Source organism: Cetorhinus maximus, chromosome 19 (assembly GCF_964194155.1).
Source record: "Cetorhinus maximus chromosome 19, sCetMax3.hap1.1, whole genome shotgun sequence".
In the NCBI taxonomy this organism is placed as follows: Eukaryota; Metazoa; Chordata; class Chondrichthyes; order Lamniformes; family Cetorhinidae; genus Cetorhinus; species Cetorhinus maximus.
This window is the reverse complement of record NC_135897.1, coordinates 88,625,062-88,686,009: the sequence shown is the minus strand read 5'-3', so window position 1 is coordinate 88,686,009 and position 60,948 is coordinate 88,625,062. Positions and strand designations below refer to the sequence as shown.

General features: G+C 43.2%; 2 protein-coding genes across 2 annotated transcripts; both read right to left on the bottom strand.

The window, feature by feature from the left end:
* Positions 1-15,716: 15,716 nt before the first annotated feature.
* LOC144694239 (extracellular calcium-sensing receptor-like) lies at positions 15,717-27,015 on the bottom strand. The gene is given in 6 exon segments (XM_078564584.1): positions 15,717-15,814; positions 15,817-16,626; positions 16,923-17,046; positions 23,586-23,813; positions 23,970-24,803; positions 26,737-27,015. Coding segments are annotated over 6 exon segments (2,352 nt in total). The 5' UTR covers positions 26,995-27,015.
* Positions 27,016-53,019: 26,004 nt separating this feature from the next.
* Positions 53,020-59,387, bottom strand: LOC144694102 (vomeronasal type-2 receptor 26-like). The gene is made up of 4 exons (XM_078564460.1): positions 59,173-59,387; positions 57,599-57,929; positions 55,243-55,366; positions 53,020-54,113 (listed from the first exon to the last, which is right to left on the bottom strand). Exons 1-4 carry the CDS (start codon positions 59,385-59,387, stop codon positions 53,200-53,202), a joined length of 1,584 nt encoding a protein of 527 aa, XP_078420586.1. The 3' UTR covers positions 53,020-53,199.
* Positions 59,388-60,948: the final 1,561 nt, after the last annotated feature.

Sequence of the window (60,948 nt, the reverse complement as noted above, 5' to 3'; positions counted from 1 at the left end):
GAATCCCTCCCTATCAGGAACACACACTGTCCTTGATTGCTGAGTTTGTCTTAATGAATGGAACTCCTCTAAAGACATCAAGATAAGAGACATAGCTTAAAGGAAGGCATTGGCTTAAGTTTAAAACAATGCGTGTAATTAGCTAGAACCAATGGAGTTAACTCCTATCACCTTACTGACAAATTATAGACTAATTAGCCATTTCCAACAGTTTGGCTAAAGTGGGCTTACAACATCTTTTCAGTATAAAGAAAGGGGCTGCGGGAACCACCTTTGTGTACATCAAGTGGTTTTTTTAAAATTCATTCATGGGATGTGGGCGTCACTGGCTTGGGCCGCATTTATTGCCCATCCCTAATTGTCCTTGTTCGGAGGGCATTTAAGAGTCAACCACATTGCTGTGGACCTGGAGTCATGATAAGGCCGGACCAGGTAAGGATGGCAGATTTTCTTCCCTAATGGACATTAGTGAACGAGATGAGTTTTTATGGCAATCGGCAATGGTTTCATGGTTGTCATTAGGCTTTTAATTCCAGATTTTTATTGGATTACAAATTCCACCATCTTCCATGGCGGGATTGGAACCCGGTTCCCCAGAGTATTAACCCTGGGTTTCCAGGTTACCGGTCTATTCCACCAGTTTAGATTTGGGGACAGTTGCGTATCCTATCAGCATGAAGGTCATTTCTAATAAACTTCAGGGCAGATGAGTAGTTAGTACTGGGACTGGTTCAGTGATTCCCTGCCAGTAGAAATCCCAGGAAGGTGTACTGCTTTTCGGAAGCAGTGACTTTCTCTATCGGCATGAGGAGTTCAAGTTTGTTGTACACTTCTCTTGGATTGATCACCCACTTGAAAGCGTGGAATTGGTAGAGTTTGATTGATAGGTATACGTTAGCTATATTTTGCCTCTGTTCGTTAGTTGATAAGTATCTAAAACTTGCTTATAATTGATAAGCTTCAATACTATTTACTGATGTAGAGTCTTTGCCTGATGGTTATATCTCTGTCGAATTCAAACAGTTTAAAAGGGCAATTTGGGTTCCAGTATTAGGCAGTGCACAGCTAAATTGGAACAGTCTAAAATAACAAACACCGCATTTTTAAAACTTCCAATATATTGGAGGTGCCATGTTTTGAATGCGACATTAAACCAAGATTCTTTCTGCCCCCTCAGTTACACTTAGAATATGCCACGGTAGTATTTCAAATATAAGCAATGGAGTTCTCCCGGTGTCCCGAGCAAGATAAGATCCTTGATCAATGTCGCTAAATGTCTGTCCATTATCACATTTTGGTTTCTAAAACTTGTTCTGCAATTTGCCTGCCAGGTATCCTAGATTAGAACATGAGCTGCACTTCATTGGTTGTAAAATCTGCAGGACATCCTGAGATAGTGAAAGGTGCAGCATAAGTGCAAAATCTATATATTTTCGGTGCATTATTGGATTTACCATTTACCAGAGTGACACACTTAGATAGATCATGTGGCATTTGAGGGACTGGCATTGTATATTTTGCATGTCACTGCTTGTTGGAGGATCTTTCCTTGAATATCTGGTAAATTTTAACTTATCCTTGCTACTTATTGGTTGTTAGTTTCTTCCAAATCTTGGGCTGCAATTTCCTTGTGTTACAAGAATTAGATATTTCTGAAAATCAGGTATACGTATTATATAAACCCCTAGGGAAACAGTGATCATAATATCAGGAGCTTTAAAATAGCTCTGAGGTGGACAAGGACAGTAAACCATAAACATATTGGGGGAGGGTTAACCTTAATAAATTGAAAATTGCTTGGCCCCCGATGGATCGGAATCAAACATGGATCATCAATGTAGGAATGGAGCAACTGACGGTCTGCAGGATGAATTTGACTGGGTATCGAACATATACATTCCATAAGTGTGTGTGCGTATGGGACGGGGGTAGGGGCGATGGAGAAGAAGGAGGACGTCGACATTTCGAACTCACTGGCTGGCAAAAGACAGAGAGATTCAACAAGAGGCAGAAAAATGAGATATAATAACATGTAAGTTTCATAACACAACCGAGAGTTAAGTACAGAGGATTCTAAAATGGAATGAGGGCAAAGGGAGAGAGTATGAGAATAAACGAGTGGCTAACACAGAAGAGAACAGAAGCGTCCTTTCAAAATATATAAATAGCAAAAGGCTAGTCAAAGGAAGAGTGCAATAGGCACAAAGAATGAGATCTTCTTGTGGAAGTAGAAGGCATGGCTGACGTACAAATGAATACTTTGCATCTGTCTTCAATGGAGAAGGCGATTGTGCCAATTTGGTTTAAAAGGAGGTTTGTTATGATGCTGGAAAAAAATAGATAAAGAGGAGGTTCTTAAATGTGTGGCATTGTGATAAATCCGAGGCTCCTGAAGGAAGTAAGGGTTGAAATAGTGAAGGTTGTGAATACAATTTTCCAATTGTATCTGGCAGTGCTAGATATCTGAAGATTGTTAATGTTACATCCTTGGTTAAAGCAGGGATGGGGTTAAACCCGAAAACCACAGGCAAAGCAATGTGACATTGTTGGTGCAGACACTTTGAGGGAAAAGAATCGACAACAAAATTAATTGCGATTTGGAGAATTATAAGATGGACAACGAAGATCAGCACTGGTTTGATAATATCAAATCGTGTTTGAGTTATTGGGTTGATTTCTCTGATGAGGTAACGTAGGATAATTTTAAAGGTCGTGTAGCTGAAGTTGTTAAAATGGACATTGAAAATGCGTTCGACAAAGTACCACAAATTAGCAATATTAAATCTCAAGCGATTATACAGACAGTGGCACCGTGGATACGAATTTGAGTGAGAGACAGGCAGCAGAGAGTAGTGGTGAATGTTTTTTTTCGGATTGATGAACAGATTTCTAAAAGCTTCAAGCCGCAGTGCAAAGACCCAGAAAAGGTCTTAGCAAATGTCGCTGACTGCAATAACCAGGCCAACTTGCAAAGAAGGGTGCAGTAACCTGGAAGCTGCAGTGTTGTGGTGAGGACTGAACTACTTGAAAACAAATTATTGGATGTGACCGAAAACAATCAGTTGTTAATGACATCAACGGCAATTGACTTTAACGGGAAACTCTTTCGAGTTATCAACAGTCACAGATTGCAACTCTTTTGAGTACAACCACAAGTTCTTGGTTTCCGGGAGTGGGACATGAACCCACAACCCTCTGATTCAAAGGCGAGGGTGCTATGAACTGAGCCACAGCTGACACCTCACCTCACAAAAATTAACACGCAGGGCACTCACAGAGCTAAACACGTGTATGGCCTGGCGCAAGTGTTCAGCAAAATAATGACTTCCTCCCTGCGAAAATACACCCAAGTCAGATTCCCCTTTGTAACATAGAAACATTGCAGATCTTGTGGGCCAATAGGTAACACGCCTGCCTCTGAGCCGGAAGTTACGAGTTTAAGTCCCACTCAGGGCTTGTTGGCCACGTTCATGGCGCGGTTCACAGGTTGATAATCTGCCTATTCATCCTTCCAACATTTCTCCATTATTCCCCAAAGGGGAATTGGGCTGTCTGGAAAAAAAAAATCATCACTATGGTACGACAATCCACAACTGCCTGCTTGCTCATTTCGTGGATGGTAGAGATTCTTGCCAGTCACAAACGGGAGGGTTTATGTTGGCTCCTATCCTGCTCAGAATGATATTCTCTGTCACATTTTCTGAAGTATTCTGCCTCAGCAAATTTGCCATTTACATTAGGTATTGTACTGAAGACAAAGGCTTCAATTTAAGGAGACTACAACCTAAAAACAACGTGCATGAAGCAGTGGATCCTGATGTTCTTTTTACTGATGACTGTGCCCTAAATGCCTATTCAGAACAAGGAATATTAATTGGCATGGATTACTTCACGTGCATGTGATAACTTCAGTTTCACCATCAGTCCCCAAAAGATTCAAGTCATGTACCAACCTGACTCTCGAAAGCATTATGTGAAGCTAACTATTACAGTCAATATTCAAAGGTTTAAAATAGACGACAAATTTGAGTTCTGTTGAAGGGTCATGTTGGACTCGAAACGTCAACTCTTTTCTTCTCCACCGATGCTGCCAGACCTGCTGAGTTTTTCCAGGTAATTCTGTTTTTGTTTTACAAATTTACCTTCCTTGACATCACCCTCTCCAGAGTCATTCACATTGACAATGATGTTAAGCCAGGACAGTTAAGATCAGTGTAGCTTTTGACAAGCTACAAAATACTGTCTGGGAGTGAAGAGGAATTAGCCTCTCAACAAAAGTGGAGGGAGATAGAGCGATTATCATTCCCAATCCCTTGTATGCTTCTGAGTTTAGACAGTTTACTTCAGACACACGCACATGCTACACCACTTTCACGTGACCTGTTTGCAGAGATATCTTGAGATCATTTGGCAAGACAAGATTCTTAGTACTGAGGTTCTCTCCCTTATCAACATTCCCAGCACCCACAATCTGTCAAAGAGAACACAGATAAGGTGGGCAGGGCATATTGTCAGAAAGCCTGCTGAGCGCTTGCCAAAAAAAAAATCTCTTCTTCATAGAGTTAATTGAAGGGAAGCAAACACATGGAGGCCAGAAAAGGCCTTTTAATGTGTGGGATTAAAGATTAGAAAGAAGAACAGTAGTTTATGATTGAGACTTGCATAGGCTATCCATCCATGATGGTACAAACAGATACATATAGAAAATGCTTAAGCTCGAAGCAAAGAAATAGTCTAGCATGCTTTGCTACATTGGAAGCAAAGCTGGTGGCAAGCAATTTGCTTTGTTCAGTCATGTTTGACTGTGAGCTGTTTTTGTGAAGCAATTTTTCCTCATAACAAAACAAGACAGTCTAATTAAGAAGTGACAACGAAGAGGTTTAAAAGGCTTAAAACAGACCTAGAAGGCCTGGAAAACCAGGTGTGTATCAGTCAGTGTCCCTAAGACTTTATGAGCACAACAAATTACTAGTAGGTCAATGAAGTACTCAGGCTTCATATCTGAAAAATTGTCAACTTAGCCGACCTGAATCCAGGTCAGAGGGAGAACATGGAAAGATGAGATTCTCCCCCATGGCTTGAGCATCCCACCTGCTGTTCAGTCAATACCAGTAGAGATGGGATGATTAATTTTGCATTAATTTCCCATTTAAGGGCCTCAGTTGGCAGCATGGCAGGAATGTTCAATCAAAACATCGGTCAGGACACAGGTTTCACCAGGTCCCTCTCCCATTGTTCTTGGAATGGCTGCAGACACAACATTAGGTTGAAGTTACAGATCCCTACTGCATTCAGCAAGTTATTGGCTTCTTACTACCATATGCCAGTGGCCAACTTAGCTTTAATGTTAGTATATAATGCACAGAAGAGGACTTACCTTATGTACTCTGCTTCTAATTGATAAGGGGTCCGCTTAAAATTACGCCACCATCAAGTAACCATGATCAGGGTCATTCCCTTTTTGATGGAATTTAGCTCCTGAATACAGCCTCCATCTTACTTTTTGTGAGTGACTGCGAGTGACTGGTCCTTTCCGCGAGACGATCTTGGTGATTGTACATTGACTGGGTGGTGAAGACACCAATTTGCAGGGCGCCTGGATGACCATGCTTGGGGTAATTATAGAACAAAGCCTCTCAGTCTAGTTGGGCCAGTTAGAGGCTTACAGCTACCTTATGATCTTACATTGCCTCTGCCTGCACACCTGAAAACGACTGAGGTTCTACCTACCACCACTGATTGAATTCAAATTCTCATTGTCTCACCAGCCTCTTTGAACTTCACCTTTTAACAATGAAACCCCTTTCATAGTACCAATTTTATTAGTTATATAAACATATGGCTTGGTATGTGCTAGAAAGGCATCAAGTTTTCACCCCATTTCTTGAATGCTCTATTCAAAAAATGCAAATGCACTCTACCTCTCTGTTTAGATCTCAAACTAGTTCATCAAAGCAGCTAGACTAACTGGCTTCAATCCAATTAAGACATACCCGCAGACCAAACCTCTATTTTAAAAGGAAAATATTTTCCAAAATATTATATACATTGATAGCTTCATGACATCCCCCTCCTTATCAAAAAAATAACTGTCATAACTCTAAAAGATGGCTTCATTTTTAATAACCCATCTCCTATACTTATTACCCTATTACATTACCAGGTGCAAGCATTACCATAACTATACACAAGTCCTTCAACAGAAATCACTCCAGTTCAGTGTCCAGGTTTTTTTTCAAAATGCCCCATTTTCCTTTAAGCTTCAAACTCTTGATAATGCATCAGCGAACAGACTTTCTCTTTCAGCAATATGCATAATACACAGTTTAAATGGTTGTAACAATAGACTCCATCTGAAAAGCCTTGCACTTTTGTCACGAAATTTGTCCCAAAACTTCAAAGAATTATGTTCTGTATAAACGATTGTTTCTGATGAATTGTTTGCACAATGTAAATTTCAAAATGCTGCAATGCTATTGTGTGGACCCATTACATTCAACAAAATATGGGACCAGAAGACCGCCTGTCTGCCCAGCTTGGACTTCTAACAAAGAGAGCGTGATCAAAGCTTGTTAAAGCTGGAGAGGCACTAAGAACCACCATCTATCTCCTAATGTGAACAGACACAGAGAAACTGATTGTTACCCTGAAACTGACTCATCAATTGGGCAACCCCACATAACCTAAGTCCCTTTGGCTTTTGGAAAGTTTTAATGGTACATTCCTGGACTCCCATGTCAGTCTGCTGTTTAACATCCAGCCTGTCAACACCAAAGTAGGACTCCAGGCTGACAACAAAGCCTGCCTCAAGTCTAAACCTCATTGAAGGCTGATTTTTTGGAAGATTCATACCATCACCTGTATGGCATCCCCAACTTTAAAGGAATTATGTAACCCCTGCTTTTCGCTAGCTGAACCCACCTGAACCTTAACTCCTCCGTGAAGGAGCTCTCACTGGACTCTGACATTCACGTGAAAGAATATCCATATCTTTGGTTCTTTTTAAAAATATTATTCCTATTTGTAAAACTTTTCTTTTTTATTTCCTTCTTGTGTGCCTGTGTGTGTGTGCATGTAGTTCTCACACCCATCCCCTGCATTTGAATGCAAGAATAAACAATACTGGATTTAACCTTAAAGAGAGTTTGCTACAAGTCACTTTAAAATTAACTTTACAAACAGAGGTAAAAACAAAAAACTGCGGATGCTGGAAATCCAAAAGAAAAACAGAAACAGAAATACCTGGAAAAACTCAGCAGGTCTGGCAGCATCGGCGGAGAAGAGCACAGTTGACGTTTCAAGTCCTCATGACTCTTCAACAGAACTAAGTAAAAGTAGGAAAGGGGTGAATTATAAGGTGGTTTAAGTCGGTGGGGGTGGGGGGGGTGGGGTGGAGAGAGAAGGGGGAGGGGGGTTGTTGGGACAAGCAGCCAGTGATAGGAGGAGATAACCAAAAGATGTCACAGACAAAAGAACAAAGAGGTGTTGAAGGTGGTGATATTATCTAAAGGAGGAATGTGCTAATTAAGAGTGGAGAGCAGAACAAGCAAGGTACAGACAGCTGTAGTGAGGGTGGGGTGAAATAAGACTAAAAGGGCATAAAAGGTATAGATAAACAATGGATGGAAATACATTTAAGAATAATGGAAATAGGTGGGAAAAGAAAAATCTATATAAATTATTGGAAAAAACAAAAAGGAGGGGAAAGAAACAGAAAGGGGGTGGGGATGGAGGAGGGAGCTCAAGATCTAAAATTGTTGAACTCAATATTCAGTCCGGAAGGCTGTAAAGTGCCTAGTCGGAAGATGAGGTGCTGTTCCTCCAGTTTGCGTTGAGCTTCACTGGAACAATGCAGCAAGCCAAGGTCAGACATGTGGACAAGAGAGCAGGGTGCAGTGTTAAAATGGCAAGCGACAGGGAAGTCTGGGTAATGTTTGCGGACAGACCGAAGGTGTTCTGCAAAGCGGTCACCCAGTCTGCGTTTGGTCTCTCCAATGTAGAGAATTTTAATGACTTGACAGAGTCTGGCAAGGTGAGTAGCACTGATAGCAACAAGCTCATATCCTTGGAGGTTATAAGTGACACCCAGAAGATGGGAGCCCATGTGGCAAACTCATGGATCAGATATGACCAAGTGCCAGCATCCACAGTGAGATGCAAAGTAGCCCGACCCAGGAGATGCATCATTAGTCAGAGTTGCTTATTGCATTGCCAAGACCGGATGGCCCCTTGCAGTAGTCCTCCCCATTGTGCAGTGTTGGTCATGGAGGCTGGCATAGACTGATGACCATGGCGGGCATATGAAAGACTAGTGTCACTGTGCATGCCTGTGGTTCTAGGCAGTGGAGAAGAAATGGAGTTGGTGTGTCGCTCATAGGTGTAGTGATCCTGATGGAGGAGGAGGCGAGATTGAGGGCGAGATAGGTGTTAATACCTATGTCAGGTCAGTGATTAAAGCGATGGTGGGGCATCAATCCTCCTCACAAATACTTACTGCTGCACTCCTGTGGGCACTGATGAACACATGGAACATCAGATTAAGGACAGGCAGCAGTAGCTGAAAGAAAGCGCAATGCATTAATATCACTCTTGTCTCTCCCACAGTTTGAGAAGCGGATGAGGGACCAACAATGACCCCAGAACGAAATGAGACCTCAGAGGAGGACAAAGGCTCACACAAGTCCATGCAATCTCTAGCAAAAGAGACATTCTCATGTCAGTGGGCTTGTAAGTGCAGTTAGAAAGGGTGGCACCAGCTAGTCAGCATGGCACAGAGACATGTGAGCAGGTAATGGAGGCAATGACAGTTGCAGCCACCCCCGATTTGAGAACTAAGGAGAGGGCCAATGATGCACATGCAGATTTCAAGACTCAGGAATCATCAACAAAGTGATAGTTGCTGGAGCAGCAGTGTGCAATATCTGGATACCTTGGAACTTCTAGGGACTATTTGCACCCATGCACATATGATGGTGGAATCCATCCATGCAATGAGTGGCACCATGCCCCTGGAGGCTGACAGCAGGGAATCGTCTGCTGAGAGAGTGGTGACCCTCATGGAGAACCACATGCAGCATAGAACTGAGTAGGTGCAGGAGATGCATGCTGATCTCCGCAGCATTGCATCATCCATTAGCTGTGTTGAGTGATGAATGAGCAAGATGTTCCCATGACACCTGGACCAGTTACCGGGTGTTAAATCGTTCAGGCAAGAAGGGAATGGCAGATGGGCCTTGAAAGTGTGGAGATGTGATTGCTTAAATTTATGGGGTCTCTTGTCAATACACTTTTAAAAAATTTCTTGCATTGATTGAAGATTCTTGGCCCCCTGATGGTGGCACAAATGTTTAATGAAACTCTGATTAGAGCCTTAGCCCCTGCATAGGCGCAGATGCCTCCCCGCCCTTTCCACCCCGACCACCATGTGCCGTGTCCCTCTAAAACTCAGGCATCCATAGCCCATCTGCCAAGGCCATCTTGTATACAGTAGCAGGGCAGGTGCAATCCTTCCTCTGCTTCAACTGCAGGCACCAGGAGAGGATAGCCGATGCAGTCAGCTAAGTCCGCCTGGATTGTCCTTAGGCTCTCACTGGATGATAGCTTTAAGATGAATGTCAAAGTTTTAGATGTATGTACCACTTTAAAAGTCGTCCAGTGCATTATAGAATGAATTGCCTTTTCATTTCTGGGGCCATCATCAGATGGGCACTTGAAATGGGAACATGAAAAGGTATACACAGCACTAGGGCAATGGTGAATGTTTCCTTTTTATTCATATAATGTCGGAACCAGTAAGATGGTAAGAGTATTTAATGAAAGGTTACAAAGGCTACATCAGGGAGAACACTATCATTTCCAGGGGTGTGTAGCAGGAGAAATGCGTGCTCATGACTGAGTTGTGTATCTCCCTGACACACATGTCAATGCCTATTGTGGGAGCATTGTCCACTTGATCTCGACCTCCCTCCAATTCTTTCTCCTCAGAGGAGGAACCAGCATGCTTGATGCGTTCAACGTTCTCTAACTCTACTCCCTTCCCGAGAGCCAGGTTGTGCAGAGCACAGCTTGCTACCATGATACATGTACCTCTATATGGGTGTATTGCAGAGCTACCCCAGATCCATCCAGGCATCTGAAAGTCATTTTCAGATGGCCTATGGCCTGTTTAATCATTGCCCTCCCAGTCCCGTAGCAACAGTTGTATATGTACTCTGCCTTGGGTTCCCACACAGGTGTAAGCAACAATGTCTTTGGTGCATACCCCATACCCATCTATGAAAGCACTTGGGTGGTGTGGAGACACCTGGGACATCTCAGGCTTTAAGAGGCATGACAACTTTCCCAGAATCTGCAGAATCCTTTTGTGTGGGTGGAAGACTGAACATTCAGTGAGTGGAAACCCTCCTTGCTCACAAAGGCTCCTACCTGCTTTGCAGGAGACTTGATAGCGGCATGCGATTGCCTTCCGCACCTGAGGAAATCCAGCGATAGCCCCTGATCCGAAAGCCCTCTCAACCTAACTGGCTTGATTGCTGTGATACCCCGTGTATTTCCCTGTTCTCTGGTACATGGCATCCATCATCCGCTTAATACTGCAACAGGAATGGGCCGCTGACTTCAATATCATGCAGATGTCCCCAGACGGTTGTTGGAATGACCCTGAAGTGTAAAAGTTGAGCGCCGCAGTCACATTCACCATCTCACGTCACGAGTGACTGCCACATCCCATTAGCCTCAGCACCTCCTCCAGCATTCCATACACCTCCGCTAACATCTACCGGGACATTTACAGTCTTTGGAGACACTGGTGTGCGATCACCTTTCATTCGTGTAGACTCAAGATAGCATAGACTACTGAATCTCACCTCACTGAACAATTCTCTCAACTCGGTCACTACTGCAGTGATACTTCATTGCACTCCCTCTGAGGTAAATTATCCTTACTTAGCTAAGGAGACCAAAATTAAACACAGTACTCCAGGTGTGGCCTCATCAAGGCCATATACAACCACAATAACAAGTTTCTTTACACTTCCAGGCCATTCCCGTTGAAATAAAGGCTAACATACGATTTGCGTTCCTAATTGCTTTCTGCATGTTAACTTCCCGTGATTTGCGGATAAGGAAATGCAAGTTCCTTTGATTACCAATATTTCCTAGCCCTGGGTCATTTAAAAAAATATTCTGCTTTTCTCTTTCCCAACCAAAGTAGATAACGTCATATTTCTCCACATTATATTTCATCCGTCACATTCTTGCCCACCTACTTAAGGTTAGATCCTTGCAGCCTCTTTGTATCTTCCTCACAGCTTACTTTTCCAGATAACTTGGATCCATCAGCAAGCTTGGAAACATTACACTCAGATCCCCCATCTAAGCCATTGATATGGGTGTTAAATAGCTGAGGCCCTAGTCACAGCCTGCCAATACGAAAATGTCATGTTTATTCATTCTCTGCTTTCTACCTGCTAACCAACACCCAATTCCCTCTGAATCATTAGCCTAAATACCATGAACGCTTTTCTTGTGACAATCCAAATATGCCACGTCGACTGGTTTACCTTATCCAAGCTATTAATTACATCCTCAAAACATTCTAAGCAATTAGTAAAACATTAGTCTCCTTTCATAAATCCACATTGTGAGAAAATGTGGGTCCTTTAGAGACAGAGAGAGAAGTAATTATCATGAGAAATAAGGGAATAGCAGAGACATTGAGCAAATGCATTCCAAATATCTTCATGTCAGATGATACAAAAACATCCGAAAAGTGATGGAAAAGGCTGCAGTGACGATGAGGAAACTGAGGAAATTAGTATTGAAGCATCACTGAAGACATTACTAGGACTAAAAGCTGACAAGTCCCTGGGACCTGATGACTTACATGCTAAGGCTTGTCACAAAACTATCATACTTTTCATAATCTTATTGCATGCTTATGGGTGTGAGTGTGGAATGGCTCTTTCTGTGTGACTGATTTAATTGAATTAGAGTCAGATAGACTGCAAGGGTGAACTTATCAAAGTGGATAGATGTACAAGAGGCACTTGAAATTATAATGTGTGAGATAGGGTGTGAATGAAATTTGCATTTTAAGGTAAGTGGAGAGGTGTTTGGTTTTCAAAGGGATGGTAGAATGTGTACAACTAACAAGATAAATAGGGCAAGATTATTACGTTTATTTTTCCCAAAAGGTAAAAGGCTACATTGACAACAGGAAAGAATTTTATTTTATGGGAACAGATAAATTTTCAAAGACGTGTAGAACAAGGGGATTTTACATATTAAAGAGAGAGAAACATATATAAAGAAGGATGGAAGGTGATGTGGGGGGTGTGGTGGTGTAATAACTTGAAAGATCAAGCAGCCTTGTGGAAAAGTCTGCAGCCACTTTTGCAGAAGTCTGCTGTGTCCAGTAAGTAAAGTTGTGTTAGAAGCCTTTGGAATTCCACTGTCAAGTGGGTTCTGTGGTAACCTTGCTGGATTGCTTATTTACATTTGGAAGTTATTTTGGACTGCTGCCTTAAAGAGGGTGTATAGTTGGGAGTCAGGTTAATTAGGAATTTTGAGATTTGTTGTAATATCAAGTAAATGTAACCTTATGTATGTGTTTGAATTATTTTCTTTTGTTAAGAAATGTTTTAATTTAATTTTTAAAATCACTAAAGTTGTTAGTGGACTCACTACTTCTGAGTTCAGTGCACAAATCTTCTCATAATAAATACAAATTGCAAAACCATTGTGATAGTGTGGCCAAGTTTCCCTTGTGGATTTGGTCCATCTGGCATATATCACCTGCTACATCATAATAGGCTTAAAAAGAGCGGGCTACAGATATGATATTTTTATTCATTCATGGTATTTGCGCATCACTGGCTAGGCCTACATTTATTGCCAGTCCCTAATTGCCCTTGAGAAGGTGGCGCTGGACTGCCTACTTGAACTGCTGCACCCCATGTGGTGAACGTACATCCACAGTGCTGTTAGGGGGTTGGTTCCAGGATTTTGACCCAGCGACAGTGGAGAAACAGTGATATATTTCCAAGTCAGTATGGTGAGTGGCTTGGAGGGGAACTTCCAGGTGGTGATGTTCCTATCTGTCTGCTGCCCTTGTCCTTCTAGATGGTAGTGGTTGTGGGTTTGGAAGATGCTGTCTAAGGAGGCTTGGTGAGCTCTTGCAGTGCATCTTGTAGATGGTACACACTGCTGCCACTGTTCATTGGTGGTGGAGGGAGTGAAAGTTTGTGGATGCCAAGGACCAATGGTTAGATTCTCTCTTGTTGGAGATGGTCATTGCCTGGCACTTGTGTGGTGTGAATATTATTTGCCACTTGTCAGCCAAAGTCTGGATATTGTCCAGGTCTTGCTGCATTTGACCATGGACTGCTTCAGTATCTGAGGAGTTGATAATGGTGCTGAAGATTGTGCAATCATCTGACCTTATGGTGGAATGAATGTCATTGATGAAGCAGCTGAAGATAGTTGGGCCTAGGACACTACCCTGAGCAACTCCTGCAGTGATATCCTGGAACTAAATGATTGACCACCAACAATTGTAATCATCTTCCTTTGAAGCATTAATTTTGTTCTTTCAGTATTTCTTAGGTGCTAGAACAGTCCTGTGGATCAAAAGGCAGCAAGACAGGAAGGAGAAGGATAACAAAGAACTACAGGGCAGTTATTCTAACATCATGGATAGACAAATTGCTATTATTAGTGACGTGATACAGGGCACTTAGAATATCATAATCTGATTTGAATGAGTCAATGAGTCAAATCAGTGCTGATCTTGGATGCCTAGCTTATACTTTTCGAAATCGCAATTAATCTTTTTGCAAAAATTATTTTCCCTCAAAGTGTCTGCCCCAACGATGTTACCTTGATTGGCCTGTGTTTATCCCTATCCCTGTTTTAATCAAGGACAATCTTCAGATATCTGGCACTGCACCCATATTGGAGGATTGGAAAACTGTGTTCACAGCCTCCATTATTTCAGTCCTTACTCCCACAGTGACCTTGGATGTATCATAACCCAACCGAGTGTTTTTTCTTCTTTGAGCATGACCATGCATTTAAGAATGTCCTCTTTATTTATTTTATCCAGCATCATAACGTAATTCTTCTTGAAGCTAAATTGGCACAACCATCTTTTCCATTGAAGACAGATGCAAAGTGTTCATTTATACATCAGCCATGCCTTCTACTTCCACAAGAAAATCTCATTCTTGGTCCCGACTTGACTGCACTCTTCCTTTGACCAGCCTTTTGCCATTTATATGTTTTCAAAAGACGCTTTATGTTAGCCACTAATTTATTTTCATATTCTCTCCCTTTACCCTCTTATTCCATTTTAGGTTCCTCTGTACTTTAATATTCAGCTTGACCCTCAATTGTATTATGAAATTTACATGTGTCATTAGTCTCATTTTTCTCTCTCATTTTGATCTCTCTCTATCTTTTGGTATCCAGTGAGCTGGAAATGTCGACATCCTTCCTCCTCCCCACCAACTCCCCACCTCCCCACCAACACACACAAACTTTGGGAATATATCTGTTCTGCACCAAACCAATTTCATTCTGCAGACCTTCAGTTGCTTCATTACTACATTGCTCTGATTCTAATCCATCTGGGACCCGAGCAATTTTCAACTTACTAAAGTTAACCTTCCTCCAATATGTTTATGGTTTATTGTCCTTGTCTGCATTCAGATCTATTTTAAAGTTGATGATGTTATGATCACTGTTCCCCTAGAGGGATGCATAATACATACCCCTGATTCTCAAAAGTATTGAATTCACGTAGCACAAGCAAATTGCAGCGCAAGACATGAAGAAACTGACAACCAATAAGTGACAAGCATAAATTAAAATTTACCAACATTCGAGGAGAGATCCTCCAACAAGCAATGACACTCAAAATGTAAAATGCAAGTCCATCGAATGTCACGTGTAAGTATGTAAGTCTCTGGTAAATGGCAAATCCAAAAATGCACGTCAGGAAGAAAGAGTCTGCAATTATGTTGGACCTTTCATTATCTCAGGACATCGCAACTATTTTCAACCAATGATGCACCTATGAAGTGCAGCCAATATTATAATCTAGGAAACGTGGCAGCCAACCTGCAGAACAAGGTTTCAGAAACCAATATGTGATAAGCTCCGAGAATAAAAAAAACTTATCTACCAAAAAAAAACTTATCTACCAAAAATGTTTTAAAGACATGTCCTGATTTTCAATTAAGTGCAAACCAATGTTTCGCGGCACAGAGACCTAACTGGATAGAAACGAAATGGAAACGAAACAAAATTCTTAAAAGAGGCAGGATTATTTTTTCAGCACATTACATTCATTTCTAAAAGTTAAGTTAAAGCCAGACGAGTTTAACATAGAAGAAGCAATGCTTTGTTCTATTCTGCCTCCTTCTGTGATTGTCACCCATCCCTCCTCTATCCAGGTTCCACTTCCTCCACTGATGCTATCTCAAGCCATTCCGACTGTGAAAGAACAAGCGACGTATATTTAAAAGTGATAACTGAGTTTAATACATGCAGCCACAACGTTACATTTGTTCAGAGCAAAATTTCCACATTTTATAAGCACTGTGTAGTTTATTCTAATGTTGAGATTCGTAGCAGTAAAATGACGATAACAGCAGTTACTTCAAGTGAAGAGATTCGCTTCCCCGCGTTTATATTACAAAACTCTGGGGGAATAATTAAAGATCATTGGAAGCCATTTTATCCATCATATGTTTCTTTGTATTCCTTTCTTTTCTCAGCAGGATAATATGACATTTGGGGGTAAAAATACAGAAAGGAGTCCAAAACTGGATGCCAAAATCGCAAACACTTCCACAGCCACGGTGTATTTACCAGGGGAGCTGATGTACGCTGGAATGAAAGTTATCCATACAGCACAGAAGATAATCATGCTAAAGGTGATGTGTTTAGCTTCATTGAAATTGTTTGGAAGTTGTCGAGCTAGAAAAGCAACCACAAAACACACACAAGACAGGAATCCTATATAACCGAGGACACAGTAAAAGGCTATTGACGAGCCTACATCACATTCAAAAACAATTATTTCCTTAAAATATTCGCCGTTCTTTAGAGGATAAGGAGGTGATAATCTTAGCCAAAGCGTGCATATTAAACATTGCACCAATGTAAGTACACAAACAGATAGACGCTGTTGAACAGGTCCAAACCACCTCATCGTGTTATTCTTCGGAAGGAGTGCATTAAATGCCATCACCACAACAACTGTCTTACTTAAAACGCAAGAAATGCAAAGAACAAAAATGATACCAAAGGTTGTGTGACGCAATATACAAGACCAGATGGAAGGTTCTCCAATGAATGTAATTGAGCACAGAAAACACAGAATTAATGCAAAAAGCAGAAAACTTAACTCCGAGTTGTTGGCTTTAACAATAGGAGTGTCTCTGTGAACATAAAACAAAGCAAATACACCGATCGTTAGGGAAGCTCCGAGCAATGCCAGTGTCAACAAAATAATCCCCATCAGATGGCCAAAAGAAAGAAACTCAATTTCCTTCAATATGCATTCGTCTCGTTGCCAGTTAGACCGGTATTCCCATGGGCATTTGATGCAATCTGGAGAATCTAAAAGAAAGGATACAAAATACACAGGAAAGAGAAAGTGGTAAAAACCCACAGTGCTGTGTTTATACTAAATAATGCAGTGATTAAAAAGTTCAGCAGTAATTATCCCTGCTCCTACTTTATTAGTAACACAACAAATTGAGCAAGAATTTGTGTAATGTTTGCTTTTCAATGAAAACTTCGAAGCTTTCTTTAAAATGCTCCTTCACGCGTTTTCTTTCTTTTCGAAATCAGAGGAAATCAGTTCTCACCAAGCACAAAGCAAGCACATCCGACTCGCCCTTGTTGGTTCGTACCTGTGATGTTGCTAACTTCACCATCGGCGCATTTTATGCAGTCAAAGCAGCAAAGGGGTTGTCCTTTCCTTGTTGCTTTCCTGGTCCCATGGGGGCAGCTTTGGGAGCAAACCGCTCTTGGAACCTTATGATAAAGCAGAGGAAGTCCTTCTTTATTCATTCTGTGATGTTTCAAAGTTCACCCCATTATTTAAGAAAGGTGAAAAGGAGAATTCAAGAAATTATAAACCTGTTAGTTTAACATGTGTTGCGGAGAAGTCATTGGAATCTAAAATTAATAACAGGGAGACCGGATACTTAGAGAAATTTGAGCTGATTAGAGACCACCATTGTGCAGTTTTAGAAGGTAGGTCATCTGTAACAAACCCAATACCCATCTGGTTCATTAATGCACTTTGGGGAAGGAGATCTGCCGCCCTTACCTGGTCTGGCCCACATGTGACTCCAGACCCACAGCAATGTGGTTGACTTTTAAGCGCATTCTGAACAAGGGCAATTTGGGATGGGCAATAAATACTTACCTGGCCAGGGGCGCCCACATTCCATGAATGAATTTTTAAAAATGATACTTTTGAGGAATTAAATTCGAGCTCAGGAAAATGAAATAATCAAAATAACTGGTGAATTTTGAACTTTATAACTAGAGAACTGGAATAGAAAGGGGCGGACGGTCTTCAACAAGTATAAAAGCCATTGTTAGACCACATCTGGAATGCTGTGTTCAGTCCTGACACTGCACTTTACAAAGGGGATATTGGACTTAGAAAGGGTGCAGCCCAGACCCAACAGAAGGTTACCTAAACTGCGTGATTAGATTATGAGGAGATATTACATGGACTAAGATTGTATTTCCTGAAACATAGAAGGTTAATGCGAATTTGATTAGTTTTGGGGAGTTTCAAAGACGTTGTTAGGATTGATGGCGGGAAACTTTTCTGCTCGTAAACTAATGTAAGACATTAATTCAAATCCCAACACCTGCAGCTGATGACTTTAATTCTAATTAATAAATAAACCTACAATAAAAATCCAGTATCAGAATAATGATCATGTAATGACTGGATTTGAATGGTTCACTTATGTCCTCCAGGGACGGAACACTGCCATCCTCGCCCGGTTTGGCCGCTATGTGCCTCCAGACCCACATCAATGTGGTTGACTCTGAACTGCCCTCTAAAATTGCTAGCAAGCCCCTAACTAAGGGCAATTAGAGTTGGACCATAAATGCCGCCTGTTCCAGCGACGCCCGCATCCCGAGAGTGAGGGAAATAAATGAGAGGCATAAATGTAAAATCATAGCCAGACCATTCAGGGGAGAAGGTAGGAAATACTTACTCACAGAAAGGGTTGTAGCAGTTTTAGTGAAACTCTGTCCCACAGTATGAAGTAGATGCTAGCTGAGCTAATGCTTTTAAATCTGAGATCGATAAGATTTTGCTATCCAAAACGGATGTGGATCATTCATGACCCCACTGAATGGCACAGCAGGCAAGATGGGCCGAATGGCCTACTCTTGCATCGACGTTCTGCAATTAAAACTGTGCTGGCGAATACAAATTATATCGGCTGCTGCGACTATATTGTTCCTCTTACCTGGATTTTCAACAGTAAATATCACCTGTGTCTCTAGGAATAAGGTTGCCCATTCGTGAAGCAATCACAGTGAAAATGTGAATCTATGCCTGAAAGATCTTTACTTTTCCATGATAGAAATGGAATTGTCAATTTGATTTTCTTGATTTTAGAACTTTGCCTTACCTGGAGGATACATGACTGGGGATGTAGAATGTCAGTTGACAGCCACTGGAGAAACTACCTGTCTGTGGGGATTTTGGAACCAGATAGCAGCTGGTTCAGTTGCGTCAGTACGCAAGGGGTAAGTCCCACAACACTCGCTGACAAGCCTGGCACACATCTACTACCACTTGCTATCATCTCGGTCTTAGCGATGTTATGGCACAGCGGATGGTAAATGCTGAGATGTTCAAATCCCTGAGGGAAACTTGAAATAACTGCCACAACCATTTTGCAATTTGTATATTTATCTCGAGATGCGTGCCTTGAATTCAGTATTCATAAGTCCACCGAGTATTAGAGGGTTTTTACAAAGCTAAATTAAATATTTATTAATAAAAGAAATAATTTTAAGCACATACATAAGCCTACAAATAACTACTATGACAACTCCTCGCTCCCCTGATTAACCCAACTCCCAGTTACACCTCCTTTACGGCAACAGTAAAACACAGATTTAAACAGTCTCAGGCAAAGCACACACACCGGACAGTTGAATTCAAAATGAGTTTTTCTCAGCTCCATTCCTTATAGACAGCAGATTGAGTCTTATATGCTCAGGCTTTTTACACTTGTGTTAGACCTTAAAATGTCTTCCCTTACACACAGACTTCTCTCCTTTATACATATTTTCCCTATTGAATGCAAATTTCCATTGTTTCACTTTGTATTTGGACTTTACCTCTCTAATAATAAAAGTCTAACATAGTACTAAGTTAATCTTTGGGAAAAATAAACACACTGGCCAGAATCTTCTGCTTGGTTTTCAGGGGTGGGCCCCCACGCCAACGTGTAAAATGATGTGTGATGATGTCGGGCGTGCATCCTGATGTCATTGCGCATCATTCCAATCTTCAGTTCGGTGGGGGTGCACCGGAGTCGGCTGAGTGCCTGCTGAACTATCAAAGGCTTGTTAAGGCCATTAATTAATTAATTAATTAATTAATTAAAGTACATGTCAAGGCTGCCCATCCAACCTTAAAGTTGACAGGCAGGCGAAGAGCCCAGGCGGCCTTTGTATTTTTCATGGAACCTCATCCACAGGCGAGATCTTCTTATCGTGTCCACGGACAGTCTATACATGGCCCAGCCAGAACTGGACAGATTTTTGCGCCTTGTTGTTGAATTCAGCAAGATCTGCAACAGTGCAGGGTTCCTCTAGTGATAGACATTGCAGGAGATGTTGCATAGTCTGTAGCTCAGTTCCACATTCACAAGTTGTCAGGCAGGTTGTATATCCCCATTTGCTTAGTTTGAACGACCTACACCAGTCCTAAGTCTGTTAAGGCACTTCCAGGTTGTCCAGTTGCAATTAGCTCCTGGGGGAAGGCTTTCATCTGGTAGAATTTCCATCACTGGGGGTTGTTCGAGACTGGCGAGCCGGTCTTTCCACAAGGCGATGCGGGCTTCAGATGGGGTTGATTGTAATGGAACAACACTGTTCATGAAGCTCTTCCTTGACTTTAGGCGGCTGGGTGTAGGTGTATGACCATGGAGAGGGTGCCTCTCATCTGATGTTTGATGGAGTCGCTCTTTCTTGCTTGCTACCATTCTTCTTATATCCGGGGGAGCGATACCCGCCAGGATATATCGGCTGTTGGTGTTTGTTGGTTTTAAACAACTTGTCGGCAGCTTGCATTCAGAACGGCATCCATCTTCTTAGCATGAGTAGATCTTTCCTATGCAGGGCAGGCGTATTCAGCAATGGAATAGCAAAGAGCAAATGCACTGGTTCGCAATGTTTTCAAGCTTGCTCCCCATTTTGTGTTAGTGAGCTTATTCAGGATGTTGTTTTGTGCGCTCAGGTGAGATGAAATTTCATGAAGGGTTTCTTAAACAAATAAAATTTTATCAAAATTCATAAACATGTCCCAGCTCATGTGACAATGTCACATGAGGGGACATGTCTGAGTAATTTTCTTTTTTCTTTTTTCCAATGTTTTCTTATTAAATTAATCTCCTTGAGGCAGCTCCATGCCTCAGGGAGATTTTTGCACGCATAAGCCCCGACTCTCCCTTCTCCCCCCCGCCCGCACAGGTAGCGTAAAGCACTTCCAGGTGTGCGTCACGCTGGGCAGGCCTTAACTGGCCCACCCACATAAAATGGCAGCCCGCAGCCCATCACGGGCTCCGCTCCTGCCCGCGCCCATTCACGACTGGCCTGCCTGACGGGGAGAAAATTCTCCCTGCAGTTTCTTAACTTCTTCTGGCTCAGTGTAACATTTCACCCCTTCTTTTGAATTCAAGCTACTCGGGTTTATTTAAAAATGCAAATGTTCCCTTTACACCTCGCATACTAAAACTTCAGCCATGTTTAGCTACTTAACAGTTCAAACCTAGTTTCCCATCCCATACATCAAAGCACCCGGACCAGCTGTCCTGTAATTCAATTAAAACCCCCCGCACTCACAATAACAGACCCAGAGACACAGACCCCACTATTACCCTACTTTACAATAAATTCCAATAACATTATGGAAATTATTATATCTTCCTGACAGCAAAAACTGACTGAAAGTTTTCAATATCATTCGAGAAGATTGTAAGGAAGTAAATAAAGCGAATGCTATGCCATAACACTCCCTGAGGGCTTGTGACATTTGTGGCTTATTTATAGGTTAAAGAATATTTTAAAATATAATATTCTAAATCGATGGTGATATGATTGCCAAGCATTGCAATGAATTCAAAAAAGAAAAATAGAAGAAGAAAACTTTTGCGGTTGAGATTTTTTTCACAAGGCGTCACATCGATATTTTCACTGCCAGCATCTTTATATGTTGCTCAATTTGGTAATCACAATTTAAAAAAAAATTCATTCATGGGATGTGGGCATTGCTGGCTCAGCCAGCATTTATTGCCCATCCCAAAATGTCCTTATGAAAGAGATGGTGAGCTACCTTCATGAACTGCTGCTGTCCATGCGCTGTAGGTGCACTTACACTGATGTTAGGGTGGGAGTTCCAGGATTTTGACCCAGTGACAGAGAAGGAATGATGATATATTTACAAGTAAGGGTGGTGACTGGCTTGGAGGGGAACTTCCAGGTAGTGGTCCTCCTATGTGTCTGCTGCCCTTGTCGTTCTAGATGGTAGCAGTTGTGGGTTTGGAAGGTGCTGTCTAAGGAGCCTTGGTGAGTTCATGCAGTGCATCTTGTAGATGGTACACACTGCTGCCACAGTTCATTGGTGGTGGACGGAGTGAATGTTTGTGGATGGGATGCCAATTAAGTGGGCTGCTTTGTCCTAAATGGTGTCAAGCTTCTTGAGTGTTGTTGGAGCTGCACTCATCCAGTCAAGTGACTTGTGCCTCATGGATGGTGGGCAGGCTTTGTGAAGTCAGGAGGTGGGTTACTCATTGTATGATTCCTTGCCTCTGACCTGCTCTTATAGTCACAGTATTTATATGGCTCACCCAGTTCAGTTTCTGGTCAATGGTAACCCCAAAAATGGTGATAGTGGGGGATTCAGCGAGGGTAATGCCATTGAATGTCAAGGGGCAATGGTTAGATTCTCTCTTGTTGGAGATGGTAACTGCCTGGCACTTGATGGTGCAAATGTTACTTGCCACTTGTCAGCCCAAGCCTGGATATTGTCCAGGTCTTGTTGCATTTGGACTGCTTCAGTATCTGAGGAGTTGTGAGTGATGCTGAAAATTGTGCAGTCATCAGCAAACATCCTCACTTCTGACCTTATGATGGAAATAGATGGTTGGGCCTAGGACACTATCCTGAGCAACTCTGGCAGTGATGTGCTGGAATTGAGATGATTGACCTCCAACAACCACAACCATCTTCCTTTACGCTAGATATGACTCCAACCAGCGGAGAGTTTCCCCCTGATTTCCATTGACTCCAGTTTTGCTCGGGCTCCTTGATGCCACACTCGGTCAAATGCTGCCCTGAAATCAAGGGCAGCCACTCTTACCTCACCTCGAGAGTTCAGCTCTTTTGTCCATGTTTGAACCAAGGCTGTAATGAGGACAGAACCTGAGTGACCCTGGCGGAGCCCAAACTGGGCGTCAGTGAGCGGGTTATTGCTAAGCAAGTGCTGCTTGATAGCACTGTTGATGATCCCTTCCATCACTTTACTGATGACCAAGAGTAGACTGATGGAGCGGTAATTGGCCGGGTTGGATTTATCCTGCTTTTTGTGTACAGGGACATACCTGGGCAATTTCCCACATAGCCGGGTAGATGCCAGTGTTGTAGGTGTACTGGAACAGCTTGGCTAGGGTCGTGGCAAGTTATGGAGCACAAGACTTCAGTATTATTGCCGGAATATTGTCAAGGCCCATAGTATTCACAACGTCTGACCACGATTGTCGATCTGCAGTTACAATTATTCATGGCTTTGCATCTATTTTCCATTGTGTTTTGTCAGCTGAATCATTACAATTACGGTGCACATTCTGACCAATGTTGGCTCTGCTGATCGAGTTTTGAGTTTCCCTTCGAATTCTATCAACATCTCGTGTACACAAAATTATATTTATTAACTGATCACTTAACTGAACAATATAAGTCACAAAACTTAAATTTATAAACACAGGTCGACAATAACCTGGACATCTGAACCCAAGATTTAACTCGACTAAAGTAATAAAGTTATTGATGAGAAAATTTAACAATATGACTGACAGCCCCGCCTTCATGCATTCCCCGAAACATTATACTCTTCCTGCTTCCTTCATATTTGATGCAAGTTTCACTCTCTAAACAACAATAATCTGCTAAAACAGCCTAAGCGAACATGCATATTCAAGCATGCGCAGAATTTCAAGACTATTAAATTCAGAAAGGTGACGCGGTTACTATCTTCGATCTTATCTACGCCACTAGGAGCACTGGTGTGTCTTTAGTGTCCCTACCATAATTTGACCTCCACTCTATACAATTGCTTCGTCCTTTATCACAAATTCTTGGCCTAGAGGAGCTGATCCGTCATAGACCCCGACACCGACAATATCCACGCCGCCAGCCGCAGTCGGCTGCCAGTTTACGATATCATATGTGGCCACTGGATCTCCATTTTCATCAAAGTGGATATTTTCACCGATCTTGGTAGTGAAATTGACCGTTTTCATGTAATGTAGAAGCTTTAAAATGGAATCGAGAATGGAGAAGTTAACAACACTTTGTTTAAAAGAAATTTGAAACATTTCATATCGCCTTTAATTCCGATAAGAATAGAAACCAGTTTATAAATATTCCTATTTTAAATTACCCAACTGTTTAAAATATTGACCGCTTACCTGCCACGGTTGAAAACTTGAGATATTTGCACAACCTTCTTGGGGAAATGGTCCTTTGCCATTTTGACACGACAGCATGTTATGAAGAGCGTGGGCTATTGCGTATGTAGCTTTATATACATTGTAAGTAACCCTGTACTGCGAAACATCAGTAAATTCATTGTGCGCTGTCTGCAAAATCTCTCTTCCGGTGCATTCTCTCAACAGAGGAGATGGCTTTTTATCTGTTGTGTTCTCTGTGCTCATCAGTGTACAGCTGAAGGTTGATTCCCAGAACTCCCTCACTAAAGGATTGCCTGGATACAGAGAAGGATTGACGCCCATGAGAAATTCTCTCAGTCCTGGTATATCTACCTGGCGAATTGCAACGCCGATTGTGCCAGAGGCAAAACGCCTGCTTTCTGCCTGAGGTAGGAACTGCGTGGATACCCAAGCCTCGCTTCCTATCCATTGTACACCCGTCACGTTCTGTCGTATAATCTCACTGAATAAAATCTTCATTTCCTCAGGCGCGACGAAGGCCACGACGACTTTGGTGGAAGATTTCTTAACAGCGTCTACAATTCTAAGTAACTTGTCCCTGTGGTATGTTCTGTGAATAGACTCGGAGAAAGCAATGCAAACACCTAATTGTTGGACAGCTTCGGTGAAAGCTTGCATCCCAAAGTTACCATAATCGTCACTGTTTTTAATCGTCCCGATCCATGTCCAGCCAAAGCGCTTTACGAGATGAGCTAACGCTCTTGCCTGGAAATAGTCGCTCGGTATCGTTCTGAAAAATGATGGATATTTCCTCCTGTTACTCAGACAAGCACAGGTGGAAAAGTAGCTGACCTGTGGAGGATTAAAATGGAAGCATGTGAAATGTTCCTATATCGACTCTGATAATTCTTCATTGACTTCCAGAAAATGATGGAAATACCCAGCTGAGGCTGCAGCTGTGAAAAAAAATGTTATTCTTACAGGAAACCCTAACGAGGGGGTGAAAGCTGTAACTAACTCAGACTTCCTGTTTTTCATAGGTTGTAAAACTCGCTACTGCATGTTTCCATGCTTTAAAAAACGTTCAGAGATGTGCTGGATTGAAACCAGGAGCCTGGGGCTTCAGTTATGTGGATAATATAGATTTTCTGGGATTGTTCCCCCTAGAAGAGGAACAAATAATTTGATCTCGACTCGAATGGGAATGAAATGGGGAAAGGGCAGAGGAGTGGGGTTAATTGGAGAGCTCCTCCAAAATGCATTCAGGTTTATTCATCTTTTTTTCTGTGTGGCCGGATTCTATGGTTCAAACATCTGCCGTATTTTATATGTTCTTCATTACTCATTTTCCTGTGATTTAGGCTGCGCAGATTGAATTAAGAAAACTAACTTTCAAGTTAATTCATTCACTACTGAATACGTCTCTTCAGCAACTTTGAAATGTTTCATAATGGGAAACAGCAATGCAATAAAATCAGATTATACAAAGGTGGAGCCAATAGGACAGAGGGAGTTAAAGACAAATATACAACCCCAGCGAATCAAGTAAATAAAAGCAAAATACTGCGGATGTTGGAGATCAGAAGGTACGAGAAAAACTCAGAAGGTCTGGCAGCGTCTGTGGAGAGGGAGACAGGATGTTTCGCGTCCAATATGACTCGTCTTCGGGACTGTTGCGAAGAAAAGGCCTATTGGTCTCGGGACGTTAATTTTGTTTCTCTCCTGGCAGATGTTGCCTGGCCTGCTGAGCTCTTCCAGCACTTTCTGTTTTTATTGCGAATCCGTTGGAGGGAGAGAACGCGGAACACGGTGCTGAGAAACAGAGCAAGTTAGTTCTGAAGCGAATATCTGACCAATTAACGCTTGGTGAATTTAGAAACTGTCCTCATGCCTCGCCAGTATTTTTCAATCTGTAATCAGCTAAAACATAGATCGGAATGGAAATCGCTGATACCATTCGTTTCAGTATCTTTTCATGTAAGAAACCACTTATTTACATAATTTTTTATAGCACAGTCCATTCTGCGCAACCAATCAATGTTTCTTTTATGCATCATACGAGCTCCTTCACATTTCTTCAGCTCGTCCCATCAACATATAATCCATTGCTACCCACCGCACCACCCCCCCAACCACCCCCATCCCCCTTGCACTTATCCAGCTTCCCCTAAAGGAATCCGTGCTCTTCGCCTCCGCCATTTAATATCGTTGTGAACTCCATATTTTTACCTATATTTGAGGAAATATTTGCTGAACTGCCCCTTGGATTCATTAGTGACTATCTTTTATGGTCCCTTGTTGTGGGCTCTTCTACAAATGCTTGGTCAAAGCTACCGAAGCCCTTGGTAATCTTAATGAATTCTATCGAGTTACATTTCAGTCTTTTGTAGAGAGAAGAACCCCGGGCTGTTCAGTCTTTCTTGATCACTTTAGTTAAATTCTGGTCATTAGTTTAAGCCGTTCAAATATCTTTTTTTCTGTGTTCCCGTTGCATTTAATCATAATTTAGGATTAAAGTTAAAAGTATCACTTATCAAATTTCGACAGGCTTCGATCTCTATTGATAATGCTGATTCCCAGTGTAGTTATATAACTGATGTAAATGTAAATATATTTGCACCAAGAAATAGCCTCCTTAATGTGCAATAATGAGAATTATGGTCTAATAAACCGACAATAAAAGTAAATAATCCATCTCTCTGACAGTAATTGTGGTTAGCCTTGCTTTAGCTATAATCATTGACCTAACTATATATATATATATATATATATATTTATATCTTACCATTGGAATTCTGAATGGACCGATTAAAGTGGCCATTGCTACAGACTGTGACGATGCAGTATCTCTGACAATGGCAGAGACAGTAGAAGATATTGTGCAAGCAAGATTGGAAGACTTGTCTTCGCCTCTGTTTAAAAACCCAAAAGTTGATTTCAGAGTTAAAGGCGGCATGGTGCAGGTATCAAAAATCCGGTAACCCAGTGTAATATTAGGGAGCAGCCCTGGATTCTTGTTGATTTCTTCAATGGCGAAAATCATCGCTAGCACAAAGCGAAAACCTCTGGACCAAAAGCTGCAGAAAAAAACCCCGCATTTTTGTGTGGGTGAAATTAATAGGGATTATTGTTTTAATTTCATAGATCTCGTAATATTATCATTATTTTGTTTTCAAACACCAGCAGTAAGTCTCCGAACTGACCGTGCTTAATGAGCGAATCATATTATTTTTGAGACACTACATTCAAGAACTTAACGTTTAATTAAATGGTACAGTTAACGTTTCTAAAAGCGCATCGCAAATACAAAGTCAACAAAGTAGCCCTTTAGTTCGGCAGAAACGCTTTTAAAAGGCGATGTTCAGCCACAAATCCTCACATGCATCTTTAAAGCATGTAAAGGGTATAGTTTTGCTTAAAGCTACTGCGGATGCTGGAAATCCAAAACAAAAACAGAATTACCTGGAAAAACTCAGCAGGTCTGGCAGCATCGGTGGAGAAGAAATCAGTTAACGTTTCGAGCTTTCACGACCCTTCGGCAGAACTGAAGCATAGTTAGGAGAAAGGAGAAATATAAGCTGGTTTAAGGTGGGGGGGCGGGGGGAGAGAGAAGTTGAGGGTGTGGTGATTGTGGAGATAAGCAAGCAGTGATAGGAGCAGATAATCAAAAGATGTCACAGACAAAAGGATCAAAGAGGTGTTGAAGGTGGTGATATTTGTCTAAGAAAAGTGCTAATTAAGAATGGAAGACAGGACACTCAAAGTACAGCTCTAGTGGGGGTGGGGTGGAAAGACTAACAAGGTTTTAGTTTTAGATTTAAAAATAATGGAAATAGGTGGGGAAAGAAGAATCTATATAAATTATTGAAAAAAAAGGGGAGGGGGGAGAAACGGGGTGGGGATGGGGGGAGGGGGAGTTTCAGATCTAAAGTTGTTGAACTCAATATTCAGCCCGGAAGGCTGTAAAGTGCTTAGTCGGAAGATGAGGTGCTGTTCCTCCAGTTTGCGTTGGGCTTCACTGGAACAATGCAGCAAGTCAAGGACAGACATGTGGGCAAGAGAACAGGGTGGAGTGTTAAAATGGCAAGCGACAGGGAGGTTTGGGTCTTTCTTGCGGACAGACCGCAGGTGTTCTGCAAAACGGTCGCCCAGTTTGCGTTTGGTCTCTCCAATGTAGAGGAGACCGCATTGGGAGCAACGAATGCAGTAGACTAAGTTAGGGGAAATGCAAGTGAAATGCTGCTTCACTTGAAAGGAGTGTTTGGGCCCTTGGACGGTGAGGAGGGAGGAAGTGAAGGGGCAGGTGTTGCATCTTCTGCGTGGGCATGGGGAGGTGCCATAGGTGGGGGTTGAGGAGTAGGGGGTGATGGAGGAGTGGACCAGGGTGTCCCAGAGGGAACGATCCCTATGGAATGCCGTCAGGGGGAGTGAAGGGAAGATGTGTTTGGTGGTGGCATCATGCTGGAGTTGGCGGAAATGGCGGAGGATGATCCTTTGAATGCGGAGGCTGGTGGGGTGATAAGTGAGGACAAGGGGGACCCTATCATGTTTCTGGGAAGGAGGAGAAGGTGTGAGGGAGGATGCGTGGGATATGGGCCGGACACGGTTGAGGGCCCTGTCAACAACCGTGGATGGAAAACCTAGGTTAAGGAAGAAGGAGGACATGTCAGAGGAGCTGTTTTTGAAGGTAGCGTCATCAGAACAGATGCGACGGAGGCGAAGGAACTGAGAGAATGGGATGGTGTCTTTACAGGAAGCGGGGTGTGAGGAGCTGTAGTCGAGGTAGCTGTGGGAGTCGGTAGGCTTGTAATGGATATTGGTGGACAGTCTATCATCAGAAATTGAGACAGAGAGGTCAAGGAAGGAAAGAGAAGTGTCAGAGATGGACCATGTGAAAATGATGGAGGGGTGGAGATTGGAAGCAAAATTAATAAATTTTTCCAGGTCCCAACGAGAGCATGAAGCAGCACCGAAGTAATCATTGATGTACCGGAGAAAGAGTTGTGGGAGGGGGCCGGAGTAGGACTGGAACAAGGAATGTTCCACATACCCCATAAAGAGACAGGCATAGCTGGGGCCCATGCGGGTACCCATAGCCACACCTTTTATTTGGAGGAAGTGAGAGGAGTTAAAGGAGAAATTGTTCAGTGTGAGAACAAGTTCAGCCAGACGGAGGAGTGTAGTGGTGGATGGGGATTGTTGGGGCCTCTGTTCAAGGAAGAAGCTAAGGGCCCTCAGACCATCCTGGTGGGGGATGGAGGTGTAGAGGGATTGGACATCCATGGTGAAGAGGAAGCGGTTGGGGCCAGGGAACTGGAAATTGTTGATGTGACGTAAGGTGTCAGAGGAATCACGGATGTAGGTGGGAAGGGACTGGATAAGGGGCGAGAGAAGGGAGTCAAGATAACGAGAAATGAGTTCCGTGGGGCAGGAACAGGCTGACACGATCGGTCTGCCAGGACAGTTCTGTTTGTGGATTTTGGGTAGGAGGTAGAAGCGGGCCGTCCGAGGTTGGGCGACTATCAGGTTGGAAGCTGTGGGAGGAAGATCTCTAGAGGAGATGAGGTCATTGACAGTCCTGGAAACAATGGCTTGATGTTTTGTGGTGGGGTCATGGTCCAGGGAGAGGTAGGAGGAAGTGTCTGTGAGTTGACGCTCAGCCTCAGCAAGGTAGAGGTCAATGCGCCAGACAACAACAGTACCACCCTTGTCAGCGGGTTTGATGACAATGTTGGGGTTGGACCTGAGAGAACGGAGTGCAGTGAGTTCAGAGAGAGACAGATTAGAATGGGTGAGAGGAGCAGAGAAATTGAGACGGCTAATGTCACGCCGACAGTTCTCAATGAAAGATCAAGAGAAGGTAAGAATCCAGAGGGAGGGGTCCAAGTGGAGGGAGAATATTGGAGGTGGGTAAAAAGATCCGTTGAACGGGGAGAGGACTCCTGCCCAAAGAAGTGAGCACGGAGATGAAGACGGCGGAAGAAGAGTTCAGCATCATGCCGAGCCCGAAATTCATTGAGATGAGGGTGTAAGGGTATGAAACTAAGTCCTTTGCTGAGCACTGAACGTTCAGCGTCGGAGAGGGGAAGGTCAGGGGGTATAGTGAATACGTGGCTGGGGCTGGGATTGGAAGATGGGGTGGGGACGGAGGGACAAGCAGGGGTGGAGGGTCCCAGATGGGTGTTGGTGTCGATGAGTTGTTGGAGCTTGCGTTCCTTAGCACTTGAGAGAAAGAGAAAAAGTTTCTTGTTGAGGCGACGGATGAGGCGAAGAATAAAATGAAACTGGGGGCACGCGCAGCTTTGAAAAAGGGTGCAGCGGTGCTGCTGGAGGGAGAGGTCGAGTGTGTTCATATGGCAGCGCATGGCACTGAGTGTGGATCTCAGAATGCGAAGGGAACAGCAGTCCGAGAAACGTTTTATGTCCCAGAGATACCTGTAATCCTGGGTGGGTTCGAAACAAGAGGGATGGAATTTCAGTTGAAATCCACGTGGGGTGAGTCGGAGATGGAGACAGTCACTGAGAAAGGAGATATGGCTGTGAAAGCGGGTTTTAGTAAACACCTTGTCAAACACCAGGAGAGAAATGGAAAGCAATGAAGGTGAGCAGGGCAGAAGAGACAGGAGGAAATCCTGTCAGAGAACAGAACCGTACTTCTTCAGAGAGGGCATTTCTTGAAGAGAGGTGGCAGTCAATTAAACACAGAGATAAAAACAAAAAGCTAAAAGCTACTGCGGTCTTTCCACCCCACCCCCACTAGTGCTGTACTTTGAGTGTCCTGTCTTCCATTCTTAATTAGCACTTTTCTTAGACAAATATCACCACCTTCAACACCTCTTTGATCCTTTTGTCTGTGACATCTTTTGATTGTCTGTGACATCTTTTGATTATCTGCTCCTATCACTGCTTGCTTATCTCCACAATCACCACACCCTCAACTTCTCTCCCCCCGCCCCCCCACCTTAAACCAGCTTATATTTCTCCTTTCTCCTAACTATGCTTCAGTTCTGCCGAAGGGTCGTGAAGGCTCGAAATGTTAACTGATTTCTTCTCCACCGATGCTGCCAGACCTGCTGAGTTTTTCCAGGTAATTCTGTTTTTGTATAGTTTTGCTTCATCGTTGTCATTAGACGAATAAACAATGGTGAAACCATTCACTGCTAGAATAATAGGATTAGCATGTTGTTGTTGATGTTGACCACCCTTAGTAAATATTTTCATGTTTTTGGAATCTCTATTTATGAGCTACCACGTCTAAGCTTTATTTGTTTCATCTTCAGTCCTTCTATCTCTATCGTCTCTTGGTCTCATTAACTCCTCTAACTTCAACTTCAATGGGCAAATTTCTTGCAGTACAGGTAGTTCGAGTTTTTTTTAATGTCCCATGTCTGCCTTCTTCCCAGTGACACATAAGTGTTATGAAAATCGAAGATTTTATCACTGCTCCTCCTATTCCAGTGACTCTGCCAAAACTTGTGTGACTACCCATGCCCCATGCCCCAGGAGTGACCTAGGCTCGCTCGGGTTTCTCACGACATTCGTTTTAGAGTTGTGTGTGCAATTTGCAGCAATGCAGCTTGCTTTTATTGTCAGAAGTAGCCCTTCCGGCACGTGCATCATATTTGGAAGTTGCACTGTAGCAAAACACCACCGATGCACAGAATCTGAAGCAATCAGCAGGTCAGAACTTATTGCCACAAGCCTACCTTCTGTTTCCAGTATTATTCCTCAAGCGAGGTGTGACCGCCTTTCTTGTTCCAAAAACTAAAACTAATGCACTAGTTTTCTACCAGAATTTCTCTGAAGAAAGTTGTTTTATTAAAAAAGAGGATCCAAGTGAAAGAACAAGGCGGCAGTCCGCTCCCGAAAGGAGCGTTACTATACAGACATATCTGATAATCTAATTAACTCGTATTTAGGTTTGCTAGCCACACAACTTGTAGATTTGATTTCAAAACAATAGCAAAATACAACGAATGTTGAAAACCTGAAATAAAAACCAGAAAATAACAGACAAACGCAACCAGTTAGACGGCATTTGTGGAAGAGAGAAACACATAACGTTTACCGTTCACGTCCTTTTATCATGAACAGTTCTGATGAAATATCATCGGCTTGAAACTTTAACTGTGCGGATTCAACTTCCCTGCCTCTCTCTTCTCTGGCGCTCTGTTTTTCCTCTCTGTCTCGAACTCTGTCGCTCTTTTCCAGTCTTCCCCGTTTGTGTTGTAAAATTAGGACACTGGAGAATTACTTTCGGATTGGTCCTAAATTCAAAAGATGGCATTTTCCTCCATCTCATTTTATCGCAGTTACACTTCAGCAATGGGAGAGGCCGTGGTTTAATGGCATTATCACTGGACTAATAATCCAGAGATCCCAGCGTAATCCTCCCAGAATCCGGGTTCACCACGTTATGTGGTGAAATTTCAGTTCGATAAAAATCTGGAATTAAAGATGTATGAAGCGATTGCTGTGAAGCCTAATGCCCTTTAGGGAAGGAAATCTGCTATTCTTACCTGGGTCTGACCTACATTTGACTTTTAAAAATGCCCTTTGGATAAGAGCAATTAGGAATGGGCAATAAATGCTGGCCAAGTCAGTGATACCCACATCCCATGAATAATAAAGTCTCCCACTCTAATTCATTCTTTAAAGAGTGGACAATTCCTAACTCTCCCCACCCCAGCCTTATGTTCCAATTGCAATTCTGAAGCATTTTGGAAATAGTGTTTAGCACCTCTCTGCTACGATTTCTCCATTCAGTCCTTGTTTGGTCCAGTTCAGTTTTGGTCTGGTCATGTTCTGCACTGCTGGGATTGTTATTCACTCGGATTCTCTTTAAAAAAGACCAATTTCCTTCAGGGAAATTCTGGTAGAAATGCATTAGTTCTAGTTTTTGGAAGAAGAAAGACAGTTACATCTCGCATGACGAATAATACTGGGAACAGAAGATAGACTTGTCACAGTAAGTTCTGACCTGTTGATTGCTTCAGATTCTGTGCATCAGTGGTGTTTTGCCGTTGATATCATGCAGCTTCCAAATATGATGCACTTGCAGGAAGGGATACTTCGGACAAACAAAAGCAAGCTGCGTCAGAATCCTTTCTAATAGCTTCCCCACCACTGAGGTTAGACTGACTGGCCTGTAATTTCCTGGTCTATCCCTTCCACCCTTTTTTAATAATGGGACAATGTTAGCAGTCCTCCAGTCCTCTGGCACCTCACTTGTGGCCAAAGAGGATTTGAAAATTACTGTCAGGGCGCCTGATATCTTTTCCCTTACCTCCCTCAACAGCCTGGGATACATCTGAACAGGGGCTGTGGGTTTATCCAATTTTAAGGCCACTAAACCCACTAGTACTTCCCCTCTCTGTATGGTAATTTCCTCAAATATTTCACAGTCCTCCATCCTGATGTCTATACCTGCGTCATCCTTTTCCATTGTGAAGGCTGATGCAAAGTATTTATTGAGGACTATACCCATGTATTCTGGGTCCACACACAGATTACCTCTATGGTCCCTAATTGGCCCTATTCTTCCCCTAGTTATTCTCTTGCTCTTGCATTCTTGTGCACTGTCTTAGCTTTCCTAATTTCCTTTTTAAGTCCCCTCTGCACTTTTTACACACCTCTAGGGACTCTGCTGCATTTAACCCTTGGTATCTGCCATAAGCTTCTCATTTTTTCTTAATCCTAACCTTTATATTCCCTGACATCCAGGGTTCTCCAGACTTGGTCTGCCCTTTGTCTTTATGGGAACATATTTGCCCTGTACTCTCGTTATTTCCTCCTTGAATGCCTCCCACTGCTCTGACACAGCTTTATCTGCAAGTAGCTGCTCCCAGTCCACTTGGGGCAAATCGTATCTCATCTTGGTAAAATTAGCCTTTCCTCAGTTTAGAACTTTTATCCCCAGCCCAACCTTACCCTTTTCCATAGCTATCCTAAATCTAACTGAGATATGGTCACTATCTCCAAAATGCTCCCCTGCTGATATGCCTTCCACCTGCCCGGGCTCATTTCTGAATATTAGATCCAGAACTGCCCCCACCTCCCCTCGTTGAGCGTTCTACATACTGGCTAAAAAAGTTCTCCTGGATGCACCTTAAGGATTTGGTTCTTCCCCACCTTGCACACTAAAACTATCCTAGTTAATATTTGGATAGTTAAAATCCCTTACTATTACTGCCTTATCATTCTTACACTTCTCTGAAATTTGGGGAGAAAAGTGGCAGATGGAATTTAACCCTGAAAAATGTGAGGTGATACACTTTGGAAGGAGTATTTTGACAAGGAAGTATTCAATGAATGGCATTGCACTAGGAAGTTCTGAGGAACAAAGGGACCTTGGCGTGTATGTCCATAGATCTCTGAAGGTGGTGGGGCATTTTAGTGGGGTGGTGAAAAAGGCATATGGGACACTTGCCTTTATCAATTGAGGAATAGATTACAAAAGTAGGGAGGTCATGTTGGAGTTGTGTAGAACCTTGGTGAGGCCACAGCTGGAGTACTGTGTGCAGTTCTGGTCACCACATTATAGGGAGGATGTGATTGCACTGGAGGGGGTGCAGAGGAGATTCACCAGGATGTTGCCTGGGATGAAACAGTTAAGTTATGAAGAGAGGTTAGATAGACTTGGGTTGTTTTCATTGGAGCAGAGAAGACTGAGGGGCGACCTGATCGAGGTGTATAAGATTATGAGGGGCATGGATAGGGTGGATAGGGAGCAGCTGTTCCCTTTAGTTGAAGGGTCAGTCACAAGGGGGCATAAGTTCAAGGTGAGGGGCAGGAAGTTTAGTGGGGATGTGAGGAAAAACTTTTTCACCCAGAGGGTGGTGATGGTCTGGAATGCACTGCCTGGGAGGGTGGTGGAGGCGGGTTGCCTCACATCCTTTAAAAAGTACCTGGATAAGCACTTGGCACCTCAAAACATTCAAGGCTATGGGCCAAGTGCTGGTAAATGGGATTAGGTAGGTAGGTCAGGTGTTTCTCACGTGTCGGTGCAGACTCGATGGGCCAAAGGGCCTCTTCTGCACTGTGATTCCGTGATTCTGTGATTCTGATTCATTACATATTTGACCCTCTATCTCTCCCTGACTTTTTGAGGGCCTATAGTACACACCCAACAGCCTGTTTTCCCCTTTTGTCTTTTTCACTTCTGATGATCCATCCAAGATACCATCCCTCCTCACTGCTATAATTGATTCCATGATCAATATTGCGACCCTCCCCTCTTCTATCTCCCTCTCTATCTTGTCTGAGTAGCCTATAACCAGGAATGTTAAGCTGCCAATCCTGCCCTTCTTTTAACCAAGTCTTGGTCATAGCTATGATATCATGCTCCCACATGCCGATCTGTGCCGTCAGCTTCTCTCCCTTATCCCTCAAGCTCTTTGCATTAAAATATATTCCATCTAGCCTTGCTAAACATACTTCTTTCTTATTCAGCCTATGTTTCCTCTGCCTTCCAAACTCACTTACTAGCGTTTTAACTTCTAATTCTATCTCAGCCTCTCTCCCCTCTGAACTACTTTTCAGGATCCCATCCCCTGCCAATTTAGTTTAAATCCCCCCCCAACAGCATTGGCAAACCTCCCTGCGAGGATGTTGGTCCTGTCCCTGTTCAGATGTAACCCGTTCAACTTGTACAGGTCCCACCTCCCCCAGAAATGGTCCCAATGCCCCAGGAATCTAAAGCCCTCCCTTCTGTGCCATCTCTCCAGCCATGGATTCATCTGCTCTATCCTTTTGTTCCTATACTCACTACTGTGTGGCACCAGGAGTAATCCGGAGATTACTACCTTTGAAGTCCTGCTTTTCAATTTCTTACCTAACTCCTTAAAGCCTACTTGCAGGACCTCATTTCTCTTCCTTCCAATGTCATTATACCTACATGGACCATGACCTCTGGCTGTTTGCCCTCCTCCTTCAGGATGCTCTGCAGCTGTTCAATGACATCCTTGACCCTGGCACCCGGGAGGCAACATACCATCCAGGAGTCACGACTATGGCTGCAGAAATGCTGTCTATTCCCTCGCTAATGAATCCTCTACCAATATTGCCCTTCCACACTTCTCCCTCTCCCCCTGAGAAGCTGGACCACCATAGCCATAGTGCCATAGCCTTGGCTCTGGTTGGCCTCCACAGAGGCCAACATTTTCCAAGGTCGAAAAACAGTTTGTGAGCGACATGCACTCAGGGGATTCCATCACTACCTGCCTGGTCCCTTTCTTCTGTCTGGCAGTCACCCATTCCCTCTCTGCTTGCACTTCGGTAAGCTGCGGGGTGACCATGTCCTGAAAGTGATATGAATGAAACATGAATGCACCGTCGTGCCCCCAGCTGCAGCTCAAGCTCCAAAACCCAGAGTTTGAGTTGCTCCAGTCGGAGGCACCTCCTGCGCACATGGACATCCAGACTAGGAGTGTCTAAGATTTCCCACATAGCGCAGGATGTGCAAATCACGGGACTTAGTTCCCCTCTAGGTGCTGCTGACTGCCTGTCCCAGGGTCCTCCTCTCGCACTCTCCTCATGGTTTGCAGGCACCGCCGTTTACAAATAGCAGCCTGAAAAACATCCCCTTGCTGGGATGTTAATTATAGTTGGTATCATATAACGTTAAAAGCGGCTTTTACAACTGAGTGTTAATGAGTGATGCCAGTCACAATGCTCTTAAGTCAATTGCACTTTGAAGTATGTTTATGGCAAAAAAAATCAAATTCCCCAAGTATTCTCACAATAACCAACTTGAAAGCCCCGAGTAAAATGCTTAGATTAGAAATAACATATTGACGCCTCCAATAGTGAGCGAGAACGGTTCACAAAAAGCAAACCTGACAGCAGGTTCATGTGTATCTGGGTTTCATAAAAACAATTTCTATTATCGAAAAGCCTGGAGGCTATTTTATCTAATGTTACAAATAAATCACCGGAACGATCATGTTTACAATCTACTCAAAAGTCGAATATCCTGTGATTCTGTGGGCCCGATTTTAGCGCGTTGCAAGTTAATAGCTTTCGAATGATTTAAAATCGCTCCATGTTTCAGCTGCGCCTCAACAACGGTTGGTCTAGCGAATTACTATTAAACCATTTTGCATTTTTCACCGGGTTCATTAATTGCCCGAGCAACGCGCAATATATATTTCAAAACGAATAAAAACGTCAAATCACTGAATAGCACACATCCTCTCCTGTTAGCCTAATGTTAGAGCTAACGTTGAAAAACACGCTGAGACAGTACAATATATTGGGTTACACAAAGAACTGCTTCATTCAGAACAGGTCACTGTCAAGTATGAAATTTTAGAACACGTTACACGTTTCACTGACTTTTTGCACTTTACCGCGCCTGGCTGCCTTTGAAAGGAAAGATCCGGACGATCAACATTCATGTGCACACTGAACACTCCGCCAATAGCTATGTCACCTTCCTTAGACAAACCAACCAAATCATCAGTCCCCCACTGTCTGCAGGTTGGTTCATTCTTCATCAGCACACAAGTGAGGAGGGATAACGGCAAGAGGCATGACAAGATGTAAGACATCATTAACGTTCAATATACCTCTGTTTTTCATAGAGCGACCAACTGTGTTTATATATTCCTCCATATAATGAGAATCTGCCAATTAGCTACTAATAGATTGCTGTCACACTCAAACAAGCTCCCAAAAGAAAACGAGTAATGATTGCAATTTGCCTGGGGCGCAGAAGTAGCGTGCGAAGGAAACAATTATAATGAAGCCCTTATTTCGTTAAATGAAAAGTTAAACCTTTGCCATTGCTTTTCAATTGTAACTTCGCAAGCAAAGGGTTTTGAAATTAGTTACGAATTATCGTGCTTCATAATGCGTCTTTTTCATACAAACTTTATTTAAAAAAAGAACTGCACTTAACAATACTCAAGAAAGCAGTATTTATAAAAATGTAAACTGTAGTTACAGTGGTAATTCTATTTCATCGGTCATGTCATTCTTTGGGGTTCTGAAAGTGGACAAATGGGAATACTAAATCCTTGTACTAATTTTAATTCATAACTCAGTGCTGTACTTTATTGTGCAAGCATTGTAGGTAGGCAAGAAATAGAAGCAGGAGTCTGCCAATGGAAATTTCGAGCATGCGCCGCAATTCACTAAGATCATGGCTGAGCGACCATCAGAAGTACCTGCATATTCCTTGATGTCCCTAGTATCCAAAGGCTTGTCAATCTCTGACTTGAATATACCCATAGATCCATCCATAGTCCTCTGGTTTGGAGAATTCATTAGGTTCACATTGCTTTGAGCCCACATCTCAGCCCTAAATGACCAATCCCTTATTTTGAGACTGGCCCCCAGTTCGAGATTCCTGCCACTAAGGAAAACATTTTGCTACCATCTACCCCATCAAGCCCTTAAAAAAAATTATGTTTCAATGAAATTATTTTTCATTCTTCCAGAGTCCAGGGAGCGTGGACATAGCCTAATCGATCTCTGTTCATAAAACTATTCCCTCATCTCAGTAATGGTCCAATGATTCTTCGTTGCACCCTTTTGAAGATAAATATATCCTTCCTTAGAAAAGGAGACCAAAATAATGCACAGCACTCCAGTTGCGGTCTCATCAAGGACATATATAACTTCAGTAAGACCTCTTTAGTGTTACACTCCATTCCCTTTGACATAAAGGTTAACATACCATGCTTGTGGTACCGACATGTTACCTTTCTGTGATTCATGGATATGGAAACACAGGTCTCTTTGAATACCAATGCTTCCCAATTAAAATTTAAAATTAATAAAAAATGTGTTTCTCCTTTACAGTATCTACAAAATGACATTTCTCCACATTATATTTCATCTGCCACGTTCTTAGCCACTAAATTAACATTAAACTTTTGTAGCCACTTTGCATCCTCCTCACAGCTTAATTTCCCAACTAACTTTTTTCTGTCAGGAAACTTGGAAACATTACACTAATTTCTCTCATCTAAACCATTGATATGGATGTCAAATAGCTGAGGTCCAAGTACAGATCGCTGCTAGTTACAGCCTGCCAATCTAAAAACGTTATGCATATTCCTTCTCTGTTTTCTGTCTGTTAACCAATCCTCAATCCATGCTAAAGTAATACTCCTTTTTGTCTAATATCCAAATACACCATATCGACTGGTTTCCCTTTATCTAAGCAAAACACTATAACCTATTTGCAAAACATAAGACTCCTTTCATAAATCCGTGTTGACTTGTTCAAATTGGATTATAATACTCTAAGTGCCTGTAATATGTCACTAAGAATAGTGATTTGCCTCTATGATATCAGGATAACTGCCATTTACTTATTTGTTTTCTTTCTCCTTCCTGTCTTGCTACCTTTGATCCACAGAACTGCCCTAGCATCTAAGAAATACTGAAAGAACAAAAGTATTGCGTCAAAATATCCGTCGCCACCTCTTTTAAAGCCTGCCGTGTAGGTCAGCAGGTCCAGGGATTTGTAATGTCTCCTGTACTGTTTCAAAGCTAATACTAATTTCCTTAGGTTCCTCACATTCACTACAGCCTTAGTTCCCCATCACTTCTAGAATGTTTTTCTATAATCTACAGTGAAGATATTTAGGATGTATTTGTTTAATGTCCCTATCATTTCCTTATTTCCCACGATAATTTCTTCTCTCCCTGTCTCTGAAGAACACACGTTTGCTCTTAGCAATCTAATTCATTTACAATTACATAAAGATTTTTACAAATTCTTTTTAAGCCTCCAGATAGTTTACTCTCATGTTATTTTCTCTATCTTTATCAATTTCATGGTTATTCTTTGCCAAATTATAAAATTGTTCCAATCCTAAGCCTTACTACTCTTTTGGGCAACATTACAAACCTCTGCCTTTGATCTAATTGTATCTTTGACTTCTCTCATTAGCCACAGCTAGAGCACTTTCCCACTCTTTGTTAATCCCTTAAAGGAATGTATTTCCATTGAAAATGTTGAATTATTATTATTTTTGTTCATTCATGGGATGTGGGCATTGCTGGCTAGGCCAGCATTTGTTGCCCATCCCTACTTGCCCTTGAGAAGTTGGTGGCATGCAGCTTCCTTGGAGGGCTGCAGTTCATGTGTCGTATGAACACCCAACAGTGTTGTTAGGGATGGAGTTCCAAGGTTCTGACCCTGCAACAGTGAAGGACTGGCGATATATTTCCAAGTCAGGATGGTGTGTGGCTTGAAGGGGAACTTGCAGGTGATGGTGTTCCAAGGTTTCTGTTGTCCTTGTCCTTCTAGGTGGTGGAGTTCGTGGGTTTGGAAGGTGCTGTGAAAAGAGGCTGCAGTGCATCTTGTAGATGGTACACACTGCTGTTACTGTGCATTGGTGCTGTAAGAAATGAATGTTTAATGTGGTGGATGGAGTACCAATGAAATGAACTGCTTTTGCCCTGGATGGTGTCGAGCTTCTTGAGTGTTGTTGGAGCTGCACTCATCCAGGCAAGTGGAGCTATTCCATCACACTTCTGACTTATGTCTTGTAGATGGTGGACAGGCAAGTCAGGAGTTGAGTTACTTTCTGCAGAATGTCCAGCTTCTGACCTGCTCTTGTAGCCACAGTACTTATATAGCTGGCCCAGTTCAGTTTCTGGTCAATGCTAATCTGCAAGATGTTGATATTGGGGGACTCAGCGAGGGTCATTGAATATCAAGGGGAGATGGTTAGATTTTGTTTCTGAACTACTTCTGGCTAGGTGTAATATTTCACCCCCTCTTCTGAAATCAATCTAGTCTGGTTTATCTACAAATGCAAATGCTCCTTTTACACCTCATTCTAAAATTTCACCCATGATACCATTCATAGTAGCCAGAAATACATGAAATTGAATGGTGTTATCAATGAAGGATTGAAGCACAGTTCACAATAGGCATTTTCATGCCGCAACCAGGAAAAATATTAATTAATAATCAGGCAGTTGTTGTATTTAAGTTGGCTGTCATTGATTCACAAAAAGTAAACATTTCCCAGGATTCTTACAAAATACAATGGTAGCCATTTCAAGAAGGGAGGCAGTGGCATAGTGATAATGTTATTGAGCTAATAACTCACAAGGAACGCAGATTCGAACCCCACCCTGACCATGGCTGCTGGTAGAATTTAAATTCAGCTGAAAGTTAGTCTAATGGTGACCACAAACCCATCTGGTTCCTCAATGCCTTTCAGTGGCCTATGTGTGACTCCAAACCCACAGAAATCTGGTTGACTCCTAACTGCCCTCTGAAATGGCCTACTAAGCCACTCAGTCGTAGCAAGCCGCTACGAAGCTGAAAAGGAATGAAACTGGATGGAACAGCTGACATCCACCGAGGTAACGTAAACAACAACAGCACACCCAGCCCTTGCACAGTCCTCCTTCACCAACAGCTGGGGGCTTGTGCCAAAATTCAGAAAGCTGTCTCACAGACAAGTCAAGCAACAGCTTGACATAGTCATGCTCATGGAATCATATCTTACAATGTCCCAGACAGCATCTTCCCTAAGTATGTCCTAACCCACCAGAGGTGGTGGCAGGGAATTGCCCTGTGAGTCCTCAACATTGATTCTGGACTCCAGAGTCTCATGGCATCAGGCCAAGCATGGGCAAGGAAACCTTCTGCTGTTAGCACCCACCAACCCCTCAGCTGATGGTTCAATTCTCCTCCATATTGGACACCAGTTGGTGGAAGCACTACCGTTGGCATTCAGAATGCATTCTGGGTGGGGAGCTTCAATGTCCATCACAAAGAGTGGCTCGTTTACACCACCACTGGCTGAGTCCTAAAGGATATCACTGTTAAACTGGGTTTAAGGGAGCTAACAAAAGGAAAACACCTACTTGACCTCGTCCTAATCTACCTGTCACAGATGCTTCTGCCCATGGCAGTATTGGTAGGAGTGACTACCGCACAGTCCTTGTGGAGATGAAGTCCCATCTTCACATTGAGGGCACTCTCTATCTTGTGTGACACTACCACTGTGCTAAATGGGATAGGTTTCTAACAGATCTAGCAACTCAAGACTGGGCATCCATGAGACGCTGTGGGCCATCAACAGCAGCAGAATTGTATACAATCACAATGTTCAGCCTCATAGCCCGGCATATCCCCATTACTGTAAAGCCAGGGTCTCAGCCCTTGTTCAGTGAAGATTGCAGAAGGGCATGACACGAACAGCAGGAGTTGTACCTAAAAATGAGGTATCAGCCTGGTGAAGCTAAAACACCGGACTACTTGCATGCCAAACAGTGGAAACAGCATGTAATAGACAGATTAATGCAATCCCACAATCAATGGATCAGATCTAAGCTCTGCAGTCCTGCCACATCCAGTCATGAATGGTGGTGGACAATTGAACAACTCACTGGAGGAGGAGGTTCCACAAATACCCCCATCCTCAATGAGGGCAGAGCTCAGCACATCAGGGCAAAAGATAAGGCTGAAGTATTTGCAGCCACCTTCACCTAGAAGTGCCGAGTGGATGATCCATCTCGACCTCCTCCGGAGGTCCCCAGCATCACTGATGTTAATCTTCAGCCAATTCGATACACTCTACCTAATATCAAGAAAAAGCTGAAGGTACTGGATGCTGCAAAGGCAATGGGCCCTGACAACATTTGGGCAATAGTACTGAAGACTTGTGCTCCAGAACTTGCCATGCCCCTAGCGAAGTTGCTCCAGTGCAGCTACAACACTGGCATCTACAGAGCAATGTAGAAAATAGTCCACACCATGTCCTGTCCACAAAAGGCAGGGCAAATCCAAGCTGGCCAATTACCGCCCCATCGGTATACTCTTGATCACCAGCAAAGTGATGGAAAGTGTCATGAACAGTGCAATCCGATGGCGCTTACTCAGCAATAACCTGTTTACTGGTGCTCAGTTCGGGTTCTGTCAGGGCCACTCAGCTCCTGACCTCATTACAGCCTAGGGTCAACATGTTCCAAACATGGACAAAATAGCTGTACTCCAAAGGTGAGATGAGAGTGACTGTCCGTGACATCCGGGCAGCATTTGACTGAATGTGGCATCAAGGAGCCCTAGCAAAACTGAAGTCAATGTGAATCATGGGGAAAATTCTCCACTGGTTGGAGTCATAGGTAACACAAAGGAAGATGGTTGTGATTGTTGGAGGTCAGTCATCTCAGCTCCCGGGCATCATTACAGGTGTTCCTCAGGGTAGTGTCCTATGCCCAACCATCTTCAACTGTTTCATCAATGACCTTCCCTCCATGATAAGGTCAGAAGTGAGGATGTTCGTAGATAATCATACAATGTTCAGCACCATTTATGACTCCTCAGATACAGGAGCAGTCAATGTCCATATGCAGTAAGACCTGGACAATGTTCAAGTTTAGGCTGATGAGGGGTAAGTAACATTCACGCCACACAAGTGCCAGGCAATGACTATCTCCAACAAAACAGAGGGCAGAATTTTGCCATTGGCGAGCACAGGGCAGGGCCCACTCGCCGATGCGTAAAATGACGTGGGATGACGTCGGGCGGAACTCCCAATGTCATCCCGCCCTATTTAAATTTTCAGGAAGGCAGGGGCGCAGCGAAATCAGCTGTGGGCCTCCGACCTGTCAATGGCCAATTGAGGCCATTGACAGGATCATTTAAGCAAAGATTGGTCGGGTGGTTAACAGTGAGGTTGAGTGTCTTGGGCTACAGGAAGATATAGACGGGATGGTCACATGGGCAGATAAATGGCAGATGGAATTTAAACCTGAAAAGTGTGAGGTGATACACTTTGGAAGGAGTAATTTGACAAGGAAGTATTCAATGAATGGCATGGCACTAGGAAGTTCTGAGGAGCAAAGGGACCTTGGCATGTGTGTCCATAGATCTCTGAAGGTGGAGGGGCACGTTAGTGGGGTGGTGAAAAAGGCATATAGGAAACTTGCCTTTATCAATCGAGGCATAGATTACAAAAGTAGGGAGGTCATGTTGGAGTTGTATAGAACCTTGGTGAGGCCACAACTTGAGTACTGTGTGCAGTTCTGGTCACCACATTATAGAAAGGATGTGGTTGCGCTGGAGGGGGTGTAGAGGAGATTCAGCAGGATGTTGCCTGGGATGAAACATTTAAGTTATGAAGAGAGGTTGGATAGACTTGGGTTGTTTTCGTTGGAGCAGAGAAGACTGAGGGGTGACCTGATCGAGATGTACAAGATTATGAGGGGCAAGGACAGGGTGGATAGGGAGCAGCTGTTCCCCTTAGTTGAAGGGTCAGTCACAAGGGGGCAGAGGTTCAAGGTGAGGGGCAGGAGGTTTAGGGGGGATGTGAGGGAAAACCTTTTTACCCAGAGGGTGGTGACGGTCTGGAATGCACTGCCTGGGAGGGTGGTGGAGGCGGGTTGCCTCACAGCCTTTAAAAAGTACCTGGGTGAGCACTTGGTACGACATAACATTCAAGGCTATGGTCCAAGTGCTGGTAAATGGGATTAGGCAGGTATGTCAGGTGTTTCATGTGTCGGTGCAGACTTGATGGGCCAAAGGGTCTCTTCTGCACTGTGATTCTGTGATTCTGTGATTCTACAAGTAAAGGATCTGCCCGCCCAATCTTAAGGAGTCCCGGCGGCAAATAGAAAAAACATGAAACCTCATCCAGTGGCAGGATGAGGTTTCATGCAGGGTTTAAAAAAGTTTAGTAAAGTTATAGTGCAAATTATGAACATGTCCCATCTCATGTGACATTGTCACATGAGGGGGACATGTTAGGGAATTTTTTTTTCTATTTTTAATCTTTTTCAAAGTGGAAGAGATCTCCCTGAGGCTGCACTTTGCCTCAGGGAGATGTGCGCTCTTTCATGCACATGTACGAAAGAGCGCAGTCTCGCTTTTGGGGAATCCCCCCGCCCGCACAGGAAGCGCATAGCGCTTGCCGTCGGACATCGTGCTGGGCGGGCCTTAATTGACCTGCCCACGTAATATGGCGGTGCGGCCCGCTTCTCCAGGGGGGATGGACTCCCCGCTTGCCAGAGATTGCATCGGGCCCGCCTGCCCAATAGGCAGAAAATCCTGCCCAATGTGTCTTACTGTTGCCTTAACGAAAGTATAACTGGGAGTTAAATTAATGAGGGAATTTAGAAGTTATCATAATAGTAATTTGTAGATCTATGTATGTACTTAAAATCATTTGTTCTATTAATAAATGTTTAATTTAGTTTTGTAAGAAACCTATAAGACTCGGTGGTCTTATTACTGCTGAATTCATGAACGCATCTCAAAATTTATACAAATTGCGAAACAGTTGAGGCAGTTGTTTCAAGTTTCCCTTTGCGATTTGAGCAGCTCAGCATTTATCATTGGCTGTGCCATAACAAAGGCTCACAAAATAGAAAAAAAGTACAAATTTCTCAAGGTGTGCCATAGATATAGTTGAATAATACGGTTGCTCATCGATGGTGTGTTCTGCACTTGTAAGTTGGCAGCATTCTGATTTCCAGGCCCGCTGTCAGTGTGCACCCTATAATATGCTAATTGCTGCAAATTAGCAGCAAAGGCTGCTTACAGACCATCATCCCGCCCAAAGAGTGCTGGAGGGTGGGATGTCCAGTCTCAGAAGCTGCAGGCACCTGGGACAAGGTAACGGCCAACATTTTAAAGGGCCCCCTGGCACTTGACAGTGTCAGGTGACCCATCAGATGATCAATTGAGTGCATCTACTATACATAGTGAAGATTTGTACATCTTCCAGTCTGGTCAGGTAATTCAATTTAAATTTGAGCTAAAATAAAAGGAAAATACAGCAGATGCTGGAAATCTGAAATAAAAACAGAAAATGCTGGAAAAACTCAGCAGTTCTGGTAACAACTATGGAGAGACAAACAGAGTTAACGTTTCGAGTCTGTATGACTCTTCTTCAGAGCTTAAGAGAGGTAGAAATGTGATGGGTTTTTCTTCTGCTGAAGAGAGGGGGTGAAGCAGGTGGAGCAAAATAGAAGGTTAGGGATAGGTGGGAGCTCAGGAGGGATTTGACAAAGATGTCATGGACACAAGACAAAGGGAGTGGTAATGATGGTGTTAAAGGCTAAGGAATTTGTTAATAGTGACATAAACGTCAGATAGCAGAATGTTAATAGCAAACAAGGGTCTTGGCTCCCTGAAAGCAAAGCATAAGATCAAATTACAGATTGGCCCTATGGGGAGATGGTGTTGGGAAAAGAATATCAAAATGATGGGCAGGGTTCATAGTCTGAAGTTGTTGAACTCAATGTTAAGTGCAGAAGGCTATAAAGTGCCTAATTGGAAGATGAGGTACTGTTCCTCCAGTTCCCCAAAGCAAATTCAGATTGGGCACTTTACAGCTTTCCACACTTAACAATAAGTCCAATAAATTCAGACCATGAACTCTGTCCTCCATGTTGATATTTTTTCCCAACCCGCTCCCCCACAAGGCCAGTTTGTAACTTATTCTTATGTTTCGCTTTCAGAAAGCGCTGACCCTTGTTCTGCTATTAACACATTTTGCTATCTGATCTTCATGCAACTATAAGAACTTTCCTTAATCTTTAACACTATCATTACCACTCCCATTGTCTTGTGTCCATGACATCTTTGTCAAATCTCTCCTGAGCTCCCAGCTATCCCTAACCTTCTATTTTGCTCCACCTACCTTCTTCAGCAAGAGAACCTATCACACTTCTACCTCTCTTGAGCTCTGAAGAAGAGTCAAATGGACTCGAAACGTTAACTCTGTTTCTCTCTCCACAGATGCAACCAGACCTGTTGGGTATTTCCCAACATTTTCTTTTTTTATTTTAAATTTTAGCTAATCTCTGCCAACCATGTTAAGCTTCATAGGTGGTAAAAGTGTTAAAATTCTGCAAGTCTCCCACCTTTTGGCATTGAGGAGTTGTATATTTATTGCATGTTGCCATGTATAGATGTCTGTGACATTGAAGCAAGGAGAGAGGCATTCTAGAAGGGGCAAAGTTGCCTCCAGATTCAGTGAGACCTCCCTTGGTGCCCTCCGGCCTGCAGTACATGATAGGCAACACCAGCTCTTGCCGAGCACTGGGAAGAAGAGGAAGCCCTGGCAGACATGCGCTGCATGACAGTAGGTGGATGAGATGGTGACGATGTCCACAGTGTTGAGGTGGTGAGGAGGACTTGGTCCCAGTGCCACAAAAGGCTCAATGACCTCATGAGGCCAGTTGTGGGTAGCGAGGTCTTTGCCTGTATGCCCTTGGAGTGGCAAAAGTTGGTCTGTGCCTCCACTGAGGGTTTCTGGGTTCCTCCTGCCCCTCAGGGTCTGGCACTGCTCTGTCCCCTTCCTGAGGAACCACCACATCCTGAGCCTCCCTGTGTTCCCTTCCTCCTCTCATCCTTCTCCTCCTCCTCCTAATCCTTCTCTCCTCCTCACTGGAGCTTGTGCTCCCAATTGAGACAACAATCCCTATCTGTCTCATACGCTTTTTCACCCCTTGCCCCTGGGTATTAGACAGGAAAATTACCCATCAAAAGAGCACTCTGAATCAGAGGAGAGCCTCCTCATGAAAAATATTCAGAAGGTTCCACTGTGCACTCAAATGAGCAGTCCCTGCATTCAGTAGAGTTTGAGCTGCAAAGCTGAGACTCTGGTCTCTCCTGCAGTTTTAAAACTCGCCCAAACAAGTTTGGGCTTAAAGAAGTTAGTCCAATTTCCCACCTCAGAGACTCACAGATGTTTACAGCACAGAAGGAGACCATTCGGCCCATCCTGTCCATGCCAGTCAACAAAGGTTTGACTACACTAATCCCATTTTCCAGCGCTTGGCCCATAGCTGGCAATGTAAGCAAATATCTAAATATTTCTTAAATGTTAGGAGAGTTCCTGACTCAACCACCATTTCAGGCAGTGAGTTCCAGACTCCCACCACCCTCTGGGTGAAAAAAATTCCCCTCAACTCCCCTCTTAACCTTTTTCTTCTTATCTTAAATCTATGCCCCCTGCTTAGTGACCCCTTTACTAATGGAAAAAGTGCCTTCCTATCCACCCTATCTAATTCCTACCTGTCATAAATCTTGCCTTGAGGCGCATTATTGTCTTCTGACTGTATTATTGCAGTGACACGGGCAGTTAATTAGCTGAATTGGATTTTAAATTGATGTTGAAATAACGCAGAAGGGTTCCCAACTTTCTGACCTGTCCGCATGCGGTATTATTGGAAACTGGTGTGATGACATCTTAAACGCCGCCCAATGTCATCACGCCCCATAATATGCTCCACAAAGTGGGAAACACTCCCGAACGTTGAGCGAAGGAAAGCATGAGAAAGTGACTTTATGTAGAAAAGAATAATTATATTCAATGGGTTCTGTGGTGAAGGCTTATAATGAGGTGGCGACACCTAATCAAAGGTGAAGATAACAGAAGGAATACCTTAGCCTGAGCAAGCGAATGTAAATATTGACCTGAGCCTAATGCTTACCTTGCTATTTTAAGTGCCTGAATCTTATGTTCGTCGGGTATGTGCGATCAACGGGCCTGGAATTGGATGCGAAATGCGTTTCTGCTCGTGATCAGCCCCCGAATGCAATTTCACGCTAATTAGCCAATTAACAGCCAGTCAGCATGAAATGCGTGTTAAGGACGATGGGGGAGGTGTCAGCTGTGGCTCAGTTCATAGCACCCTCGCCTTTGAATCAGAGGGTTGTGGGTTCATGTCCCACTCCCGGAAACCAAGAACTGTGATTGTACTCGAAAGAGTTGCAATCTGTGACTGTTGATAACTCGAAATAATTTTTTTAAGGAAGATGGGGGGGGAAGAGGGCGGGCGCCGACAAAAGTGAGGGTGCAGGTGAGAGCTTCTAGCCTCCCTGAAGGCAGAGAGCTGCTGTGGGGCCTCCTCAGAGAGCTGCGGACCTGGACAGATTAAATGGCAACAAAAAAATGCACCAAACTGTGTCTATGCAGCACATTCAAGCACCTGACAGCAGACCTCAAAAAAAACGTCAGTCCCCAGATTATTTTTTTTTATTACGGGCTGCATTTCACGCTGATGGGGCGGGCGTGCACCTGACCTGATCGGGCATGAAATCACGCGAGGTATTTCGGTCAGCAGGGAAACTCTTTCGAGTTACCAACAGTCACAGATTGCAACTTCTTTCGAGTACAATCACAGTTCTTGGTTTTCCAGGAGTGGGACATGAACCCACAACCCTCTGATTCAAAGGCGAGGGTGCTATGAACTGAGCCACAGCTGACACCTTGGTCAGCTGGGAATGTGCAGAAGTCAGAAACACACCCGCCAACAATTAAGAGAGCAATTTAGCCCATTAGCGGCACGATTGTCTGTCATTCTACAGGCCTGTCCAACATCACAGTTCGCAGACGAGCGAATTGGCTAGGCATTTTTGAACAAACCTCATCCATGGGCGGGATGAGATTTTGTGATGAAATAAAATATAAATAAATTTCTGTGGACAGAATTTTCATAAGCTAAATTTTCAGGTGACTGATTACGATGCATGAGCATTTTTTTTTTCAGCTTTTGCAACCTTTGTTTTCGCTGTTTCAGGTCTTCAGCTCCCCGAGGCAGCTCTCTGCCTTCAGGAAGCTTCCTGTCAGTGCTGACCCGTGCCCGCATTGACATCATCAGCCGCATCCTTCCCGCCCCCACCCCAGCGGCGCTGAGCTTTACAGAGCGTGTTTCATGCTGGCTGGCTGTTAATTGGCCAGCCGGTGTGAAATCGCGGTCAGGAGCCGATCGCGGTCGGCAGTCCGTTTCCCGGTTGATCCCGGGCCCCCCCCCCCGATTGTTCCCGCCTGCCGAGCTCAAAATCCAGGCCTAGATTTCATCCTGGACATTTCAACCCATCCTGGATTTAAGTTTCAGTGAAAATGTAAAGGCCGTCTGGCCGATTGGCCCGTCTGCCAACTGTAAAAGTGGGCGGGCCATGTAAAATCAGTTTCAATTGCTTCCTTACTGGGCTTAATTGCCCGCTTAATTGTCAGTGGGCACACTTCCGACTCCGAGTGCCGTGTGCGCCTGCTGAACATAATATTGCGCGAGCGTGTGATAATGTCGGGACACGCACCTATCATCTTGCACGATTTCATGCATTGTAGCAATGGGCCCGTGCCCACACAATCAGTGTAAAATTCTGGCCCTTACAGGAACAGAGCATAGAATAGAAGCGAATGAGAAAGGACAACATGTTATTCTGCCCAGTATACTTAGAACTGTGACATCAGTTGTCTCAATTTCTCTGCTCCTCTCACCCACTCTAACCTGTCTCTCTCTGAACTCGCTGCACTCCGTTCTCTCAATTCCAACCCTGACATTGTCATCAAACCTGCTGACAAGGGTGGTGCTGTTGTCTGGCGCACTGACCTCTACCTCGCGGAGGCTGAGCGTCAACTCGCAGACACTTCTCCTACCTCCCCCTGGACCATGACCCCACCACTGAACATTGTTTCTAGGGCTGTCACTGGCCTCATCTCCTCTGGAGATCTTCCCTCAACAGCTTCCAACCTCATAGTCTACCAACCACGGACGGCCCGCCTCTACCTCCTAACCAAAATCCACAAACAGGACTGTCCTGGCAGATTGATTGTGTCAGCCTGTTCCTGCCCCACAGAACTCATTTCTTGCTATCTTGACTCCATCCTCTCTCCCCTTGTCCAGTCTCTTCCCACCTACATCCATGATTCCTCTGACACCCTACATCATATCAACAATTTCCAGTTCCCTGGCCCCAACTGCCTCCTCTTCACCATAGACGTCCAATCCCTCTACACCTCCATCCCCCACCAGGATGGTCTGAGGGTTCTCTGCTTCTTTCTTGAACAGAGGCCCCAACAATCCCCATCCACCACTACTCTCCTCCGTCTGGCTGAACTTGTTCTCTCACTGAACAATTTCTCCTTAAACTCCCCTCACCTCCTACAAAAGGTGTAGCTATGGGTACCTGCATGAGCCCCAGTTATGCCTGCCTCTTTATGGGGTATGTGGAACATTCCTTGTTCCAGTCCTACTCCGGCCCCCTCCCACAACTCTTTCTCCGGTACATTGGTGACTGCTTCGGTGCTGCTTCATGCTCTCGTCTGGACCTGGAAAAATTTATTAATTTTGCTTCCAATTTCCACCCCTCCATCATTTTTGCATGGTTCATCTCTGACACTTCCCTTCCCTTCCTTGACCTCTCTGTCTCAATTTCTGGTGATAGACTGTCCACCAATATTCATTACAAGCCTACCGACTCCCACAGCTACCTCGACTACAGCTCCTCACACCCCGCTTCCTGTAAAGACTCCATCCCATTCTCTCAGTTCCTTCACCTCCGTCGCATCTGTTCTGATGATGCCACTTTCAGAAACAGTTCCCCTGATATGTCTTCCTTCTTCCTTAACCGAGGTTTTCCACCCACGGTGGTTAACAGGGCCCTCAACCGTGTCCGGCCCATCTCCCGTGCATCCACCCTCACACCTTCCTCTCCCTCCCAGAACCATGATAGGGTCCCCCTTGTCCTCACTTATCACCCTACCAGCCTCCGCATTCAAAGGATTATCCTCTGCCATTTCCGCCAACTCCAGCATAATGCCACCACCAAACACATCTTCTCTTCGCCCCCCCTGGCGGCATTCCTTCCGGGACACCCTGGTCCACTCCTCCATCACCCCCTACACCTCAACCCCTTCCCATGGCACCTTCCCACGCAACAATAGAAGGTGCAACACCTGCCCCTTTACTTCCCCCCTCCTCACCGTCCAAGGGCCCGAACACTACTTTCAAGTGAAGCAGCATTTCACTTGCACTTCCCTCAATTTAGTCTACTGCCTTAGCTGCTCCCAATGTGGTTTCCTCTACATTAGAGAGACCAAACGCAGACTGGGTGTCCGCTTTGCAGAACACCTTCAGTCTGTCCGCAAGCATGACCCAGACCTCCCTGTCGCTTGCCATTTCAACACTCCACCCTGCTCTCATGCCCACATGTCCATCCTTGGCCTGCTGCAATGTTCCAGTGAAGCTCAACACAAACTGGAGGAACAGCACCTCATCTTCCGACTAGGCACTTTACAGCCTTCCGGACTGAATATTGAGTTCAACAACTTCAGATCATGAACTCTTTCCTCCATCCCCACCCCCTTTCCTATCCCCCTTTCCCCAATAATTTATATATATTTTTCTTTTCCCACATATTTCCATTTTTTAAAAATGTATTTCCATCCATTGTTTTATCTTTACCTCATAGCCAAATTCGATCCCTTCCCCCCCACCCCATCCCCACTAGGGCTATCTGTACCTTTCTCGTCCTTTCTATCCTTAATGTCACCATTAGCACATTTCTTAGCTAAGATCACCACCGTCAACACCTCTTTGTCCTTTTGCCTATGACATCTTTTGGCAATCTCCACCTATCACTGGCCCTCTATCCAGCTCTACCTGCCCCACCCCCCTTCAACCAGCTTATATTTCACCTCTTTTCTATTTTTCCTTAGTTCTGGCGAAGAGTCATACAGACTTGAAATGTTAACTGTATTCCTCTCCGCAGATGCTGCCAGACCTGCTGAGTTTTTCCAGGTATTTTTGTTTTTGTACTTAGAAGTGATGATCTGTTTTATACTGTAAAATACTCCTTAAACATTGTAATGTGTTGATCTCTGTTTTGTGAGAATAAAATAAATTTGCCACAACAAGCTGGTGTCAGGTCCAAATCCCTTGCACAAAAGAATCTTACACTGGCTTGGTATAAATACAGGTCTTCCTTAAACAAAAAGGGCAAAAGACTTGGATCCGTACAGAACCTTTCAATCTCTCAGAAATATTCCAAAGCACTTGAATTTTATTGGACAGCTGCTGTGGTAATGTGAACAAATGCAGTTTGAATCTAATGTGTATGAAGATCCCATGTGTAGCAAGGTGATCAATCCCCAATTAATCTGTTTTTTGGGGGATTTAATTTATGTAATTTGCTGATGTGCGCATTGGATGATGGCTTTTTTTTTTAGAGCTTTACTTTAGGAAACAATACATCATCAAATTAATATTCCTTATTAATAAATCATTGGGTTGAGAAAGAAATTGATCAATATGAAATAGTGTGCACATAAGATAAAACAATGTTCGACTTAAACCTTTATTACCAATCCTGGCAAACAACCTTTTCAGTAACACAAATACTATGGGGCATCTATGTCCACATATTTCTCAGTTGAAATGCATGAAAACATAACAATTGGATGAAAACATTTTTTAAATATGGAGTATAATAGTTTTACTGCTTAACCAATATTGCAAGGTATCAGAATAATTTCTAAAGTGTCTGGGAGCCCTTATTACCCATAATGTGCCTCTTCGTGTTTTCTGCTTGTTTAAACAGGATAATGTAACATTTTGGGGCAAAAATACAGAGAAGCAGACCAAAACTAGAGGCCAAAATAGCAAATACCTCCACTGCGACAGCATATTTCCCAGGAGAACTTATATAAGCTGGGATGAAAGTAATCCACACTGCACAAAAAATAAGCATGCTAAAAGTGATGTGTTTCGCTTCATTAAAATTATTGGGAAGTTGTCGAGCTAGAAAAGCGACCACAAAACACACGCAAGATAAGAATCCAGTGTAACCCAGAGCACAGTAAAAGTTTATTACAGAACCTACATTGCATTCAAAAATGATTATGTCTTTTGCATAATCACTGCTTTTCCGAGGATAGGGAGGCGATGTGCTCAACCAGACTGTGCATATTAAGCATTGTACCATTGTAAGCAAGACAACAGTTAGCCGCTGTTGTGTTGGGCCAAACCACTTCATTATATTATGGTTGGGATGCATTGCATTAAACGCCATCACCACAACAACCGTTTTACTCAAAATACATGATATGCAAAGAACAAAAACGACAGCAAAAGCTGTATGACGTAAGATGCAAGACCAGACTGAGGGTTCTCCAATGAATGTGATTGAACACAGAAAGCATAACATTAATGCTACAAGAAGGAGAAAACTTAATTCAGAATTATTGGCTTTAACAACAGGAGTATCCTTGTACAAATAGAATGTAGAAAAGATACCCAGCGTGATGCAGGTTCCTAACAATGCCACTACTACCAGAATAATCCCCATGGTCTCTCCAAATGAAAGGAATTCAATTTCTTTTGGTATGCACCGATCTCTCTTCTGAATGGACCTGTACTCCAAAGGGCATTTGATACAATTTGTAGCATCTAAAGAGAAAGAAACAGTTTTCAAAAGAACATTCATTCCAAATAATATGAAAAAATGTTTCACAGAATATCTAAAAATATGAGGATTGTATCATGGGATACTAATGTATTGATGCTCATGTAGTCTCCGAATTTTCTCTCCTTCATTTCACCAAAAAGAAAACAAAGAATTTGCATTTATAAAAACTCAACTCACAACCTCAGACCATCCCAATGCCCTTTCCAGCCAGTGAAGTATCACACAGAATCTTAGAATTGTTATAGCACAGAAGGAGGCCATTCAGCCTATCGTGTCTGCACCAGCTCTCCGGATGAACAATTCATTTAGTGCCATTCCCCGCCTTCTCCCCTGCATATTTTTCCTCATCTGATCACAGTTTAATTCCCTTTAGAATGCTTCAGTTGAATTTGCCTCCAACGACCTCTCAGGCAGTGCATTCCAGACCTTGACTTTTGCTCCTTTCGCCAATTATTTTAAATCTGTGGCCTCTTGTTCTCGATCCTTTCACGAGTGGGAACAGTTTCTCCCTATCTACTCTGTCCAGACCCCTCATGGTTTTGGATACTTCTATCAAGTCTCCTCTCAGTCGTCTCCAAGGAAAACAGTCATAACTTCTCCAATCTATTTTGTAAATGCCTTTGAAGTGTAGTAACTGCTGACCTGTAGGAAACACAGCAGCCCATTTGCACTCACCAATGTTCCACACACCAAAAATGTGACTATTACCAGATGATATGTTTTAGGTTTTGGATGAGGGATAAATATTGATCGGAACTTTCCCTCCCTAGCAAATAAACACATGCAATATTTTACTGACATCAGCAATGGAGCACTCCCTCATTTCTGCACTGAAGTGTCAGCCTATTGTACTCAAGTTGCAATGAAGAAGGACTCAAAACGTTAACTCTGTTTTTTTCTCTCCACAGATGCTGTTAGACCTGCTGAGTTTTTCCAGCATTTTCTGTTTTTGTTTCAGATCTCCAGCATCCACAGCATTTTGCTTTTATCTGCATATTGCTTTTTCAATGGTTTGATCTCAATGTTCAAATAGGTCACATTGGAATTTCTGCAGTGCATTTATACATAGTATCCCACTTTACAATTTGAAGACCCATTTTTTCTTGTTACCAGTCATGTTACTAATTTCACCGTCAGGGCATGGTAAACAATCGAAACAACAAACGGGTTGTCCCTTTCTTGTTGCCTTCCTTTTTCCAGGAGTACAACTCTCAGAACAAGTTGCCTTTGGAACCTTAAAAAAAGATAAGATACTGCAATCAGGAATTCAAACTATTCATCTGTCAAAGGAAAATGCAAACCAGTTTTGTTATTTTGTTGGTATGCATGTGGTTTTCAAACAGAAATGTCATAATGATCTTCTAAAATTAAACTTAGGCTTCTGTTGCATCTGACTCAGATGCATTTCATATATTGATTTTCAGTTCATTAGGTTACCGATTATGGGGCTATTGTTGTCTTCTTTTTCTATGAACATTACTACCCTCAAGTTGTTATCATCTTTGATGTGAAATCTCACTGGCTTTTCAGATGAAAAACATCATTTACCACTTGGGTGTTAAAATCTAGCCAGTCTGACTTTCATTCAATATTCCGGCTTTACACTTCTCAAATTGTCTATCAGAATCATTAGCATTACACGGTAATATAACAACAAAAAAAGCCTGATTAATGTTTATGTTGTAATGTTCTTATTTTTGTGTTGAACCCCTCTCCCTCAGCTCAATCCCCCCACCAACAAAACCGCAATCCATGATATTATCACCTCAGGGCTTGACTTTTGTAGCATTCTCCTTGGCCGACCCCTTCTTCCTGCTCATAAGCTACAAGTCATTCAGAATCACAGAATCACAATTTTTACAGCACAGAAGAAGGTCACTTGGCCCATCGTATCTGCACTAGCTCTCTGAATGAACAATTCTCAGAGCGTTATTGTTATTGTGATTGTAATATGTTATGCAAATGCCAGCTCAATTCATTGGTTGGTTTTCAGCTTAATTTTTGGATTCATTATTAGGGAGAAAAGAACATACGAATTAAAACATATGAATTAGGAACAGGAGTAGGCCACTTGACCCCTCGAGCCTGCTCCATATTTGTAGGACAGATGGAGAAATAGTCAAGATTAGGCATGAGGGCGCTTGGCTGAACTATTGTTGAGGGTGAGGAGCAATGCTTTGAGATGGGGTTGCTGTCTAGCCAAGGAGGCAGAGGAGACGGCGGTGTACAGGTAATATTGCTGGGCTAGTAATTCAGAGGCCCAGGCTAACGCTCTCGTAACATGGGTTCAAATTCCACCATCATAGCTGGTGGAATTTAAATTCAATTAATAAATGTGAAATTGTCCATTTTAGCAGGGAGAATAAAAGAGAAGCATGTTATCTAAATGGTGAGAGATTGCAGAGCTCTGAGATTCAGAAAAACCTGAGTGCCCTAGTGCACAAATCACAAAAGGCTAGTTTGCAGGTACAGCAAGTAATTAGGAAAGCTAATAGAATGTTATCATTTATTGCGAGGGGAATTGAATACAAAAGCAGGGAGGTTATGCTTCAGTTGTACAGGGCATTAGTGAGACCACATTTGGAATACTGTGTATAGCATTGGTCCTTATCTAAGGAAGGATGTAGATGCGTGAAGATTTACCAGATGAATACCTGAAATGTGCAGGTTGTCTTATGAGGAAAGGTTGGATGGGTTAGGTTTGTATCCACTCAAGTTTAGAAGACTAAGAGGTAACTTGATTGAAACCTTTAACATCTTGAGGGGTCTTGGCAGGGTGAATGTGAAGATGATGTTCCCTCTTTGGAAAAATCTAGAACTGGGGTCATTGTTTGAGATGAGGTGAATTTTTTTTCACTCACAGGGTCGTGAGTCTTTGGAACTCTCTTCCTGAAAAGGCAGTGGAAGCAGAGTCTTTGAATATTTTTAAGGCAGAGGCGGATAGATTCTTGGTAAGCAAGGGGGTGATCGGTTATCAGGGGTAGGCAGGATGCAGTTACTATCAGATCAGCCATGATCTTATTAAATAGCGGAGAAGGCTTGAGGGGCTGAATGGTCTACTCCTACTCCTTGTTCATAAGTTTGTATAAAAGGAGTGACATTAAGCACCGAAAGTAGCTTGGAGACACACAAGAGGTGGCCAAAGGCATGGTTCAATTGATAGATTTTGAGGAGGAGAGAAAGCAACCACTGAGTCACGATGGCCGAAACTTTGCAGGATATTAATAGTTTCCACAATTTTTGTCGCATTGATTCGAAAGAGGAACACTGAAAGTTTATCCTATAAACTTTTCAACGGAGTGAATGAAATCAATATCGTGTTACACAAATAATAAATATTGAAAATAAATTCATTATTGCTACGATTCCAATATTTAAATATGTAAAGAAATAGTTCCACTTAATGAAACAGTTGGGGCGATTCTATGTCGAAATGGAAGTGGACTTTTTTTTTTGTTTCTGCTACTGTACACTTACTGTGATAATAGTGTAACTGGTGACTTACCATGGGAATCCTGAAAATGCCGATTAAAGTCGCTATTGCTAAAGACTGCGAGGATCCAGAATCACCCACAACAGCAGAAACCATTGGTGTTCTTTTACAGGGATTATTCAGTGATATACCCGGGCGTCCGTTCAAAAACTCAAATGCTGCTTTCAGCGATAAACTCGGCGTGGTGCATGCATCGCAAATCCGATACCCGAGTGTAATATTGGGAAGCAGAGTTGAATCCTGGTTTATTTCGTCGATGGCAAATATCATAGTGAGCGCGAAACGAAAAAATCTGAACCAGAATCTGTGGGAATACATTTTCGAAAAATTTGCAAAATAAATAAATATCCGCGGAACCTATGATAAAAGCAAAAAAAAAAACTGTGGATGCTGGAAATCCAAAACAAAAATAAAAATACCTGGAAAAACTCAGCAGGTCTGACAGCATCTGCGGAGAGGAACACAGGAGTCCATATCGGACTCGAAACGTTAACTGTGTTCCTCTCCGCAGATGCTGTCAGACCTGCTGAGTTTTTCCAGGTATTTTTATTTATGTTTTGCTTCACACATGTTGACATTGGTTTTGGTTATTAACTTTGAGCAACTCGCGCGTTTGTTGTTCATGGGTTCCCAACTGAAGTTCGACTGTGGCTAGCATTTGTAGATGTACAAATCGCCAGTCCCTGCATTTCCTCCTCCAGCCTTGCTGTCAGCGGACGTGAGATGGGAGTCTGGCGAACTCAGAAGCACGAAATTCGTACCTCGGCTGGGAAACGTCGGTTTCGACCCCACAGCCGGACGCTCTCCGCGCAGAAACGCCTCCGGCTTTGTGGTCCGAACGAATTCCGTCCACGGGATCAGCCCTAAGTAAATCTATTGAAAGTGATGGGCACGGGCACATCATAACGAATGGTGCGCTGAATTTCCGCAACTGGTAACAATGAAAGGGCAATAGGCAACAAATCTTCAAATAACAGAGGAGTAAAATGCAGTTAATTACATGTCCCTGGAATTGTAATGTGATTAAAATGAGTGGAAAATATCATACATATAGTAAGATGCATGATATATGCAAGCGCCGGACACACACAGACATGAGTCGGAATTTTGTGGTTCCCGCCGCTGTGGAGACGGGGCCGGAAAACGCGGCGAGCCTTTCGAAGTCCATTAAATCTCGCTGGCGTAAAATTCCGCCGAAAACGTGACAAATTTGGCCTTAGACTCGAAATTCTTTGCTTCACAAATTAACACTGCCGAGTCCAAAGTACTTCCCCCGTTTTAAATCGGCTTCATGAACTAAACGGAGCCCCGCAAGACAATATAAGCTGTTTTCGCTAATCCTATGAGCTATGTTAGGAAAGTGGATAATTTCTTTTAAAAATCGATAATTTCTGACTGATATTTGAAGAAATTTTAAATCTTAAATTACTTCTACTTCGAAACCCGTTGTCAACATGCCCATTAAAATCTTTTGGCCCGAAAACCCCATAGTAAAAATGCAACTGAAATCAAACATTTTTAAAATTGAATTGGAAACTTCTACCGACTTTGTGCATGACAACGATTCCGGCTGAATTTTGAATGTAAGGTCGCGATGATTCACTTTGGCGTGCACTCGGAAAATCCCGCCGAGAATGATATCTCCGTCCTTAAATAGGTCCATCATATCATCCAGCCCCCAACGTTCGCAGGTTCCTTCATTCGTGGCGTGGACTGGGAAAAAATCAAATAACAGCAGCACCAGAACCAACTGGCGATACATTGCTAACGTTGCTCGTGTCATTAACTGCAGTTAGATCTAGTAGTCTTGCCACTGTTCATTTTATACTCAAGTCTTGAGCGAAAATTGGTCTGATTTTCCACAAATATTACACAAGTTTCCGACAAATCCCCCAAAGAAATCAAAATATCCCTTTAGTTTATTTCAGAAAAAGAACAAAGCGTAAAAGCAAAAAATAAAAGCTCTTGTCAGCAGGTGCAGTTTTGGCACACCGAGCTCCCCGAAGACCCAAGCCTGGCACTTGAGCGCCAATTCGCGAAATTAACCATATTGTCATGGGCGGAGATCAAATTAACATCCTTTCATCGTCCCGATCCGAATTATATTGCACATCTATCAGAGTTTACCAGTTATTGCTTGAAAGTAAATCCGATACAAAATAAGAGTGACAATCAATGTTACTAGCGATGGAAAGCAAGCTGCATTCTGATGCCTATCAGATCAAGGTATTCGTCATAGGAATGCCATTTAATTACAGTATTTTGCCTCCCACGTGTAACAAAATTCAGTTGAGAAAAGGTCATGCAGTAAACGATGAGTTAGCAAAACATGTGATAGACCTTGGCTTTGCGCGGTACTGTAAACAGGGTGAGGGCGAGTCGGTAGCACGTTCTACTATTCGTAGCACAGTGGGTGCACCCACACCACATGGACTGCAGCGGTTCAAGAAGGCAGCTCACCACCACCTTCTCAAGGACAACTAGGGATGGGTAATAAGCCAGCGAGGCCCGCATCCCGTGAATGAATAATAAAGTAGATTTAACAATCTCCAAAACTGTCGCTGTTATCCTTTTCCAGTACATAGGAACGGGATTAAGCCACTCAGCCCCTCAACTCAAGCCTGTTCCGCCATTGAGTTAGTTTTTTTTTACAGTATTGCATAAAGTCAAGGTCTGCCTCCATGTGATTTTAATCGTGTATTTTGTTTATCCGCACTCGAAATGCCCACTGAACTATGCAGAAACAGAAGCGGCGGTCACAGACTGTTATATTTGCGCTTTATTGGCAGTTGTTACGCACTGCGCCGTTCTGTAAGCCGCACTGAGGGTAGTCATAAAGATATTGTGCACACTCTGCATTATATTCGTGCAACACTGGTTCATGACACGACTGTTTAGGGAGAAGTGAAAAATTTTCATTGGATGTCTTAAAGGTTTCTACAAGAAGAATGGGTACCTCGTTGGTTGCAAGGCAGAAAACAAGTATTAGGGGGAAAGAGTTGGTATTCAGGGCGGCAGAAGGTGGGAGGTGGAATCCCACAAGAATCCGTGTTGCGACCACTGCTATTCACAATTTATGTTAACAATTTAGACTTTGGAAGCAAAGACAGAAATTCTAAATTGCGGACGTCACCAAATTTAGGGCTGGGGGTGGGGGTAATCCATTCTGAAGTGGGCGACAACCAATTACAATGGACTGCCATAGACAGGAACAAGAAATGAGAAAGGACAAAAGAATGCTGGCCTTTGAGTCTAGAGGACTAGAAAATGGTGGGTTAGAAGTGATTAAAAATTACCAATTGACCCTGCATCAACTGCCATTT

Coding starts and splice junctions, on each gene's coding strand:
- LOC144694102 (XM_078564460.1), bottom strand. CDS start 59,387: ATGTATCGCCAGTTGGTTCTGGTGCTGCTGTTATTTGATTTTTTCCCA. Junction 55,367..57,598: donor ATTATCACAGTAAGTGTACA/GTAGCAGAAACA, acceptor TCTTTTTTTAAG/GTTCCAAAGGCAACTTGTTC. Junction 54,114..55,242: donor TGAAATTAGTAACATGACTG/GTAACAAGAAAA, acceptor CTTTCTCTTTAG/ATGCTACAAATTGTATCAAA.